The 72,089-nt window shown below is 40.8% G+C and overlaps 1 protein-coding gene and 1 non-coding gene across 2 annotated transcripts; both read right to left on the bottom strand.

The window, feature by feature from the left end:
* Positions 1–14,634: 14,634 nt before the first annotated feature.
* LOC116901704 (cleavage stimulation factor subunit 3-like) lies at positions 14,635–33,018 on the bottom strand. The gene is made up of 3 exons (XM_032903833.1): positions 32,799–33,018; positions 15,096–15,197; positions 14,635–14,974 (listed from the first exon to the last, which is right to left on the bottom strand). The coding sequence occupies exons 1-3, from the start codon at positions 32,823–32,825 to the stop codon at positions 14,786–14,788; spliced, it is 318 nt and encodes a 105-aa protein (XP_032759724.1). The 5' UTR covers positions 32,826–33,018; the 3' UTR covers positions 14,635–14,785.
* A 12,485-nt stretch (positions 33,019–45,503) lies between these two features.
* LOC116902582 lies at positions 45,504–45,633 on the bottom strand. The gene has a single exon (XR_004388174.1). It is a non-coding gene; the product is annotated as a small nucleolar RNA SNORA17 (small nucleolar RNA).
* Positions 45,634–72,089: the final 26,456 nt, after the last annotated feature.

Raw genomic sequence — 72,089 nt, 5'->3', positions numbered from 1 at the left:
AGGATTTCTCTATTCCATTCTTCAGATCAAAGAAACTTCTTTCATCCTTTTCTGTTTGTAAATGACAGACTTACTGGTTCACCACTTTTGCTTGAAGTGTAGCTTTTTGGCACAGAACTCTAAAAGAAGACATGCCGTTGGACCTCCAACATAGGCAGGTCTTGATCAGAAAACTTCCAATCGCAGCTCAGAGTCTCCCAGTTTGGCGAATGCTCTCAAGACAGTGTTTAATCACTCCTTTAAATTCATTTTCCTCCCAATGAGGCTTTGATCTTTGCAATTCTTTGTTGTACTGACAACTCTTCAAAACCTTAAAATGTTTAAAAAAAAAAAAAAAAAAAACCCTCTACCCAGCAGCTTAACTTCAGAAAAAAGATGTATCCTAACTTGTTATCCAATGCTCCTATAGTACACTTCATTAGCATCAATTCCCCTCAAATTATATGCAAACTGTCTTGGAAATTACTGCAACATTGCTGAAGTAGTGACATTCCAAAGGTAAAAAATTAAGGTTTAATTAAATTCCAAGTATATTTCCTACAAAATAGAAGTCCCAAATTTAGTATAACTACGTTCACTAAAAACTTTAGGAAGTCAGCATTTGGAATCTTTAATGTTTGAAGGTTTGGACTAAAACCCTTGAGGATGACTCAATGGATATTGGTTCTCTCCTTTCACCTGCTGGGTTCCAGAAACCCAGCTCAAATCTCAAGTTAAGTGGCAAGCACTGTGGTCTGGTAAGCGGTCATGCAGGGTATTTTTGTTTTTGTTTGAGACAGGGTCTATATAGTCCTGGCCAGCTAGGTAATCAGGTTAGCCTCTGCCTTAGGCCCTTATTTTCCATATGTTTTTGAAAAAGTTCTACTCAAGGTTACATATTGGCATTATGGAAATGGAAATACACAGTACCAGCCATAACTTGTCAATGGGATGTGGAAAAGTTAAAATGGTTATCCTCTAATTCAGTAATTCAACTCATGAAATTTGACATGAAATGAACACAAAATTTTTATAACGTAAGTACACATGCAAGTGTCTCAGGATTTTTACTTCAATGCAGATTTATTCAATGCAGATTTATTATACCCAGTAAGAAATTTAGCCTTAAAATCACAAGCAGACAGTTTTTGGAATATTAGGTTAGTATAATGTTTAAATGGATAATCTTACAAAATACCCACTCCCTTTGTTACAAACAAGGCTAATTCTAAAACCAGAACATATATAAAATCTCAGAACTCCTGAGACTAATGCTCCAAGACAGCCTTGCAATTCAGTAAGGAAAGGAAGAAAAGATGGGAATAAGAGATAAGGGGAGGGATTGGGGATTTAGCTCAGTGGTAGAGTGCTTGCCTAGCATGCGCAAGGCCCTGGGTTCGGTCCCCAGCTCCGAAAAAAAGAAAAAAGAGAAGAAAAAAAAAAAAAAAGAGATAAGGGGAAGTAACTGAATGAATGTGAGAGAAATAATTCTGAATGTCAAAGAATCTCTAAAACTAAATGCTAGGAATACTAGGCCATTAAAAAGAACAGCCCACGGGGCACAGGAGATGTTTCAGCAGATAAAAGCACCTGGCCATGAGCATGACAACCTAAATTTGATCCCACAGTTCCACACAGTGTAAGGAGAGAACAACTTGGATATTGTCATCATCTGCTTATGAGTGTGCACATATATAATTATTTTAAAACACCTTTTCAAAGTCTCTTTATTGCCTAAGTATAAAAGCAGAATTTTTTTCTAAATCTGTTTGTTATCAGTAAAAGTACCAGCCATATAAAATTTATAATTGTACAAGTGAAACTACTGTCATATTCTAATTTTTAGGAATTAAAATTCATGATTTGGGGCCAGAAAGCTGCACGGAAGTTAAGAACACTTGCTCTCGCAGAGGATCAGAAAGTTTGGTTTGCAGAACCTACATGGTATCTTACAACTATCTTTAACTCCAGGGAATCTGATGCCTTCTTTTGACTTCAGTGAGTACCAGGCACATATGTGGTGCAGACATATATGCAGGAAAACACCCACGTACCTAATGTTAAAAATAATAACTCAGGATTGGGAAGCATGTAATCTCCCAGCATAAATTCGCCCTTGTCTTCTTAACACAAGGTTTTACCACATACTATATACAGTCAAGCTTGTATTCAAAACCCTGCTTTTGTAATTTCTACTTGCTTGGAATATAATCCTGGTTATTCTAATATTTTTAGGTATTCTAGAAGGTAACTAAATGTAATCAAGAGCCAATACTCGTGATGGGTATGGTGATGCACTTTAACCCTTTAACCCTAGCACTTGGGAGACAGAGGCAAGGTCTTTGTAAGTTCAAAGCCAGCCTGGTCTGTATTGTTCCAGGATAGCCAGGGCTAAAAAGAGAGACCCTGTCTCAAAAAACAATTGTCACCCATGAATTCAGCAATCAAAACGCCTTACTGGGGCTGGAGAGATGGCTCAGCGGTTAAGAGCACCCGACTGCTCTTCCAGAGGTCATGAGTTCAATTCCCAGCAACCACATGGTGGCTCACAACCATCTGTAATGAGATCCGATGCCCTCTTCTGGTGTGTCTGAAGACAGCTACAATGTACTTATATATAATAAATGAATTTTTAAAAAAATGCCTTACTGATTCTATTACCTTAAATAATATATTCACAAAACACCACTCTTTCTAAAAACAACTATACAACATGGACATGATGGTTGCACAAATCTTTAATCCCAGATTTGAGAGGCAGAGGAAGATGGATGACTCAAGTTTGAGGTTAGTTTGGTTTGAGTTCCAAGCTACTCAGATATACTAAGACACTATCCCCAAATGAATAAATATATACATTAGTATGTCAATATAACTCTTATTAATACCTCCCTCATCATTAGTAAAATCTGGAATCTGAATACCATCAGCTTCATTTCTGATAGAAACTTGGGTACCACTACTCCTGTGCTTTTCCTTTTTTCAATTCTATCCATACCATACGTAAGCTCCCCATAGGTCTTCAGGTACTCCAGAGGTATTCGTATATTTCTGAAAACTTCATGACAGCTGTGGATTCTATTTAAAGCTAGGTTTCAACTTTTGATACTAGGATGAAAAAAATAACAACTGGTATGCTTTTATCTTAATTACCATACCTTTGGGATCTGTCCCTTTCAGTGTACACTATATATTTTTTCATTAATAAAATGCATACTACAGGATTAAAGGGGTGGTTTATTGGTTAAGAGCACTGACTGCTCTTTCAGAAAACCTGGGTTTAGTTCCTGGCATCTAAACAGTGGCTCACAGCCATTTGTAATTCCAGTCCCAGAGGATCTCATACTCTCTTCTGTCTCATACTCTCTGTGGGTCTTGCACTCATGTTTATACATAAATACAAAACATTCATACATATAGAAATAGATCTTAAAATGCATATAGCAGAGGCTAGAGAGATGGCTCAGTGGTTAAGAGCACTGGCTGCTCCTCTAGAGGACCGGGATTCAATTCCCAGTACCCAACGTGGCTGCTCAAAATTGTCCTTAACTACAGTTCCAGGGGATTCATCATACTAGGTATGCATGTAGTGCACATATCTGCACTCAGGCAAAATATCCATACATGTAAAATGAAAATTTAAAAAATGTACACAGCAAATGAAACTAGTTGTTTTCTGTGCAAAATAAACCAACTTAGTAACTGCATCAATGGTCAGCTAGACACTGACAAAGTAGTTTCTTTAGATTTGGCAGCTCATATAAAAACACATTTCTTTTCTCAAAATATAAGACTTTGGGATATTCATTCATGTTATTCTCAATCTACACAAATATAACTCAAGCAGAAAGGAGTTTTTAGTCTTTTAGTTTTTAACACTTGAAAGTAAAAACTGAAACCAAAGGAGTAAATTTTAATATGAGGCATCATCCATTCTGTACCTATAGCTTTGTAAAACCTCTGAAAATATTCAGAAGGTATAAGGCTTGAAAAATACTAAATGCCCTCTTCCTCATCCCCCAACCTCCACCTTCCGACCCTCTTACTTTCTTGGTTTTTGTTGTTGTTGTTGTTGAAGACAAGGTTTCTCTGTATAACAGAGCCCTGGCTGTCCTAGATTCACTTTGTAGACTAGGTTGCCCTTGACCTCACAGAGATTCAACTGTCTGGTAGTGCTAGGATTAAAGGTACCTACCACCATACATGACCCTACCCCGCCAACAGTTCAACTCATCAGTTTAAGGTATCTGTATGAAGGGATTTCCACTCTCTGTAATATAAAATGGAACACTCATTAGAGGCCTAATAAACCATAAATCAAGAGTAACAGGAGGGCTGAAGATGGCTCAGCAGTTAAGAGCACTGACCACTCTTCCAGACGTCCTGAGTTCAAATCCCAGCAACCACATGGTAGCTCACAACCATCTGTAATGGAATCTGATGCCCTCTTCTGGTGTGTCTGAAGACAGCTACAGTGTACTCATATGAATAAAATAGAGAGAGAGAGAGAGAGAGAGAGAGAGAGAGAGAGAGAGAGAGAGAGAGAGAATAACAGAATAACAGGAAGCCAGTCTCAGATATATATCCCAGAACTTAGGAATCTGGATTAGCTATCAAAGTCAAGTAACTAGAAAAGAGTTTCAAAAAATATGAGGTGCTCATTCCCTAAAGATTTATAAAACTTTCTAAAGACAGAAGTCAAACTTTCAATTTCTCTTTTTCCTTAAAAAGCTTCTATCATTAATTTTAAATAACTTAAATTCCCACCATATGTTCCACAGAATTTATCCTATCAAAAACTGACTTTGCAAGACATTTTTACTAACTGGAAAGTAAAATATAATGATAACTGTTTAGCAAACAGGTATTAAAAGGCTAACCTAATGGCGGTTAAGGCTTATGCACAACTCTCTGGAGGCACAGTGTGTGTGTGTGTGTGTGTGTGTGTGTGCTGAAACATACTTTAAATGTTTTAAAAAATGAAAACAGAATTCTCTACATTGGTATCTAAAAGATTTATGAAAAACTCCTAAACTATTTTGAACATAGATTATAAAAGAAACTATTATCCCAAGAAAAAAGCCATTTCTCCATGAATCACTTATTAACCTGCAACATACCTACTCTCATACTTACTCTCAGTTTCTTAGTAGATAATGATTAAGAGCCCAGATTAAGGAATTAGAATTATTAAATTTAAATCCCCAGTGTTGCTTAAACTAAGTATCTCAAAAAATTATACCCATACATCACTAGATGGCTCAGCAGTTAAGAGCACTCTCTGCTCTGCACTTCCAGAGGTCCTGAGTTCAATCCCCAGCAACCACATGGTGCCTTTACAGCCATCTATAATGGGATCTGATGCCCTCTCCTGGCACATAAATCAAAAGGTAAATCATGACTAACCATGATAACACACAGACATAGGAAGATACTTATGTTACATAAAATTATTTTTATTTTTTGAAACAGGGTTTCTACATAGCCCTGGCTATATAGCAGATCCATCTGCCTCCTGAGTGCTAGGACTAGGCCATGGCCCACTATGCTGGCTTAGAACATTTCATTTTGAGTACTTGAATTTAATAAAAGGTCACAGAAGGAAACTCCCACTGAGCTACATTCCCCATTCAATTCATTCTTTTTAAGACAAAGTCTCACTAAATTGCCCAGACTGGCCTTGTCCTCACCCTATAGACGAGGCAAGTCTTATCCTCCTGCCTCAGCCTCCCAAGTATCTGAGATAACATGATCCTCTAAATGTGCAAATTCTATATATGTACCCAAGGACTGAAAATACTCAACAAAAAAACTTCAATGGTACTGAATATTTCTTTTTCAGTATCACCACCTAATAAGAGTATAAGTATTTCCACAGCAATTATACTGTAGTAGGTACTTAAAGCAATTCAGCAATGAAATAAAGCATCCAGAGGAACTGGAATCTATTTAATGAACTAGTTACATAGACAGACAGACTTGAACAATTGTAGATTTGGAATCTAGGACCTCTCTGTGTATCAAGGGATGACTATAACCATAACTTTTAGTAACTGTTGTCACCATTGCTTACTTCTCAGTCTGGAACCTAGGCCTACTCCCGGAAGCTTCCAGCCTTGTAAACTTATCTAGGCCTAGGATGTTTTCGGCCACTGAGACTCTTTAAATAAGCTCACCCTTGTTTGCTCTCTCAATTCTTAACTGGCTATTCTGGTTCAAATTCCTCTCCAAGCTGAGTTAACTTCTCTCAACTTTTCAATCACTCTGCTTGGCCTCAAACTATGTTCTCATCTTCTGTTCCTTCTCATTCTCTGGCTCATTCTAACCTTTCTTGCATCTAGCTTGTTCCCTCTGCAACCTATGTCTGTAAAACTCTACAGTAAAACTGCCTATTACTCCAACATCCCAAAAGTCAAGAAATTCCTTCTCCACGTCTTAAATACCATTCAACTCAACAACCCTCCTCTTTTCGTTCTTGGGTTTTCTTAAGTTCATTCTGTCAACTGGTTGGTTGTTTGGCCTCTTGATCTATTGTTGACTTTATTTAGCTTGTGTTTATAAAAAGCTCTTGGGCTAAAGTGTGTGTTAGGTCTGAGGCACACTACAAGAAATAGATTTTTCCAGTTCACAATCTTGAGGCTCACAATGTAATTAAATATTGTGCAATTGACTACAAGGGAATTGTTAAAAACTGGCCAATTGGGGCTGGAGATATGGCTCAGTGGTTAGGAGCACTGACTGCTCTTCCAGAGGTCCTGAGTTAATCCCAGCAACCACATGGTGGCTCACAACCATCTGTAATGGGATGTTCTCTTCTGGTGTGCCTGAAAACAGTTACTCGTGTGTGTGTGTATGTGTATGTGTGTGTGTGTGTGTGTGTGTGTGTGTGTGTGTATTTTAAAAAAAATATCTGGTCAATCAATACAAAGAATCTGTTGGGAGTGTTTGGGATAGTCATCCAACTTAAGATTAAATAATTTCAAAATAAGTTTAAAATACACTATAAAAATAGCTTCCATTTTCGAGACATGGTGATCTAAATCTATAATCCTAGTACTTGGACAGCTGAGGCAGGTGGCTCATGACTTGAAAGGCAATCTGAAGAAACTAGTGCTCCCCCCCTAATCCTTTTTAAGTGTAAACATTTAATAATCAGTTTATGACACAAAAGCAGATTAAACTTATTTCATATGTATGGGTGCTTTGCTGGCATGCTTTATCTGTGCACCACCTGTATCCTTGGGACCTTCCACGGCAGATTGCCTGAAACTACACTGAAAATCGTTGTTAAAAGTGATATGGATGCTGAAACTTGAACCCCAAACCCCTAGAAAAGCAACCAGTATTCTTCCCCTCCATACACACAAGCAGTATTCTTAATTGCTGACCCATCTCCGGTGCATCCAACTTTTAATTGCAATGCAAAACCAAAACTGATAACCAACGAAGCTGGTGCACAAAGGAATTAAAGGAATGTTTTGAAAGAAACTTAAAATATTTTGATTTAGTATTCATTTAAACTACTAAAAAATATAAGTTAGCTACTGTAAAATGCTGTCCCTAATTTTCTACAGTTTAAGTGCTTCTCTAATACAACACACTTCCTTGAAGCTTGTCAGATTCTTAAAGAGTTTGATTATTATTGTTATGTTGGCTTTTTAAAGCTTCTGAATTTTAATTTACTGTGGAGGGGAAGCATGTACCATGGCACACATAGGGCATTAGTTTTCTTATTCCAGCTTGTAGGCCCAAGGTGGTCAAGTGCCTTAGCCTGGCTATTTGGAGGTATGGGTAAATGAAATGAATCCAATATAACAAACGGCAAAGTTTGGCCTTCAATTCATTTTCCTGCCTCTCCATCGTTATGTGCTGGAATTCTGGTAGACAGCACCCTTGCTGGTTAACTTTTATTAAAAAACTATGGAACAAGGACTAGAGCATGTTCTCACCGCTCTTGCAGAGTTCCTTTTTCTGCCCACAGCTGCCTGTACCTCCAGTTCTGAGGAATCTAATACCCTCACCTGGCTTCTACTAGGAACTGCACTCATGTGCAAAACCACACACAAATATATAGACATAATTTTTAAAAACCGACAATAAACTTACTAAGTAAAAAACCTCCATAGGTATAACAGCTTGTACCTATACAGAGGCAGGCAGGAACAGTTTAATGCTTGCCTAGATCTATAGTGTAATGCTGTCTAAAAAAAGTAGGGTGGTGATGGTGAAAATAACTAAATTTATTCCTACCCGACAGTAGATCTAATGAATAGCTTCAACATTCCCAAACACCTAAGAGACACCTCAGAGCATTTCTTGACTACATAAGGAAGAACAAAGTTACCATTCTTACAAGAACAGAAAATGTTAAGCCAGTAATAAAAATTGACTGTTGCTCTCTATGGCCTCAACTCTCCAAAGTGGCAGCTAGAAACACTTATTCACCACAAGTTCATTGTCAGAAGATCAAATTACAATACTGGGTACACAAATTCAGGCCCTATGTGTATGTAAGCTTTGACTCCAAAGGGTAGCAACTTGATGCACTTATGTGTGAGGGACCTAATTTATCTTCTTGATCTACAGTTTATCTTTACTTTAAATATGCCAATGCTCCAGCTTAAATGCTGGTGTAGAATAACGAGGTGTAATCAAGGCAAACATTCACTATCTCTTTGTAAATGGCTGTGCGTTCTAGTAGATGGAAGAACATCCATAAACTTTAACCTATTATACTAGCCAACTACTTGCTTCCTGCTAGGAATTTTCTAAGAGAAAAAACAGTTCAGTAATAAGCCAATTCATTGTTGGCCACATCCACTAAAGAGTGCAGATTTTTCCTGAGTCATATAGTAGCATCTATAATGTCAGCATTTGGGAGACTGAGGGAGGACTGAAGTGAGTTTGACACCAACCTAGGTTTCAGAGTGACACTGTCTCAAATTAGAACAGGACCATAGAGACGATAGAGTATAAAAATGCTCGCCATACAAGCATGACAACTCGAGTTCAACTCCTAAAACAATCAGTGGGAGAGAGAGAACCAACTCCCCAAGTTTTCTGACCTCTGAATGCTGTGGTATTCCACATATACAATAATTAAAAAACAGACCAATTCACCTCAGTGTGGTAGGCTATGCCTGTAATAGGATAGTCTCAACTATCCTAGGATCGAATTCAAGTAGTCAGGCTTGTGGTTGAGTACCTACATCCTGTCAGCTCAAAAGTTCATTCAAAACATCACCATGTGGCACACACCTGTAATCCCAACCATGGAAGAGTCTGAGGCAGGATAATTAGGAGCTGGAACACAGTCTGAGACATGTCTTTAAGGGGAAGAAAAAGGAAGGGGCGATTCCAAGGCCCTTCTGTTTATTGTTTTGTTTTTTTTTTCCTTTTTCTTTTTTTCGGAGCTGGGGACCGAACCCAGGGCCTTGCGCATGCTAGGCAAGCGCTCTACCACTGAGCTAAATCCCCAACCTTCTGTTTTTTAATAAAGTCAACTGCTACATGTTCAGAGTTAGGGACTCTGAAAAGTTTTTTGTGTGCTGAAATTATTTCTATTTCCAAACATGGATGATGAATATACAATATCGTGAAACATTTGAGCAGTTTTGTTTACTCATAGATAGGTATTGGGGTTATCTCATCTCTTGGGATGGGAGGAAACCATATATCCAAATTACCCTCTACAATTAAAACACACACACACACACACACACACACACACACACACACACACACACACGAGCTAGAGATGGCTCAGAAGTTAAGAGCAACAAGACATGAGTCTTGCTCCCAGAATCCACAAGGTGGCTCACAAAAATTTGCAACTGCATCTCCAAAGAATTATGATAGCTTGTTCTAACCTTTAGACACCAGGCATACACACGATACACAACATACATACACACACACACACACACACATATATATATACACACACACACATGCAAAACATTCATAACACGTAAGACCTAAATACTTTTTTTTTTTTTTTTTTGGTTTTTTTTCTCGGAGCTGGGGACCGAACCCAGGGCCTTGCGCTTCCTAGGCAAGCACTCTACCACTGAGCTAAATCCCCAACCCCCTAAATACTTTTAAAATAAGATTGATTTTATTTTCATTATGTGTATATGTGTCTATTTGAGGATTATGTTCACATGAGTGCAGTTGACGCTGGATTCCAAAAGAGATCACTGGATTCTCTGGGGCTGGAGTTAAAAGTAGTTTGAGTTTCCTGATGCGAGTACTGGAAACTAAACTCCTCTACCAGAGTCACATTTGATATTAACTATTGAGCCATCTCAAAGGTCTATGTCTACACTCTAATTGAGTTTAAAAAAGTTAAGTACTATGCTATTCAACAAAGGTGTAAACTCAGGCTAAAACACTAATGTCTTCAGGAAAACTTCACACTAAATCATCTGAGTTCTAGTTCAGTTAATTTGAGATTGTACATATATCATAAATCTACTTAGTCCTTTCCTTCATTTTCAGATTCTTTTTGAGCTTTTAACACAGGTCTTTAGCACTATAGCCCAGACTAGGATGGAAATTACGAGTAGCACAGTCTAGTCTAGAACTTGTGACAATCTACCTACCTCAGCCTCTTAAGCGCTGCGAATACAGGGATGAACCATCACCAAGCACTTTAATTCTGCTTTTTATGTTGAACTATTATCTAATGACCTTCACAGGCAAGTGATGGCACACAAGTGTGAGCATGCATACACAGATAAATGAATATGAAACTAAAGTTGAAAATTTTAAAGAACTTTAGTTAATTAGCAGAGTACTTTACCTAAAAACAATAAACAGCTAAATGTCAAAGAAAATAATCTTTCCTAGATGATATAGACTATAAGTTTTACTTAAAGAAACTATTATCTAAAAAAACTATTATCTTTTGCAAAGTTTTAGTATAAAATGCCTTGAATCACAAGAGAAAAAAACTACAGACTGCTAACATTAGTGACAACACTTAAATATCAGTGCTATACCAATGGGTGGGGAAAAGGAGAAAGATACCATAAAACATAAAAATAATTTACTCTTTGTAACAGAAGGTATGCAAATACTCCTCTCATTTGTAAAACACTACTATAGTAAAGGAAAGCACTTTCAGTTGTCTGATCACTGTTATGGTTGCAAGGAATTCCTATTATTTTTCTCTATATTTATGCATTTGTGAAACAATAGAATAAGAAGAGTTTAGAGTAAAATGTGAATAATCACACAGACATGGACCAACATTTATTACAAACAGGAAAAGTAGATCTAAAGAGTACAGATTTTTAAATAAAGGGCTATAAAAAGCTGAGTAGATACAAAACATTGTAATACAGCAATTTAAAGTGCTATGTAAAGGCATTAAAACAGAATCAAGAATGGAGAAGTTTATTTCAGTTTAAGTCACTCATGTTCCATCCTGAGTTTACTTCCATTTTCCAAGTAAGGTTATTTTGAGTAAAGTAAAAATTATACTTTAAAACCTATTTATAAGGAAAGAAAAAACAAGTATAGATCAAAGAACTCACATTTAAAATTTTAAATGAAAAGCCATCAACTCTCTACATGCTTTATTAAATCACAGCTTTCACAGACAGCAAGGTACATCATGGCTATGACCAGCAGCATAACTCCGTCCTCCTTCAGCTACCAATGAGAACATCCTTCTGTTTGCAAAGTCTTATAAATGCGGATCAATTCAAATTACTTGGAATAATAAAATATTGTACCTTACATGTTGTCACAGTGATCACCTAATTATGTGAAAAGCTACAGAAACCACAGAGAGAAATTTAAGAGAATATAGCAAAATTATGTAATGCTCCTCAATTCCATGATAACTTAGTGACCCATTAAATCCCCAAGAAACGTAGCTCTGTAAAGAGCAATGGGACTCATTCTGGTTAAAAGACCCTAAAATATTGAACAAGAAAAAGCTGTATTTCTTAAGCTGAAAGACTAGAATTCACTTAATACATTATATGCAACTCAATAAAGCTCTAATACACTAAAATGTTTCTTTACATAAAAGGCAGTTATAGTTAGATACTATTCCTGATAATGCACTATTATGTTATTTCTTCATTTCCTCCTAAAATCTTTGGGATAGAAGTTACAAAATGCAAAAAAAAAGCAATGCATTTTGAGGACAAAAATGACCCTAAATATTATATATCACAGTATGTTAGCCTAATTTTCAAATTTTATAAAAATACTCAATTTGATTCTAAATGTCTACCCACTAGGAGAATTTACCTCCAACATTTTTAAACTGCAGCAAAACAGGAAATCAAACACCTAAGTAACAAATTAAGGATCCATTGATGTAAAAACATGTATTTTACATCAATAAATGTATACAATGCTGTCATTGGTATGAGAAAAGCTTTTTTATAAATGTTTGATATACCCTTATTTTTAATTCATATTTCAAACTTAAAAATAATATTATAAACAGTTTTCTTCTGCTCTTTCCATATTGAAATGGAATTTACAAGAAATTTCCAATGGGAAGCATTTTTCCTAAAGGAGCATATTTACTAAAGATGTTTTTGTTCTAGTAGGAAAAAAATCTAATGTACTTAGCTACAGATTAGTTTAGTTGAATTAAATGTAACATCATAATTGCCCCACCATGAAATACCCAGTTACAACAATGTATTAACAAACTTTATTTTCTTGAGTGTGCATACAGGATGTTATAAAAACATTATAGTATAGTATTGTAAGTACTGTAAATAGGTTATATGTCTTCAACAAAAATAAAGGTCACATTGAGTGACATGACCAAAGAAAATTTTAGCTTCTTGTGTGGGTCAAAAGATAAATGTGAAAATAAGAAGAGTAAACCAGGAAAGAGAAAGACAGCTTAGATATTTCTGAAACCAGCATTTAATTTAACATTGTAATTCCTAAACCAGAAATATAAAAAAAAGCAAACACACATATATTTGGTATCATTTTTCTCAATAGTTTTTATACATACACATATTTCTGTGCTTGTGTTTTATACATACATACATACATACACATTATATATATATATATTTGTGTGTGTGTGTGTCTAAGTGTAAAATAGCTGCAAACATTAAACAAATCAGACAATTCCTAGCAGCTTTCAACTGTTTTATGAAACAAATCTGTTATTTAAATAACTTTCAGCCCCTTGGAATAGTGTCTACTCTTTCTTGCAATTCTTTTTTAGAATACAGTTTGTATCTTATACTTAGGGAAGAAATGGGGAGGAAAAAAAACTTTTGTTTTTTTTTTTACAGACATAAAACCTCACTGCCAATTTCAGCTTAACTTAGCATCTGAATTTTGGAGACTTTCATAACTCAGAAGGTCCTACTTTGTTTCCCAAAAATAATTATCTTTCAATCATAATCATGCTTGATTCTTCTGAGTTTAAATACAAACTAATGTGTTTGTAAAGACAGGTTAGGAGGTAAAATGAGTTCATGTGATCCGGGTTTTTGGTTTTATCAGGTAAGAGGAAGCAGCATTGTCTTCAAGCATACTCAAGACAGGCCTGCTGAGGTTCAAGCCCATCTGCTTTGATGACTTAAATATACACAGGAACAAAATGGTTCCAGAGGGTAAGTGATGAAACCATAAAGATATTGTTATTGATCAAACTAACAGACTCCTCATAAGTTACAGTCTCATTCACACATACAAACACAAACATGCAACACACACACACACACACACGCACACACACACACACACACACACACACACGCGCGCGCGCATGTTCCTGCCTAGTAATTTCTGTTCCCCCAGAATAACACAATCCACACTATGCACAGCGTCAGTTGAGTACACCTGAGCCTCTGTAACATGCTGCTGCTGCTGGACGGTTCTGAGGAGACACCAGAGGGGATATTGTGCTACAGCGTCTATTCAGTATCACTGATGAGAAAGTCCTTTCAGAGGCCCAAGAGATTCACAGAGCAAATTTCAGCTACACTTGAGGCTGCAGAGTACTTATGTTGAGAATTTATAAAATACTAAAAGTACTGCATAAAGTAGTATAAATAAAAGGAATGGTCACCATTTTCACCTTAATGTGGACATTCTGACTATTTCTATCCCTCCCTTCCATCCCATTAATTTATAATCTGTAAGATTACTTAGTGCCAATTGACACTGGGACAGTAACACTTTATTATAGCTTTGACTGTTAATTCCAGTCTTTAAAAAATAAGGTTTTGATTTTTTCTTTAATCATAATCAAGAATGGGATATTACTCATTAACATAAACATGCCTGACTTCAAGTTAGGACAAACAAAAGGAAAGAGAAATCAATATCATTGGGGTGAATTATGGTTAAAAAGTTTGAGTCATATTAGCTTAATCCTGTAGAATGTAAGCTTTATCATATGGCAAAATTAACTTTAAATTACTGAAGTCCTTAAACTGACAAACCATGCATTTTTCATAAAATTAAAATGTGAAGTAATTATTCTCCAAAATGGTTCATTTCACCAGACATTTACAATACTCTATTAAACTAAGCCAACATTTCTGTATTTTCGTATTAGTTTGTTATAGGAAAAGAAAAATGAGTTCTAAATAAATGACACGGGAGGCAATAAATTGACACATGACAAGTAAATAAAAGGCTAAAGCACTCCAACACCATTGAAACTGTTTTAATGTTGTTGCAACTCCAGAAATGCAACAATCATCAGCTTGTGAAAGACCCAAATTTCAAAGTCATTTTAATTACTCCTTCATACCTATTTTACAAAATAAAGGCAGAGACATTTAAATCCTCCATGTCCTGATTATACTATGCTCCTACCTTCTTTCCTATCACTATAGTGTAAGCTGTAATTGCCATCAGATGCTATATAAGAAAAAATAAATAAAATATTAACCTCTGCTTCAATGTACAGTTTCCAGAATCTGCCAGAACTGGGGAACTGGGCAACAAGGCGTTCGTAAGTCTTCCGTGCTTTGTCTATAGGTTGATTCTAAAATTGAAAATCAATAAACAGCATTTACAATGTTAGGAGTATAAAAATATTATTACTGCAGAATCAAGTAGTGTGATTGGACCCATAGAGAAGGAAATGTAATCCTATATCACTAAACCTGTGCCTCTCGAATGAGAATGCTCCAAGCATCAAGGTCATATGGATTTTCTTCTAATTTCTTTTCCGCTTTCTTCACCTTCTCTGGGACATATTCAGCTGCCTGAAGGGGGAAAAAGAAGAATAACAAACTGAAGTTACTGTTTTAAAAATCTTATGTCCAGTTAAGTCAAGAAAAAACACATCTATTCCTAGAACCAATGTCAGTACAAAGTATTAAAATGTCATTTTAAGGGGTTGGGGATTTAGCTCAGAGGTAGAGCAAGCGCAAGGCCCTGGGTTCGGTCCCCAGCTCCGAAAAAAAGAAAAAAAAAAAAACCTGCAAAAATGTCATTTTAAAAGGAAGGCATTATGTGGACTATGCGAACAGTATACTTTATCAGAAGTTACAGGTAGGCATGGTGGTGCATGCCTTTAATCTCAGCACTGGAGAAGCAGATAAGAGGATCTCTGGCGGGAGATCCAGCCTGGTCTACAGAGAAAGTTCAATGACAGCTAGGATTGCATAGAAAGAATGAGTGATCATTTCTGTTCAAGGATACAATTTGTAGTTTGTGTACACAGCATAATGAAAGCTACACACACACACACACACACACACACACACACTCACACACACACACACACACACACACAAAGAAAACTACACAAAAGAGATTAAGACGTAGCTTTATTTTTAGTTTGTCTGCCTAGCATGCATCAAGTCTCGAGCACCACACACAGTGGGTATGGTAGTTCACGCTAGTAATTCTAGCATTCAAGAGGAAAAGACAGGAAAAACAATAGAAAACTATTCTCAATTCCATGAGCTGTAGGCCAGATTGTGCCATATGACACTTTGTCTTGAAAGGAAGAAGTGTGCTACATACAAAGATGAAGGCAATGAACAGAAAACTTAAAATATATTAAATCAGGCATGGCCGCATACATTTGTAATTCTAGCATGTAAGAGGCTCGGGGTAGAAGAGCATGAATTACAGGTATTTAATCTGTCTTAAAAAGAAACCAAGATGCTCATGTTGGTCCCATTTAGATGGTGGGTATTAGAGCCAAGCCAGGCATAGTGGTATATGCCTTTGATCCCAGCACTTAGGAAGCACAAGAAGATGGAGGATAAAGAGTTCTAGGCTTGTTAGGAATACATGATGAGACCTTGTCTTAAAAACAAAACAAGAAACAATCACAAGTTAAGACTGTTTTTTGCTCTTAGGGAGTTCAGTTCCCAGACTCCACAAAGAATGGCTTACAACTACTTATAACTTCAGTTCCCGGAGATAGAAAGCACTCTGGCTTCTCTGAGCAGCTAAATACACATGACACATGTAAATCCATGTAGATATAAACATACGCCTCTACCAAGCAAATCTTTAAAATCTTGTACTCTTCAAACACCCCCACACCCTCCTATCCCAACACCACTGTGCCTTAATAACCAGGTCCTTATAGTTAGACAAGTGCTCTACCACTTAATCACATGCATCCCCAACTCTTCTCAGTCGTTTAATAAACTGGTTTTAGTTTTATAGCAAAAAAATTTTTTTTTTGCTTTGAGTATTATTAGAGAACTTGCCAAACATTTGAGGCCCTAAGTTGAAACCTTAGCATTGCACATGTGTGTGTACACACATCTTAAAAGAAAAGAGGGGTGCTAGAGTGATTCCTTAACAGTAAAGAGCATTTGCTGGTGTTCTAAAGGACCTGGATTCAGACCTCAGCACACACATGACAGTTCACAATTCTTGTAACTCCAGTTCCAATGCCCTATTCTCTACAGGCATAAGGTACATACATGGTGCACACACATACGAACGAGCAGGAAAAACACACATTATTAAGAAAAGATATCTAAAAATGAAAGAAAAAAGCAGCACATAGTACTAAGCAGCATAAATACAAATTATTTCACAAACTGTTTCGAATATTCCTACATAAATCTACAAATACTAACATAAACTCTGGATGTCCTGGAAATCAGTATATAGACCAGGCTGGCTGGCCTTGAACTCACCAAGATCTGCCTGCCTCTGCCAGGATTAAAGTGCTAGGATAAACGCATACACTAACAACATATTTGGTACTGCTACTGCTCCCCTTTTATAAATGAATTATTAAGTAATAATTCAGTCAAGCATCAGTCTAGGAAAAGTTTTAAAAGTCATCCTTTTAGGGGGCTGGAGAGATGGCTCAGCGGTTAAGAGCACTGACTGCTCTTCCAGAGGTCCTGAGTTCAATTCCCAGCAACCACATGGTGGCTCAAAACCATCTGTAATGGGATGCTCTCTTCTGGAGTGTCTGAAGAGAACTACAGTGTACTAACATAAAATAAAATAAATAAATCTTTAAAAAAAAAAAGTCATCCTTTTAGAATAAAATTGCCTGTGAGAAACTCTTTTTTTAAGAAATAGATTAGCCTTGACTACTGAACGGTAGGAATTTACTTAGAGATATTTTTTATTTATAAATAGAGATTTTTTTATTTATAAAATTGCTTTTTGGAGTCAGGATCTCACTCTGTAATCAGGTTGGCATTGAAAGCTGGTAAACCTGTTTCAACCTCCAAAGCACTAGGATTACCAGTATGAGTCACCACACAGGCTTGGACATATTCTAAGACTTCTGCAACTAAATCAAAATTATCCTTTACTAATATATGAACTTTATGACTAGTGTAAGAAACTTAAGGAAGAAAAGTAGCTCCACTCACATATTAAGACATCTAAAATTTGGTAATGGTAACAAATTAATCACTGAACCAATATGGCTAAAAAATGTGGAAATATATGGAAAAACACTGATAACAAAGATAGCATTTTATATCAAAATGGTGATTTCCAGCAAACGTACAAAATAACTGAAATCAATTCTACCAAGGTAAAGCCACTAAAGTGGATACAATTTCCACTTTCTTGTTCACCAAAATAAAGATAAAACAGTTAATCGTTTTTTTAAAAAAAAAATCCAAAAATAAAAACAAGGGTTAAAAATATTGCTCATGATAAAAATGCATTTAGCATTTGCAAAACCTTGGGGTCCATCTTTAGTACACACACACAGAGAACTATACAATATTCTGAGATGCATCTTGAGTTTTTCATAAGCTTTAAGTTAACTTCATGAAGTTTAAATTTAGTTTAAGAAAAGCAACACACAGGCAGGCATGTGGTACATAACCTCAGAACTTAGAAGGCAAAGGCAAGAGGATCTTTGTAGGCTTTTGAGACCAGCCTGATCTTAACAGTGAATTCCAAGCCCGTCAAGGATACACTGTTAGACTGTCTCTAAATTGGAGTTTTTGGGAGGGTGGGTCTTGGGAAAGCCTACTGACTCAAAAAGAAAACAAATAAAGAGAATGCAGCCAGGTAAACAGTTCAGTAGCACAGTGACTGTCTAGAGTAAAGAAAGCCTGTGTTCACCTGGAACCGCTGATGGACGAAGGGCGAAAGGCATTTTAAACACACAAAAGAAATGAAATTTATCCAATGGGATAGAAATGAAATGTTAGATAACTAACACTGATATTCTGAAGTAGACCAAACTGACCAAAATTTAATGATTATCTCATACTGATTTCTAGCAACTTATACTACTACACAATGTACAAGAAAATAGTCAGCTACTGGCCTGCTACACAAGACTGATAATTTATATAGCCCTGTCTGAAAGAATCAGTCAAATTATGAAATTTGGAGTCACTGAAAACAGTTAAGTATAAGTAACAATACATTACAACCTCCATAAAAATGACCAAAATAAGACTTTAGACTGGCAGGGGGCACATATACATAATGTATATACTTATTAGGACCTCATGTCCTTAGAACTCTAAATTTTTCACTATCCAACTGAGAAACACTTGTTCAATGCCAAGTATATTCTAGATGCAACTGAAGAAGTCCCTGTACTTCACAAAGTAGAGAATTCTTCGAGAATTTCAAAAGGTTTACTACTAAAAAAACAAACAAACAAAAAAAAACTTTTTTAGAGGAACATGGTGGCTTATACCTGCAATGTCAGAACCTAGGAGGCAAAAAAACTGTCATGACAATGAGTTCAAGGACAGCCTGTGCTACAAAGTAACAACTTGTCTCAAGAAACAAAACCAAGCAAGCTGAGATGGCTGAGCAGTTAAGAGCAACTGCTGTTGTGTGAGGACCCACATTCCAATCCCAGCATCTATATCACATGCCTTCCGAATGCCTGTAATTCCAGCTCCAGGGGATCTGACAGTCTCTTCTGGTCTCACTGGGTCCATACCACCCCACAAAACACATAAATATACACAAAGCAATTACACAACCAAGAAGTGTTATTTGAAGTTAACTTTAAAACAGTAATTACAGCCAGGTGTGGTGACACACACCTCTAATCCCCAGGACTTGGAAGGCAGAGGTAGGTAGATCTATAAACCCCAGACATCCAGAATTAAGACCCTATCTTAAGACCCTATCTTGAGGGCTGGAGAGATGGCTCAGTGGTTAAGAGCACCGATTGCTCTTCCAGAGGTCCTGAGTTCAATTCCCAGCAACCACATGGTGGCTCACAACCATCTGTAATGGGATCCAATGCCCTCTTCTGGTGTGTCTGAAGACAGCTACAGTGTACTTATACATGAAATAAATAAATCTGAAAAAAAAAAAAAAAAAAAGACCCTATCTTGAGGAATAGAGGTTAGTGGAAAGCAAAAACAAAAACAAAGAATGGAGCGGGTGGTGGTGGGGGAGTTCCTAAATGGCCCCAAATCATGGGTTAAAAACAGCCTAAAAGTTGGTTCAGTTGGTTCAGTGAGTAGTTAGGAGCTCTTGCAACTCTTACAAAAGTTCAATTCCCAGCATCTGTATTGAGCCTCACAACAATTTTTAAGTCTAGTTTCAGGAGATCCAATGCCTGCCACCTTCTGGTTTCCACAGGCACCAGGCATGCCTATGGTGCAGAGAGATACATACACCCAGGCAAAACACCCATAACTATACAACCACACAAAAACAAAACAAACAAACAAAACCTGGAACCCACAAAAGCTGTGCTCTGACCTTTATGTACTCACATATACATTCATGAGCACTACACATACACATGATGATGATGATAATAATAATAATAATAATAATAATATAATAAAGCACGATTAAAAGGAGGGTTAAGGAAATGGTTCAAAGTTAGTTCTGCTTTGCATTCATGAGGACTGGAGTTCAGATCCCAGCACCCACCTCAAAGGAATAGCTAGCTACTCACTACTTACTACTTGCAACATAAGCACAGGCAAACTTACGTGTCACACTACAGAACAAAGGAAAACTCCTCTTTCTTAGATATACAAAAAAAGAGACATGGTAGCATAGACCATGACAGGGAAGGTCACAGGCCTTTGTGAAGAAGCTACAATTGTTTTTGCTAAATGGGTATAATGTACTTGTCAAACTGCCCTCTAAATAATTATGTTTATGTCCATACATTAGTGCTGCTGCCAGGTTTGGTAAGAGAAGCTTCTGTCTGCAATGAGCAGTAGTTAATTACCACAGACTCATGACTGGTCAAAATGAGAACAAGGGACTGCTGAATGCTCAGTTTTAAACTGGACATCTCCATCACTTTCCCCAAGGCTCAGTTCAGAAAAGGGAATGGAAATGATTAGAAAACCAGAGAAGGGGATGTGGTACAGAAAGTTACTTTCCTGGCAGGACACAGTCATTGCACCCTAGAACACAGAGCAGCTGTAATTACCTTCATTAAGCTGGTAAAGTGAGCATGGGCTCCCTAGGCCCCTCCTGGGCATCTACCAGCAGTTAGTAGTTGCTGAGACAGAAAGAGACATTCTCCTTAGTGGTATGACTACTGGTAAGATGCCATGCTCCTAAGCAACCCTAATGAAACTCACCAGGCCCCCTAAAGGGAGAGAGGGGAAGACATAAAGGACAGGAGGGTTACATGCTAAGGAAGAGAATCAGAGGGGAGGAGAGGGACAGAGAAGGATAAAAGGGGTAAATATGATCAAAATACATTATCTAAATTTATGAAAATACAATGAAAATCAATGACTAATTAATGTATGCTAATAAATATTAAAAAAGATAGACTTGAGTCTCCATAAGGAATTGAGTTATTTCCTGGCTCTGTTGCTAAAGGAAAGAAATGGAACACAGAGAGAAAATTCAGGGAAAGTTCCTAGTACCCATCCACAATAGAGACTAAAGTTGCAACTACACAGCTCAACAAAAATGCTTTAATCCTAGCACTTTTGATGCAGAAGCAGGTTATATGTGAAACAAGGGCAAGAGCACTAAACTAAATACAACAAAAGCTAAACTCATTCCCAAGGCTCTATCCATCACTTAATTTTCTTTGTGAATAACAACTTATATCACAATTGACTATAAGAATGGAAGTTATAGTAAGTATATTATGCACTATATTAGATATTATTGGGTTTCATTATAACTATTTTTAGTAATAACTTTGTGACATGAATTACATACCATACAATCTACCCTTTTAAAAGATACATTGCCATTTTTTTCTTAGTTTTGAGACAGGACTTTACTGTATAGCCCAGGCTGGCCTTCAGCTCAAGACCCATCTACTTCTGCATCCCAAGGAGTACCCACTCTGCCTAGCCAAGATATCCAAAGAGATTTCTTACAGATATGGGCTTTTTCAATGCTTATATTAGAAATTAAAAATGAATTTAGAATATTCAAAGTGCTGAACTCAGAAACCTGGTCTACAGATCAATTCAGTTACCAGAAAAAGAAAAAGATGGCTGTGATTGTTCTGTACACAGAGCAATCAAACTCAGGTATTGTGCATGTCAGGCAAGAAGTTATTCCCCAACCAACAGTTGTTTATTTGGGTGATCTTTTAAGCATCTAACTGAGGGGTTGGAGAGATGGCTCAGTTTCCAGCACTCAGATGATGACTCCTAAACATCTCTTAACTCCAGTTCCAGAGGATTCCATACCTGCCTTTGACCTCCAAGGGCACCAGACAGAGACATGGCATCAACATGCAGACAAAACACTCATACACATAAAACAAAATAAACATTTCTTTTGAAATAAGGAAAGGAGATTGGTATTGTGATTTCATAGTTAACAGAACATTTGTCTAGCAGGCTTAAAGTCCATATCTGAGCCTCAGTTCTCAAGTAAGACAAGTAATTTTTAGAAAAACATGTCTTACATTTATCTATTTTTATTTATGTATATAGATGTGTATGTACGTCTGTGTACTATCTGCATACAGCACCCACAGAGGTAAGATGAGGGCATCAGTTCCTCTGGAACTGAAGTTATAGGTAGCTGTTATAGGACATATGGGTGCTGAGCGTACTGAACTCTGCAAAAGCAGTAAGTGTTCTTTTTTTTTTTAAAGATTTATTTTTACTTATTTTTATATATGCGAGTACACTGCCGCTGTCTTCAGACACACCAGAAGAGGGCATCAGATCCTGTTACAGATGGTTGTGAGCTACCATGTGGTTGCTAGGATTTGAACTCAGGACCTCTGGAAGAGCAGTCAGTGCTCTTAAACCACTGAGCCATCTCTCCAGCCCCAGCAGTAAGTGTTCTTAACTGCTGAGCCACCTCTCCAAATCCAATAAATAATATTTTTTAAAAGAATAACAAAGGCTGAGGATTGCTCAGTGCTAAAGCATTTGCCTACCCATGAATGATGATCTGGGTTTAATTCCCAGCACCAGAAAAACAAAAATAAATGAAAATATGCAATTTTTCTGTTTGTACTAGGGAGGTAAAAGAGACAGGAGGATAGAGTTCTTTCCAAGTAATTATTCAGGGTGAACAGGAGGGGCTGTTACACAAGGGGTCAAAGTGAAATTGAGATAGAAATTGGTTTAGGCTCACACCTGTATCCTAACACTTGGGAGACTGAGACAGGTAGATTGCAGCAAACTCAAAAGGCCAGCCTGGGCTAAATGCGTACACACAATTAAAAAAAAAATGTTGGTCTCATCTAAGTGATACATATAAAAAATATGGAGAGAGAGGAAGGAGCTGTAGAGATGGTTTAGTGGTTAAGAGCACTTACTATTCTTCCATGAGTCCCAAGTTCAATTCCCAGAACCCATGTCAGGCAGCTCACAACCACCTGAAACTCCAGCTTTAGAGGGATCTGATGGCTCTAACATCTGAAAGCACTTGTATTCATATACATAAATACAACACACATATACATAATTAAAAATAATTTATAAATAAAGCTTTAAAAAATATGAATGATCCAGGCATGGTGGCACGAGCCGTTATTTAATCCCAGTACTTGGGAAGCAGAAGCAGAACTTGAGTTCCAGGATAGGATAGACAGGGAGGGCCACATAGAGACCCTTCTCAAAATATATATATATATAAAGAGGGAAAGGATATCATTTTTTAAAAGGGATGGGGACTTAAACCTATGTTATAATAAACTCTTTTCCATGGCTAACTGAACAAGCAGAAATGAGCCTCAATTCTCATTCTGAAATAAGTATTCCCCACTATTTAATGTATTAGCTATAGTTTAGGGAGAGTTAAGAAGGAAAATCAGTAAAATACTATTCCTATGCTTTGCAGTTTTACTACTCATCTTTATCAAGTATATACTTAAAAGCAATTAATAGCTGGGCATGGCGGTTCAGCTTGTAATCCCAGCACTTCAGAAGCCTGAATTCAAGGCCAGCTGGTTCTATACTCTGTAGGACATAGAGTGTGAGCTAGTGAATACATTTAAGGTAATAATCCTCCTCCCTAAAATTCTGAGGTTTTTAAGCTTCCATTTACTTCAGGTACATGTTTTCTTTTTTAATAGATGTTTTAAGTGAAAATTTTCAGTCTATCAACAGAATCAGAGACAGCAATCTGAAAACTGTCACACAGACATCTGTATTTTCATAAAGCACCTAAATAATTGACATAAATGACTCCCAAACTCAACTATGAGAATGAGAAACCGTATATGATTAATATTTTAATCAATGCCACATAGCAAATAGGACTTTATAATGATGTTGAAAGTCTTCGCATTTGAGATTAGTGACATCTTGACCATTAGTTTCAATGCTGGTGTTGAAAGTGATGCTGGCTAGTGTAAACAGGTCTAGCACATATAATAACACAGTACAATATAATAACTGCATTGCTGTCTTAAATACTTACATATATTTTTAATCAAAATATATGTAAGCACAGAATAACACATACCCATTTGTTTTTAGTGTAAAAAAAAACTCAGAAAGCATGGTGGTGGTACACATCTTTAATCCTGTACTAAGGAGGCAGAGGCAGGCCAATCTGTGAGTTCCAGACTGGCCTGGCTTACAGGGCAATTTCAAGGACAGCCAGAACTACCAAGAAACACAGTCTTGAAAAACCAAAAATCAGCCAATCAAATAACAACAAAAAAACAAAAAGGGGCTGGAAAGATGGCTCAGAGGTAAAGAGCACTGACTACTCTTCCAGAGGTCCTAAGTTCAAATCCCAGCAACCATATAGTGGCTCACAACCATCTATAATGAGATCCGATGCCCTCTTCTGGGGTGTCTGAAGACAGCTACAATGTACTTATATATAATAAATAAATAATCTTAAAAAAGAAAAAGACAAACAGAAGACCTTAAAAAGTAAGGGGTAGCCAAGCATGGTGCATGCTCAGGAGGCAAAAGCAGGAGGATACAATGTCTTGGTCTAGGTAGTGAATTCCTGGCCACCAGCCAGAGCTACAAAGTGAGACTATCTCAAACAAACAAAATAGCAAGATGTGAACCTGGTATGCTATTGCATACCTTTTGTGTCAGCACTAGAAAGGCAGAAACAGATGCATCTCTGTAAGTTCCAGTCTGCTGGGGTTACAACGTTAGACCCTGTCTCATTCAGAAAGCTGAGACAAGAAAATCAGGAGTTTCTGGGAAACCTCAGCTACATAGCCAGACTCTGTCAAAAAAGTTTACTATACAACAATATTATTCAGGCATGGTGGTTCATGCCTATAACAGTACTTAGGAGACTGAGTGAGGCAAAACTGCTCTGAGATTGTGGCTAGTCTGAGCTACATAGTGAATCCTATAGCAACCCAGGTTACAGAGTAAGACCCAGTCTCACCAAGACAGAATGCATATGACTAGTGCCTGAGACCCTGAGTGCTACCCCTAACACAATAGAAAACACCATCCAGTAAGCCTCATTGGCCAGGAAGCAGCTTCCTTTCTCTCTTTACTTCCCCTCTTCCCCCATCGATTTTTGGATCCCCCACCAGGATTCCAAACTTAATGCTTTATGTATTCCAGGCAAGTACTCTATCATACCCATAACAGCAATGCTCCTCACTGCATCATTTGCTCTTGCACACGTTATTTTAATTTTATACTGTTTTGTTCAATTGTGTCCTTTAGACCAACAGGCTAATAGCATTCTGTCATTAGCTATTAATTTACACCAGTGAGCTAACAGGTTATTATATATGTATATATGTACTCATATATCCCTACCTCAAAACCCCAGGATGTAACATATAGTTTGTGTAAGCATATTCACTATACAATGTTCAACATGATAAAATCACCTCAGGAATACTAGAACATAATTATTACCTACATGACTATTATCTACTCTATTGGTTCTTAATACTTTTCCAAATATCATGAATCTAAAAAATAAAGGTGGTACCAAACCCAAATGATTCTAACTGAATTTTTGCTAAAATATTAAGAAAACTGCAGACAGTACATATCTGAAGTAATTTCTCTCTGCAACCTTCTTCCAAAAACATAGTCTACATAGTGAGTTTCAGGCTAATCAGGAATATACAGTGAGACTCAACCTCAAAAGAAAAATAAATAGCCAGGCAGTGGTGGCACATGCTTTTAATCCCAGCACTTGGAAGGTAAAAACAGATGGGTTTTTTTGAGTTGGAGGGTAGTCTGGTCTACAGAACTAGTTCCAGGACAGCCAAAGCTACACAAAGAAAACTTGCCTTGTAAAACTAAAATAAATAAATGATAAAAAATGGGCCACAGCAGCATTCTATAACTTTCTTATAATAAACACAAACTTAATTGAGCATGTTCAATGAATAAAGTATATTACAGGACAGGTGTCACATTCAGAATTAGATGCTAACTTGGATCTGTGCTCCTTTGCCAATATAAATGAACTGTGTTCAAGAAAAGCAGTCTGTATCTGGTACTGCATAGCAATAATCCAATTTTTCCAAAAACAAAAACCCTATTCAAATTAAAAACTTTAAAAAGTTAGTAAGGTATTGGTTGAAATATTAATCATATTCATTTCATCCCCTAGGAAGCAAATACAAATTAATACAAAGGGCTGGGGATGTGTAGTTCTATGGAGCAATGCAAGAAAATCACCGTTAAGAAAACTCTTGGGCTAGGGATATAGTTCAGTAGTAAAGCATTTTGTCTAGCAAGCATGATGCCCAAGGTTCAATCCTCAATACTAACAAAACACAGAAGAAAAAGTCTAGCTAGGTGCTAGCACAAACCTGTAATCTAGCATCTGGGAGACTAAAACGGAAGGTTACCCATGGGAAAATAAATCTTTTGAGCTGAGAACATGCCTATAATCCCCAGCAATCCATTGAAAGATGGAGTTCAAGGCCAGCCAGAGCTGTCAAAGACCAGTTAACAACAAAAGAAGGAAAAACAAACAAACAAAAAAGCAAAAACTTAACCTTTTGGAATTTGACTCTTTCAAACAAATGTAGCCAAGTTATTAGTTCACTAGACTAAGTGAAACATTAGAAAATAGAGTAAAGGGGTTGGGGATTTAGCTCAAAGTGGGCGCTTGCCTAGCAAGGGGCAAGGCCCTGGGTTTCCCCAGCTCGAAAAAATAGAAAAGAAAAAAAAAAAAAAAAAAAAAAAACAGAGTAAGAACATAATTTTGTCATTCTAATTTTATTCAATATTTACAGAATTATCAATCAAATTAAAACTAGCTTAAATAGCTGAGTAAGGTAGTATATACTTGAAATCCCAGTACTCAATGGGAAAGAGTTCCAGGCCAGCCTCGACTATAAAGACACCCTGTAACTAAATAAATAAAATCTCACTGATCTCCTTTAATGAGTTTTTCCCATACAACTGCCAATTGCCCAAACAAAATGACCCAAATTTACAAATGGGTTCTGTTTTAAGGAGAAATACAGATATGGGATATAGTTGAAAAGCTTAAAACAATGAATTGGTTTCTTAGCAATAATAATGAATTCATAAAAACACCTCAATACTGACTTTTGCCATTCTACCTGGGATATATATATAATATATATTCCTTTATATCCAGAAACAGCAAACACAATCTCTACTAATTTCCTTTTTTTGGTAGTTATAAAGAGGGAAAACAAACAAACGAACAAAAAACAAAAGAACCAAAACAGAACAAAGGACAGATCTAGTACCCTTAGGAACAATTACTGCCCATAAAGTCGAAGGGTGGGGGGGGGGTTTTGACCAGGGGGAGGGCGCTTGCCAAGGAAGCGCAAGGCCCGGGGTTCGGTCCCCAGCACCGAAAAAAAAAAAAAAGAACCAAAAAAAAAAAAAAAAAAAAGTAGTAGTCTGGTTTTCCTAAGAAATATTAAAATCAAACCAATTTACCTACTCAAAATTGTCTTATACCAAATATCATTTTAAACAGGAGGAACACATAAAAGGTTACAGTGGAGAAATTTTATTAAACATATAAAAATAACTGGGTCCAAGAAATACACTGCCTAACATATCTCCTTATCCTGCTGTCTTCCCAATCTTCTTCCCTCACATCCACCTGACTTTTACATTACTTGGTAGTACTGTTGCTTTTAAACAGATTCTTAATACCAATAAAATAAACAAGGTTTCAGATAATACTGTAAAGATTTTTCAACTTTCTCCTCATTAAGAAGTGTACCACATTACATATATTTTTCCTGTTTTCTCTAGCCTCTGCAAGCTGTTTTTCACTAGCAGAAAAACACTGACTCATGACTCCTCTGGTTGAAAAAGACTGGCAGAGGCAGGAGTCCCACCACAAGTTCAAAATCAGCTTGGTCTGTATAGCACAAACAAAACAAAAACAAAAACAAAAATCCCACCAAATCTCAAAAAACCAGGATAGTCACAAAGTGATGCTTTTCTTATTCTTTCTTTCTTTTTTCTAAGACTTGTTGTATAGTTCAAACTAGCCTCCATCCCATCCTTCTTTAGTCTCTTAAATGCTGGGATCACTGATGTGTGCCACCATGCTTGTCTCTTAACAGCCTTCAGTTCTATTTATGTTTTCTCACCCATAATTAAGGGTCATTAAAAAAATGTTTTCATTTATGTGCATGAGGTGTGTGCAGGTGTCCAAGGAGACCAAGAGAACACTGGATCCCTAGGGGCTGGAGTTACAGGTACTCGTGAGTCTCCTTATGTGAGCACTAAGAACTGAACTCCAGTCCTCTAATTTATAAAGCCCTCTTACCCAGCGAGTCATCCTTCCAGTTATGGAAGGTCATATTAAGTAATCATTTTCTCCAGATTTCCACTGGCCATTTTAAACACCAAGAACTGTACAGCCAATTCACATTTTAAAATCCATTACATTTTTAAAGTATCATTTAATAATACCACAGCAACTGAGATTTACTTCAGTGCAATGAGTGCAGAAGGAAGAAAGGGAAAAGAGCAGCTCTATGATAAATACACTACACTTTACACTCTTTCTTTTTCCATGTAAAATCTGCATGGGACTGGGAGGCTGGAATATTTGACTTCATTGGTGAAGAACTCTTGTAAAGGACCAACTCTTGCAGGTTCAGTTCCAACACCCAGATGGTAGCTCACAATTGTAACTCCATTTCTAGGGGATGAAAAGCCCCTTCTAAGGTCCTTGAGTACACATGGTACATATACAAACATGCAAAACACTCAAACACATTAAAAAAAAAAAAAAAAAAAAAAGCCAGGTAGCACATCCCCCTGTAAACCTAGCACCCAGGAGGCAGAGGCAGGAGGATGGTAGCAAGATTCAGACAGCCTGGTTTACATAAAGGTTTCCTGGACAGACAAGGCTATATAGTGACACTCTTATTTCAAAAAATAAATAAACCAACTATTTGTTACCTACAATTAATAACCAACTACTCCAAACTTGTCAACTGATGGTTATGAGGACAGCATCAACACAACACAGATTACTAATAGGGGAAAACAGTCCAGAGTAAAGACATCTGGCAATCATCACACCAAACAAATAAATAAACATTATCTATCACTGGTAGTGGAATAATCAGCAAGAAGTGCTACCTTGTTTTGATTTGTAGATAGAATTCCATTTTTAAAATGGGGGTTGGAGAAAGGGCTCATCATTCATCATTAAAGAGTGAATACTGCCCCTTCCAGAGGGCCAAGTTTGGTTCCCAACATCTACATTGGCTTACAACTATCTGTATCCAGCTCAAAGGGGATCAGACTGCACTGGCCTCCATGGTCCAACCTGAGTCCTGGGAATACAGAAATATGCTACCACACATAGCTGAACTTTTGGGCCAGCAAAATGACCCAAGGTAAAGGTGCTTGTCACCAAGCCTTAGATCAATCTCCAGGACCTACAGAGCAGAAGGAGAAAACCTATTTTCAAAGGTTATCCTCTGACCTCCACAAGACCAAACACACTTGAGCCCTCACATACACAATCACACTCTCACATACACCCATTTACATAGTTTTTAAATGACTTGTATTATATTCTATCCAAGATATTTAACCTCAAAACTATCAAGATTGAGAATAGACCTAACTATAAATTCTCTGAGAAATAGAGCAAAAGATCTATTAAATAGTACTATCAAAAATTCCCCAAACAAAATCTCAAAATGATAAAATAGCTGTCTTTTCAAATAGACAACATAGGTGAGGAGAAGGTATAGACAAATAGAAAGACTTTATTAGATAAGCAAATATAGAAATACAAAATTCAGTGTTTTACCTAGATTTTATTTTGATGTTTGGTTGGTTTTTGTTTTGTCTTCTTTTTGTGACAAAGTCTTTTACAGCTCAGATTGCCTTTAAACTTAGTATACAGCCAACAATGACTCCAAAATTGTGATCCTCTGGCCTCTAACTCCAGAGTGCTGGTATTACAGGTCTTTTGCCACAAAGCCTGACTTAAGTAGTGCTTAGGGTCTACTCCAGGTTGGATTCCAGAGTCTTGTGCATGCTACACAAGCACCTTTACCAACTGATCACATCCACAGCCCTATAAATCACATTCTTGATGCAACTGACAATTCTGAGTATGGATATGTTAGAAACACATCATTATCAAGCCAAGTGCACTGGAAAGAACCTATGATCCCAGTTCTTGGGAAGTAGAAGTTCAAGGTCATTATCAGCCACAAACTGAGCCAGTCTGCCCTCAAACTTGTACAAGACCCTATCATAAAAAAAAACCACAGAAGCCAGTAGGGGTTCCTCAAGCCTTTAATCTCAGCACTCTGGAAGCAGAAGCAGGCAGATCTCTGTGAGTTGGAGGTCAGCCTGATCTATCAATGGAGTTCCAGGACAGCCAGAAATGTTACACAATTAATGTCATTACATAAGAGAATGTTGAAATAGTTTGGACTGAAGTTTGATATGTCAACTTTCAAAGAAATGCGTATGGAGAAAAAAATATATCAATAGTCAATAGTAGAGCTTGCCTAATATAAGCAAGATCCTACCTTTAAAGCCACAGCACTGCCATACACAAGAAATATGTATATGAACACATACATGCAATACCACATATATACGACAAACCCTGTAACCACTGTTGGATTTGGTGAAAATTATAATGGGTGTTCATGAGTTTTTCCTTCAACTTTTTTTGTTGTAAACTGTGTAATAAAATTCAAAGGCGGAATACCTGTTACAGGTGCTGAGGCTGAAAGATTGCATCCAAGGCCTGCCTGAGTCACAGAGTAACTAAATCTTACAAAGGCTATTGTGGTGGTGTACCATCTTTCCTCCTAGATGTGGTGGTGTACCATCTTTACTAGATGTGGTGGTGTACCATCTTTACTAGATGTGGTGGTGTACCATCTTTACTAGATGTGGTGGTGTACCATCCTCTTTCTAGCACTCAGCAAGGCAGAGGTGGGTGACCTCCATTAATTCGAAGACAGCCTGGTCTATGTAGCATAGCAAGTTCCATGCCAGCCAGGACTACATAGTGACAACTGTCAAAATAAAAGGGGTTTGGAGAATGAAGGTTTATAAGGTCTCATCACAGTTGTTTTCATAGAAATATGGCACACTGTGTTGTGATTAAGGCTTTGAACTCAGCGGTTGAGTGCTTCCCAGCATGCACAAGGCCCCGAGGTTCAATTTCTACCTGGGGTGGAATAGGATGACCAAAACAAAAACTAAAACCCAAACAGTTCTAAAACAAAACCACGGCAATATTTTTGTCTTTACAAATTTATGTAAAACAATGAATTCCAGACACATCCAAAGAAACCTCAACACCACTCCTTCCTTTCAGAAAATAAAAATGCCAGCCCTGGAAGAGCAGAGTAAAAGAAACAGTTTTAGTAAGTAAAATAATTCAAAGACATTGCATTCGTGGGCACCCTAACTTAGATAAAATACAAAAGCACTGCCAAGACTTCCCAAAGTAATTAAGTTCTAATTTACCTACACTTCATTAACATACAGTCCTATTTTACCTCATCCGTCAACCTCCAATAATTTTTACTTTATAAGGTGGGGATTTAGGGAAAAAAGAAAAGAAAAAAAAAATACAAGTGTATTCCGTTGCTATAGCAATAGGAAATTTAGAACTTTGTAGGACCACCTTTCTTTTAGAACTAAATATACTAGGATCAAGATCAAAACACACATCTTTCATAGTCATTTTTGTTTTTTACAATAAAAAGCAAACACTAGCCTACAAAATTTAGGATATAAAAGAGCAAAAGAACCCAACATGAAGATGCACGCCAGTATTCCCAGATAACCCTAGCACTAGAGGCCAAGGAAGCAAGCCTGTCAGAAGGTCCTGCCTAGTCAGGGCTACTCAGTAAAACCCTATCCAAAATAAACAAACAAGCAGTAAAGGGGTGAGATCTCATATCTAAAAATCTAATTTGTAAAATACTTAGATATCATTCATATCTACCATCCAAACAGATGGTACCTACAGTGACTAAAGCACATTTCCAGTTTTCAATTTACCAAATTCTGCAATGTTTGCGTGCTCGTAAAAGCAAAAACAAAGTTTTCCTTGACGAGAGAGAAAGAAAGCAAAATTCCACCAAAGATCGGAAGAGCCATGCTCTACTTCTGGACTGCTACTTTTAACCTTCGCTCTCTCGGGGGCCGAATTTTCCAGATTGGTTTAGTTTTTATTTCTGGGGACAGCAGACAGGGGAGCAGAGGAGAGAAATATTGCCAACGCAGATACACGTTAAAATAATCCGGTACTACCGGAACACTAAAATGGTATGAAATAAACCGTCCCGACCGAAGAAAGTGCAACGAACAGGGCGAAGCAACGTCTCAGCTATTGTCTAAGTCAAATACTTCGTGTGAACGCCACAGAAAAGTCAAAATCTGGGAGGTCTCAGGAGCCGTGCTTCCGACCCCGGGATTCACTAGATCCCCAGGGCCCTTCCTCACGCGAACAGGGCTGGAGTGTTCGCACCCACAGGCCAGAGAGAGAAGTCGCCACGAGGCCCCACCGCTCCCGTTCCTCACCTGCTCCGCGGCTGCGTCTCCTGACATGGCCTCAGAGGATTACAACGTACACACGGGCCGGCAATGGGAAGCTAGAAAGGAAAATTTTAAACTAAAACCAACCCCACCAAAACCAGTAACGCTACCCCTTGTCCCTCGGAGCCAGAGCCGCCGCAAAAATCGCCACCGCCCACTCAGATATGAATTAAAATGGCTGCGCCCCAGCCGGCTGAGGGGGTGTGAATCGCTTCCGTATTCACTTCCGGGACAATGGGCGGGGCTGAGGCTCAACTCCCGGATTATTGGAGGTGCACAAGCGCAGAGCGATCCCAGGGGGCGGGCTCAGCGCGTGAGCTAACGTCACGGCCCGGAACTGATGACGCCGCTGTCCAGATTTCTGAGGACGGCCGGGAAGATCCAGCCGATTGGCCTGGGAGCTCCCGCGCTTCTTGGAATTTAATTACTGAGTTGCAGAGCCAGGCTCCTCCCCGTTGAAGCCTGACTGCCAATCCGCTCAGTACAGGCAAACTGACCATTTTAGGGAACGGCGTTGAGAGCTAGTGAATACCTCTCGTGTTTAGGGGATAAGGAGTCTACTAAGGCGTTCTGTACACTTTCTTTTCTTGGGGGTGAGAGGAACAAATCTAGTTCGTATTAACTTTTGCTGTCACCGTTCACTACCAGACGCGGGATTTTAGTTTAGCGTCTCACTATGGTTTCTTGTCTGCAAAATTGCGGTGATAGTACGGATAGTACGAAATGCTGCTTTGTACCCAGACTTCTCACCTCACTAGAGTAACCTGGGCAATTTGCATTCTCTCTGTCTCTGTTTCCTTACCTAAAGATAAGAATAACAACAGCAGCTGAGATTTAATTTAAAAAACAAACAAACAAACAAAAAAAAAAAAAAACTCTCTTTTGGCTTAGGCCTTAAATCACAGCACCCTGGGGACAGAGACAGGGTGGATCTCTGTGAGTTTGAGTCCTGTAAGGCTCCAGGACGACAAGGGCCTATGAACTTTCTATTTCACCTTTTAAGCAAACAGACACGTGAATCAAATGTACATATATTAGGAGTCACTGCAACATTTGATAATGGAGGTTTGAATATTTCAGAAGTCTTTTACAATGGAGTGTCAATTTTTTAAACTGTTGCTGATGTAACTGACTTATATAAAAATATCCACAATGAGTCAGGGTGGTTCGAAGAATGGAGGTGCTTGCTGTGATGTCCTAAAAGCCTGAGTTTGATCCTAGCATCCGATGAGTTGACAGGATAGAACTGACTCCAGAAAATTGTTCTTTAACCTCCACACATGCACTATGGCATGTAAACTTCTGCACTCACAAACGCATAGACATAGACAAGATAAATATATAACTCTAAAGATATCCACGAAATTAAGCCAGAAAAGTGCAGAATATAAAATAGCTTATGTATGTATATATGTGTGGATCTGTGTGTGTATTCATCAAAACATCTAAAGAGGATGCTGTTAATGCCACAGATACAAGCAGAAAGACCACCAACCCCCACCATTTAATTAAAACAAGCAAAATCCCTCCATAAGGCAATCCTCTAGCCCTGGGGACTACTTTAAAGTCCAGGGTAGAGGATTGCCAAATATTTCCCCACATCCAAGGAACATGATAACAAGTTGTTCATTACAACCTGAAACAAAGCCCTGCAAGAGACAAGGTGGTCGTAGCAACAGGTGATCACAATATACTTTTGAAATAAAGGTGTGTGCGTGGATTTTTGGAAAAGCTTGTTTTTAATTAATTTGGTCATAATTTGGGTTGGTCTGTCTTTTATAAGCTTGTAAAATGGTGGCAGGCTGGTTCATGTTATTTCTATCCTCTGTTTTTTTGGGGATGTTTTTGTTTTGTTTGTTGTTGTTTTGGTTTTGGTTTTGAGACAGATCCACACTCCAGGCTGGCCTCAAATCAGAGAGATCTATTTTATACCTTCTGCACTTTGGGAATGGCTTAACCCAAGAGCTTGGATATTTTAATTTTTTTTACATTTATTATTTGTTTTTTGTGTTCTATGTCTATGTACACGTTTGTGGCTCAACTCAGAAGTTTAGCCAATGCCATGGGTGCTCTCCTTTCAATATAAATGTCCAATGAAACTTTTCAGGCTTGATGGCAGTCAGTTCTGTTGAGTCCTCCTGGCCTTCATTTCTTTTTGAGACAAGATGCTAGGATCATTCTTCAGTCCCCTTTTAGGACATCAGCATACCACTATACCTGTTAGATCCAGATTCTTGCCAGAGGACAAGAACACATTATTCCTCATTTCCTGTCTAGTACCTTCATTGATCTGCTAAACTCAGAGATTTTTTTACATAAAAGTATTTCCTACAGGTTGCTTGGATCAGCAAGGCTCCTCAAGTTTAAAAAATTGACTACCTGAAATCCATTGTATAAAGAACCTAAAAAGATATTATTGAACAGTTTACGGTCAGACCTCCATTAGTTCAAATGCCTTTCATCCAAGAACTCCAGAAAGCAAAGGCAGGTGGATCTCTGAGCTCAAGGCCAGCCTGGTCTACCAAAGCAAGCTCCAAGACAGACCTGCAGTGGAACCAACTCCTTCAAGGTCTCACCTCCACATTTAACATTTTTCTAGATGGATAGAAAGATAGACAGACATAGAGAGTGCCACTTCAGGAGATTAACATTTTTTTGACATGTTTGCTTTATATGCGTGTATCTACAGATATCTGGTGTTTTCTTTCTTTGCTTTGTTTTGCTTGTTGGCTTTTTTGAGACAAGGTCTCACTATGTGGCTTAGGGTGGTATAGTGCAAGACTATCCTTCAAGCCAACCTGCTACCGCCTGGGCCTGAACCTTTATCTGAGTATCCACCCTCCTCCCAAAATGTTGAATGAAACAGTTGAGATGTAATTCTGCCCTAATTGTATGTAGCCTCTGGATCTTGAGAGAGAGGGATTAGAGGATACAGGAAGGAAATGGCTCCATCTGTGTAGCCATCATCCCTGACAGGTACAGCCTTTCAGTGTTAAGTGCTTTAAATTTACCCACGTGACTCTCCTTAACCCTGTCCCATTGCGCCTCAGGCAAACCTAATAAACTCATTGGTCCCTACCTGGTGAACATTGGTGGAGTTGTCCTCAGTTTATCATTGGGGCCCTAAGAGGAGGGGTACACAGTGTTTCTGTCTCGCCCTTGGAAGGAATTTAAGCAGTGTTAATCTCAAATTTGTGAGGATCCTCCTGCCTCTGCAGGCTGCTTCCTGAGGCAGTTTGTGGGTTGTTTTGGTTGGTTGGTTGGTTAAAAGTAAACTATAATCATCTCCTAAATGAATCAGTTTGTGTTTTCTGAGAATAAGGACATTTCCCTTCATATTCAAAAGACAACAGTCTTATCCAAAAAATGGTCATATCCAAGAAAGCTTACAATTATTTCCTGATATTAATTACGATCTAGCTCACATCCACATTTTCCACATCTCTTTCAACTGTGTGATTTTGGAGGATATGTGCTGGATCAAGCCCACCATCTTCCGAGCAAAAGCCACCGAGCTACATCCTCAACCCCCAACATGTGTTTAAGGGAGGTTTCTTTCTATAAATCAGTATTCAACCAAGTTTCAGGAATTGTGCTCAATTTTATTTCCTTCATTTTAGAAAATATTCACCTATTGGGTTTTTGAGACAGGATCTCTCTTTGTAGCCCTGACTGTTCTGTTCTGGAACTCACTCTGTAGACCAGGCTGGCCTGGAATTCACAGAGACCCACCTACCTCTGCCTTCCCAGTGCTAGGTTTAAAAGTATGAAATTCACCCATGTGGTTTAAAAGGAATGAAATTTCTTGACTTTACAGATCCCTAGAAAAGATTGCCTACGACGGGGTTTCTATTGCTGTGATGAAACCGTATGACTAAAAAGCAAGGTGAGGAGGAAAGGGTTTATTTGGTTTATTCTGGATCACTGTTTGTCATCAAAGGAAGTCAGGACAGGAACTCAGACAGGGTCTAGACTTTAGAGGCAAGAGCTGATGCAGAGGCCATGGAGGGATGCTGCTTACTGGCTTCCTCCCCTACTTTCTTATAGAACCTAAGACCATCAGCCCAGGGGCGGCCCACCCATGGTGGGCTGGGCCCTCCCAGCAATTACTAAGAATATACAAAACCATCGCATATCCTGTCTTTCTTTCTTTCTCTCTCTCTCTCTCTTTCTTTCTTTCTTTCTCTTCTTCTTCTTTCTCCTCCTTCTCCTCTTCTTTTTTAAGTCTTTCAAGGCAGGGTTTCTCCATGTAGCCCTGGCCATCCTAGAACTCATCTCTGTAGACCAGAACTAGGCCTCAAACTCAGAGATCCGCCTGCCTCTACCTCCCAAGTGCTGGAATTAAAGGTGAGTGCCGCCATCACCGGCAGAAAGGACCTTAAACATCCCTATGGTGAGACAATGCCTTCTGGACCCATATTTACTTCTTGAAGTGTTTAGAATTGGTTGTAGGCATCTCTTATGTAAAATATTTCCTGTGTCAGTGAAGCTACACTACAGCCCCACAATTATTTTAATAACTATGCCACTAATATTGACTCAGCACCCACAAGTCCTGATTTAATTAAAGTGTAGCTGTTAAAAAAAAGATTGTAGAACTCATGGAGCTGACCCAAAGGAGATCTGAGATTTTGGGAGTCAGCCTGGAATACATAGTGAAAACTTTTGGGGAAGGAAGGCAGAGAACAGAAAGAAAAAAGCACTTGTAATGGTTCTGTGAATCCCCAAGATGGCAGCAAATGCAATTTACAGTTAATGATTAAACTGGTGGCAAATCCATTGACGTATCTATTTATTTCTATGTCTATATCTATATGTCTACATCTGTATATCTGTCTGTCTGTCTGTCTGCTTATCTATCCCAAATTCACTTGGAGCCTAGCATTGTGGTACCAACTACAATCTCAGCACAAGGGGTGCAGGAGGGTCAGAAATCCAAGGTCAGCCTTGGCTACATTAGCCAGCATGAGATATATGAGAGTTTGTCAAGAAGAAGAAGAAGAAGAAGAAGAAGAAGAAGAAGAAGAAGAAGAAGAAAGAGGAGGAGGAGGAGGAGGAGGAGGAGGAGGAGGAGGAGGAGGAGGAGGAGGAGGAGGAGGAGGAGGGAGGAGAAGGGGAAGAGGAGGAGAAAGAGGAGGAAGAGGAGGAGGAGGAGAAGGCAAGCGAAGAAAATTTATTAGAAATTTTAATCAGAATTCTAAAGTCATTGCTGGCTTGGTGATAAGCTTGGTGTCTGGTGTAGCAGTACAGAGTTACCCAACTGGTGTTACTTCTAAGTTAAAATACCTGGTTAACTGGAGGCAGTGGCATACACTAGTCCCAGCACTAGGGAGGCAGAAGCAGGGGGATCTTCATAAGTTTGAGGCCAGCCTGCTCTACATAGAGAGACCCTGTCTCAAAACAACAACAGCAACTACAAAAACAGAAAGAAAAGAAAAGAAACAAAAACAAGCAAGCAAGTAAACAAACAAAAAACCCTAGTTACACTTGATCGTCACAGGCGAGTATAAATCACATTTGCTACAAATACTTGCTCTAAATATACCGGGTAGGGCCAACCTCTGTACCCATGCAGCTGTATTCTTTCCATCTCTGTCTTCTTTTTATACTTTGATTTATTTTAGAGAAAAGCTTGACAGGCACATAACTTCAGCTATGTAGAGGGATGGGTGAATATTTCAAAAGCTTGTGTAAGAGGGACACAGATATATCAGGGATTTTATTTTTAAAGTATGTGTAGCACTTTCAAGAAACAAATTCTCAATATACTGATAGAACTGTCTAGAGTGACTGTTGCCTAATCTTGACTCAGAATGCTGACTGAACACATTTTTCAAATCTGAAATTTAATCTGACTTTCTTACTTGAATTTAAAATATCTTAAATTTAAGATAGTTTAAAAACACCAAGGTATTCTATTCTATTTATTTATAAAAGATTTATTTATTTAGACTATGAGTCTCACTATGTAGCCTCACTGGCTGGCCTAGAACTCCCTCTATAGACCAGGATATCCTAGAATTCACAACAATCTACCTACCTCTGCCTCCTGAGTACTGTGATTAAAGGTGTGGGCAGCAGGAGATTTTTTTGTTTTTCATTTTGTTTAGCATGTCTGACTGTTTTGCTTGCATGTACTATGTGCACTGTGTGTATTTGGTACTTGAGGAGGCCAGAAGAGGGCACTGGATCCTCAGAAACTACTGTCATCAAGAATTATGAACTGCCGCGTGGATGCTGGGAATTAAACTGGATTCTTGCAATCAGGGCCAGCTGTGGTGGCACAAGCCTGTAATCAAAGGATTTAGGAGATTGGTGTAGGAGAATAGAGAGGTTGAGGATAAAATAAAATAAAACAGAGCTTGAGGCTGCCTGAACAACAGAGAAAGATGCAGTCTCAACTACCCCCCACCCCACGCACACACGTGTGCACACACACAAAAGAAAAAAATCAGACTGGGGGTACAATTCAGAGCTGGAGTGCTTGTCTAGCATATGAAAGATTCTGGGCTCAAAACCCTAGAAGAACAACATTACAATAAACTGAGCAAGAAAACAAAAATCATCATTTCACTATTTCAAAAAACTATTTTCATTCACCCTGGACCTTGAGGAAGCAGGCGCAGTCTCAACATGAGGAAGGACCCCAGCAAGTTCCTGAACCTCTACAAACCTCAACCAACCGCACCACTGGTGCCAAGCGCCATGCATCTATCCAGAGGAAGGTGGACAAGACTGATAATGTCCCAGGAAGGTTTAACGGTCACACTAAAACCTGTGCTATCTGTGGAGTCATTTTGCCAGAAGGGTGAGTCAGATGATTCTAGTCTCTGGCTGGCTGAGGCTGATGGCATCTTAAGGAACCTAGGAGTCAGCACAGAACAGATCCAGTCACCAAATTCTGAGCACAAAGGAGATTTATTACCCTGGAGGGACAAGCAGGATAGAGTGGGGAGGGGATTTGCCTCTGAATCAGACAAAGACAGCAGAAGGTGCTTTTGTAGGAGTGGGTTTTAGGGGGAAAAGGGAAGTATATACTAGGGTCAGTGGGGAAGTCTTGATTGGACAGGTTAGCTAATGTAGCCGAATAATGAATTTTGATTTCTGGACCCTGGTGTTTTGATAATTGGACCCTAGACTTTTGGTCAGGCATAAGGAAGTGGCCAGATAAGGGACTGGATCTTGGGGGCTGGCTAAATCTAATGGCTTAGCAAGGAAGAGGGAAAAGAGAAGGGCAGGCCCTACCAGCGCAATGTTTGCAATATTTGGGCTCATTAGAGAACCCTTCAGCATCTCTCAGAGAACTTCCGGCCAGAGGGAAATGGAGAATATTTGTTATAAGTAAACATGAGAAACCAACCAAATAAACAAACAAAAACACCTATTTTTAGGCCTGCCTGGTTCACAGCAAGGACCAGGGAAGGAAGGAAGGAAGGAAGGAAGGAAGGAAGGAAGGAAGGAAGGAAGGAAGGAAGGAAAGGAAGGAAGGAAGGAAGGAAGGAGGAAGGAAGGAAGGAAGGAAGGAAGGAAGGAAGGAAGGAAGGAAGGAAGGAGGAAAGGAGGGAAGAGGAAGGGAAGAAAGGAAGGAAGGAAGGGAAGGAGAAAGGAAGGAAGGGAGGGAAAAGGAGGAAGGAAGGAGGGAGGGAGGGAGGGAGGGAGGGAGGGAGGGAGGGAGGGAGGGAAGGAGGAAGGAAGGAAGGAAGGAAGGGAAGGAAGGGAGGGGAGGGAGGGAGGGAAGGAGGGAAGGAGGGAGGGAAGGAAGGAAGGAAGGAAGGGAGGAAGGAAGGAAGGGAGGAAGGAAGGAAGGGAGGAAGGAAGGAAGGAAGGGAGGAAGGAAGGAAGGAAGGAAGGAGGGCAGGAAGGAAGGAAGGAAGGAAGGAAGGAAGGAAGGAAGGAAGGAAGGAAGGAAGGAAGGAAGGGAGGTAGGAAGGCAGGAAGGAAGGAAGGAAGGGAAGGGAAGGAAGGAGGAAGGAGGAAGGAGGAAGAAAGGAAGGAAGGAAGGAGGAAGGAAGGAAGGAAGGAGGAAGAAGGAAGGAAGGAAGAAGGAGGAAGGGAGGAAGGAAGGAAGGAAGGAAGGAAGGAGGAAGGAAGGAAGGAAGGAAGGAAGGAAGGGAAGGAAGGGAGGAAGGAAGGAAGGAAGGAAAGGAAGGAAGGAAGGAAGGAAGGAAGGAAGGAAGGAAGGAAGGAAGAAAGAAAGAAAGAAAGAAAGAAAGGGAGGAAGGAAGGAAAGGAGGAAGGAAGGAAGGAAGGAAGGAGGAAGGAAGGGAAGGAAGGAAGGAAGGAAGGGAAGGAAGGAAGGGAGGAAGGAAGGAAGGAAGGAAGGAAGGAAAGGGAGGAAGGAAGGAAGGAAGGAAGGAAGGAAGGAAGGAAGGAAGGAAGGAAAGGAGGAAGGAAGGAAGGAAGGAAGGAGGGAAGGGAAGGAAGGGGAAAGGAGGAAGGAAGGAAGGAAGGAAGGAAGGAAGGAAGGGAGGAAGGAAAAGGAAGGAAGGAAAGGAGGAAGGAAGGAAGGAAGGAGAGGGAGGGAGGAAATTTTTTATTTTCCACGATCTTTTTTCATATTTAATCCTACGCATACTTCTCCTACTGTAATACACCTTAGACAATGATTACGTAGAGAGTTATTTGTAGTTTTAAAAGATATGAGGTCTCTGGTGCTGAAGACATCACACACCTTTGTTGCAAGATGTAAGAAAGGAGGCTGGGATGACGCTGGATGCTTCCTCCCTGCTGGCGAGCTTTTGTGGTTTCAGGATGTGCTATGCGGGTTGCTGGGAGAAAAGCAAATGGCAGCAACAGTCTGAGGCAGCCGCGAACCCTGCAAAGTGCAACTGTATGCAGCTGTGTTTTGTTCTCTCATCTCTATTTCCTCACTTCTGATGTGAGCCTGGCCTAATGATTCATTTAAAATAGAAGTAAGTTTGTTGTTCGATTTGTTTATATGTTTAAGTGTGTGTGTGTGTGTGTGTGTGTATGTGTGTGTGTGTGTGTGTGTGTTAGTGTGTACAGGAACCATGTAGAAGTCACCAGGCTTGGTGCAAGGTGCAAGAGTCCTTACGGATACTAACCTTGCTGGCTTTTTTTAATATTCTGAGACAGGGATCTCATTTAGTCCAGAATAGCCTTAAACAAGATATGTAGTTGACACTGACCTTGAATTCCCAATCCTCTTGCCCCTCCCTTCCAAAAGCTGAGGCCCCACCACACGCTGCTTAGAGGTGATTTTCAAAACAGACTTTACTAACTCTGAAAAGTACTTGGTGGGTTTTAAACGTAAGGAATCTCTTAGGACTTTTCTTTGACAAGCTTCATTGTTGTCCTGTGTCAAGCGAACTGTACAAAGGAATTATTCATTTTCTGGGAGGAAAGATATTATCTACAATCTCCATAAATTTACAATTTTAAAAAATGCATGCCTGTTTTCAGCACATGCAATCTGACCAACAAAAAGCTCTCACATAAGGATGTGTGCCTCAGAATCCTGGGGTGATGCTCCTTGCCAGCCTCTCCCCACTATCATACTGCTGATGTGACTTTCATCCAAAGACACTTCTACCTTCCTGGTGCGAAGCCCCAGATACTTAAACTTCCGGATGGTCATTTCATTATTTACTAGTTTTAGCACACAGAGGCTGGAATGTCCTCTCCTGGCACAAAGAGTTCTACTGGAAGTCTAGAGAGAATAAAGTGTCTTCATAATTTGGTGACTAAGAGAAAATACTTGTGGAAAGGGGAGAAAAGCAAGTTCCGAGAAGTATAAGCCTATTACCCCTGGGTTGGTTCCTTGGAACTCATTTTTAGTGAGGTCATACGTTTTGTTCCAGTTGGGGCTCATTTATCTCTGCTGGCTTCCTTAATTATAGCATGGACCACACCGGCCAACTGTTTAACAAATGTCTTTTCTTGAGCAAAAGGGAACCTAAAAGAAGAATTCTGAGGGCTGAGGAAAAGGCTCTGTTGGTAGAGGGCCTGCATGAAGCCCTGGACTCCATCCCCAGTACCACTAAAACTGATCAGGTATAGTGACACATATCTCCAATCCTAGCACTGGGGAGGTAAAGGCAAGACCATCAAAAGTTCAAGGTCATTCTGAGCTTCCTAGAGAATTCAAGACCAGTTTGAGCTATATGAGAACCCAAACCAGGGCTGGAGAGACGGCTCAGCAGTTGAGAGCAGCTGCTCTCCCAGAGGTCCTGAGTTCAATTCCCAGCAATCACATGGTGGCTCACAAACCATCTGTAAAGAGATCCGATGCCCTCTTCTGGTGTATCTGAAGACAGCTACAGTGTACTTATATATAATAAATGAATAACATCTAAAAAAAAAGAGAGAGAGAGAGAGAGAACCCAAACCAAAACCAAACAAACACAAACTATATAAATCCACTGCTATAATTAGAAACACACACACACACACACACACACACACACACACACACACACTCACAAACGAGAGCAACAACAACAAAACCAATTATTTAATTGACATTGAACTGGAAGAGATTTTTTTCTTCTTCATTTAAAGACAGTTTTTTTTTCTTTTTAAGATTTATTCATTTATTATATATAAGTGCACTGTAGCTGACTTCAGACACACCAGAAGAGGGCACCGGATCTCTTTACAGATGGTTGTGAGCCACCATGTGGTTGCTGGGAATTGAACTCAGGACCTCTGGAAGAGTAGTCGGGTGCTCTTAACCACTGAGCCATCTCTCCAGCCCTAAAGACAGTTTTTATTACTACGTTCCTCTGGCCGGACTGGCCTGTAACTAGTTATATAAACCAGACTGGCCTCACATCCACAGAAATCTGCCTACTTCTGCCTCCTGAACCCGAGATTAAAGATGGGCACCACCACACCTAGCTAGTAACACTTTCATCTAGATACTAGTTAGGAGTTTATATGAAGACACTGCCCATATTACACAGTGGTTCTAGATGAACATTTAACCAATCTGCCTTAATGGTGGGAAGTCCCCAAATTTATTTAATAGTGTCTGGATCAATATTCAAGTACAGCACCCTTTTTATTTATTTATTTATTTATTTATTTATTTATTTATTTATTTTACTTTTTATTAGTTCTTTGCGAATTTCACTTCATGCACCCCAATTTCATACATCTCCCTCTCCCCTTATAATCACCCTCCACTCTTGTAACCTCTCCTTCAATGGAGAAAAAAAACCGCATCGTTGAAGCTATAGTGTGTCCCACAGTATACACTTTTGTCTACACTTCTTTGCTTGCAAATGTTCACTACAAAGACTCACTGGTCTGGTTCAAGGCCTCTGGCTTCTGCTATTCTAGCAATACTTACTGGAGCAATTCCTTACTGGAACACCTATTAGATATCCTGTTGTTGCCCTGTATCATGGCGATCCTGTAGTTTTGGAACTGTAGGACTGGCCCCTTCATGTATTCCAACATTTCATCGATAGGGTAGATGTTGGGGTGGGCCAATTCAAATCCCTGATGTGGGCCTGAGAGGAGCTGAGTTGGTCAGCTTACCAGCCCTCCTGCTCGCATGCCCTCAGGGCTGGCTCACTGGTGCCCCTACCACCAGGCTTAGGTCTACTCTGCTGCCTAGGTAAGGTTTAGGGCCCATTCTCCTGAGTGCTACAGCTGGTGAGGGGCAGGGACAGCTCTCCTGCTCTGTGCCTGATGGGCCAGCTCTCTCATGACACCCAGGTGAGGAGTGGGGCAAATATTGCACGGCTCTCAGACATCAACATGTCCTCAGGCTGCAGCCCAGACCAGGGACATCTGCCTGGGCTTTGGTGGTAACAGACCCTAGCTGCTACAGGGCCACAGACCCAGACGTGGCCCCTGGTGACAGCACAGGTCAGGACCCCTCTGTGGTCCCAGGTGCCATCACCTGCTACTAACACCAGGTTGTTCTTCACTACCCTCAAGTCTCCAGTTCTGCCTCTCTCTTTACTGCAGGGGGAGGTGTTGTTTCTCTACTCAGTCCTTGATTTGGTCAACAAAGAAGGCAGAAGCTAATTGCTGGGTAAAAGGGAAAAGGCGGGGCTTCTGCCTACCAGGAGGAGGAAGAGCAGACACACAGAAAGAGGAGGGAGCTTTTCGGCCAGGCTTTGGACTGAGAGGCACAAACGATCATGTAAGATCTTGGGATAGCTAGAACGGGTTGCGGAGGCCAGCTGATAAAAACCAGCTGCTATAGGTTAGCTGATAAATTAGGCAGGGGATTCTGTGCCCAGCAACTGTGCTATCTGGATAGTTCTAAAATAATAAAGTTGTTTTTCTTCTGAGGAACTAAGGTGGGCAGGAGAAAGAGAGAAGAGAGGTGGCCGATGGCTCTTGGCAAAGCTAGCCTGGAGGAAAAGGTAGGCAGCTGGCTGGTGGAGTGTGGGCTGGTGGGAGGATGACCTTAGAGTTAAGCTAGGAGCACGCCCAGGGCAAAGGAGGAAGTGTGCTTCTTAAAATTATTTGCAACATACATCCTTCTGTTTCTCTTTCTCTTCATTTCTTCACCACTGACTTGATCCTCTTAGTGGCGCCCGGGTTCTCTGAGTGTGTGGGGTCATCTCAGGAGTGGTTTCAAGAGAGCAATGGCCTGTGTGTGCATTATGGCACCAGGAAGGGGTCATTAGGCTATGGTCTGCCCCACCCACACCTACATGCCTGTGTGGTACTGAACTGCTGGTCATCTCAGGCTAACCTTTTTTAGGGGGCGTTAGGCCATTAATTATTCAGATGTTCACAGGTCAGAACGCTGAGCATAGACATAACTTCTGTCTTTTCGGCCACCGACTGACACACGTGACACAGCAGCCACACCTGCAATGCCTCTAGGGGCAGGTAAGTACAGCTTTCTTAAATGAAAGGCCTGTGTCTGGGGCTATAGCTCAGTGAATAAGGCCCTGTACTCAAAACCTGGCATATCACATACACACACACACACACACACACACACACACACACACACACACACACACACACACACACACACACCACACACACACACACACACACACACACACACACACACCACACACACACCACACACACACACACCACACACACACCACACACACCACACCACACACACACACACACACCACACACACACACACACACACACACACACACACACACACACACACACACACACCACACACACATTCACACACACACACACACACCACACCACACCACACACACACACACACACACACACCACACACCACACACACTCACACACACACACACACACACACACACACACCACACACACACCACACACCACACCACACACACACACACACCACACACACACACACACCACACACACACCACACACCACACACACACACACACACACACACACACACACACACACCACACACACCACACACACACTCACACACACACACACACACACACACACACCACACCACACACACACACCACACACACACACACACCACACACACACACACACACCACACACACACACCACACACACACACACACACACACACACACACACACACACACACACACACTAGATTTTATGTAAAAATCTGGACACATGAGTTTCAAATAAAAACCATTTCCAACAACAAACAAACAACAACTACAATCACAACAACAACAACAACAACAACAACAAACCAATCAAGACTGACCTAATTTGGCTCAGGTGAAAAGACCCAGGGCGCCACCTCCTATTTCCTTCAATCACCAAACTTTACTCCTTTGGCTCCCTTGGTCACATGACTCCCTTGTTCACATGATTTCTCATAAAATAGTCTAGTGCTATCTGTGTGCCAGAAAGGATGCGATACACTCCTTAGCATCTGACTAGGGATTACAATCACATTAACATGAGGATTGATGAGTATTGCCCAAAGATAATCTAAAATACGGACTTTTAGTAAAAATAACTCTGCAGTGACCAGATTACAGAATACCTAGAAACTTAGAAAAGCATTTTTTGGAGGGTGTTTCCAGAGAAGGTTGGCACATGGGCCTGAGAGGACTAGAAGGTACATCTTCAATGTGGCTGGGCACTGTCCAGTAGGCTAGGAGTGGGAGAGAACAAATATAGGTTGTGGTGGTTTGAATAAAATGGTCCCATAGGCTCATGGGGAGTGTTACTATAGAAGGTGTAGCCTTATTGGAGTGGGTGTGGCTTCGTTGAAGTGAGTGTGGCTTCGTTGGAGTGGGTGTGGCTTCGTTGGAGGAAGTGCGTCATTGGGAGTAAGCTTTGAGCTCTCAGACTCCCAAGCCTGGCAGTGTATCAGTCTTTCTGCTGCCTGCTGATCCAGATGCAGAACTCTCAGCTCTCTCTCCAGCACCACGTCTGCCCACACTGTTATGTTTCCTGCCATGATGATAATGGACTGAATCTCTGAAACTGTAGACCAGCCCCAACGAAGTGTTTTCCATTACAAGTGTTGTGGTGGTCATGGTGTCTCTTCACAGGAGCAGAAACCCTAGCTAAGACCCAAGTGAATTTGTCCTTTGTTCCCTCTGAGGGCTGGAGCATGTTTATCTCCTGCCCAGGACACCAGAAATCCAGTCCCTTGTGCCTTTAGATTCCAAGATCTAAACCAGTGATAATAATGTCCAGAGATCTCAGGCTCTGACATGCAGCTGTGCACTGTAGCATCGATTTCCTCTGTTTGAAGTTCTCAGAGTTGAGTTTAGTAACATCGTCAGCATTGCAGGGCCTCTCCTCTATAGCAGAACTCCTCAGTCACCAGAGTTTAGGGAGCCAAATCTGCAATAAATCCTCTAATATATTCATATTAATACCTGTTGGTGGCCAGTGAGATGGATCAGCAGGTTGAGGTGCCTGCCACCAAGCCTGATGACCTATCTTTGACCCCGTTGTTTTGATAAAATACCTCAAAAACAAAACAAAACAAACAAACAAACAGGGTTTAAGGCTATTGGTTCAGGGATGCAGAGCATCCCGGTGCAGAGGCAGGAACTTGAGTCAGCCAGTAACATCGCATGCACGTTCAGGAAACAGAGTGAGAAGTGCTTGGGCTCAGCTATTAGCTTTCTGTGTTTTATCAAGTCTATGTTCTGAGCCCAGGGAATGATGACTCTCACTTTCAGGGTGAGTGTCACCACCACCTCAATTAACCTAATCAAGACAATTCTTCACTGACATAGCCAGACACCAACATAGTCTAGATAGTCCCTCACGGGTTGGGGATTTAGCTCAGTGGTAGAGCACTTGCCTAGGAAGCGCAAGGCCCTGGGTTCGGTCCCCAGCTCTGAAAAAAGAAAAAAAAAAAAAAAAAAGAGAGATAGTCCCTCACTGACATTCCCAGAGGCCTGCCTCCTGAGCGGTTGTAGATCCTGTCCAGTTGATAGTATTGACTATCTCCATCAGGAGCATGAGAAGAGGGAAGCTTTGATGGCACCGGATGTGGTACAAATGCCTACAATCCATGTGCTTGCGAGGCTGAGGCAGAGGAAACATAACATGGAACTTTGATGGGGATATAGGATCTATCTTGACGAGGCTCCCATTGGTCAAACGTTGCCCAATTCGAGCATCAAAAATAAGCAGTGATCAGAACATATCATAGAAAAAAAAATCTACAAGGGCTGGAGAGATGGTTCAGAGCTTGAGAGCACTGACTGCTCTTCCAGAGGTATGAGTTCAATTCCTAGTAACCACACGGTGGCTCACAACCATCTGTAATGGGATCTGATGCCCTCTTCTGGTGTGTCTGAAGACAGCTACAGTGTAGTCATATAAATAAAATATCTTCAAAAAAAAAAAAAAAAAAAAGAATCTACAAATCCATGCTACAGCATACGAAAAAAAAAAAAAAAAGGAAAAGAAATAATTTTTACTAGAGTAGTAATTGAAGCCAGTTAGTGGTGGTACATGCTTTTGATCCCAGCACTGGGGAGGCAGAGACCAGCTGAACAGTGAATTTGAGGACAGCCTAGTTTACAAAGGGAGTTCCAGGCCAGCCAGGGTTACACAGGGAAACACTGTTTTCAAAAAACCAAAACAAACAAAATGAAACGAAGAAGAAACAACAACAGAGAGGAAAACTTTACTGAGTACAGCATTCATCAACCTCTGCTTGACTGTGGACGTAAAATACTCAGCTGCCTCCAGCTCCTGCTGCTATGACTTCCAGGATATACTTTAACCTCGAATTGTAAATCAACAGAGCCCCTCTACTCACTGCCTGACCCTACCTGCCCTTGGGGGTTGGTGAAGTGGGTCAAAGTTAATGACAGAGGTTCCAGGAGCAGGTGAGCAACACCTCAGCAAGCACATCTGAACACTGCTGCAAGCTCCTTTCATACCCTCCAGCCCCATTGGTCCCAAGAAAGGGTCGCTCCTAAACAGCAGTTCCTGATTGGCTGGCATTGTCTACGTCACCAATCCTGTACTCTCAGTCAGACCTGAATTAGGTCCTCCTGCAGGAGATGCTTTTGCAGCTGCAGGGCCCCCGGCATTTTCATAGAGGTTGCCCCACCACTTCTGCTACAATCTAGCTCTTAAGTTGCTATCCGCTAATCCTCCTGCCTCTGCTTCGCCAGTGCGGATCTAAAGGCTCATACCATCTTGCCTACTTCATGACTGATTTATTAAAGGTTCTCAAGGTTCATCCATGTTCAACATGTGCCAAAATTCTTAGTAGTCTCCTTAACTGAGGACCGTGCCTCAGATTTTTGTATGTTTCATATAACCTCAAGTGGACCTTCACAGGAGGGGATTCTGCAGTGTGTGTGTGTGTGTGTGTGTGTGTGTGTGTGTGTGTGTGTGTGCGTGCGCATGGGTCAGTTTTTTCTTTTTTCTTTTAATGTCCAGTCTCACTATGTAGCCCAGACTGTCCTCGCAGACTGGAAATCCCCCTGTATCAACCTCCTGCGTGCTGGAGTACCAGCTTGTGCCACCGCTCTGACTGACCTCTGTCCCATTTCTTCGTCCATTCTTCTGTTTATTAACATTTGGTTCTCTCTTGTAGCTACTGGAAATCATTTAAGGTGAACATACGTGTACACATGGTTCTCTAGTCCCCGTCGCAGTGGTTTGGAATCTATACCAGGAGAGGACATGGGGAGTCACGTGATAAACTCTCCTTTTATTTTCGTGAAGAATTTCCATGCTGTTTCTCATAAAGGCTGCACAATCTTCAGCTTCCAACAACGGTAAAAAAAAAAAAAAAACAAAAACAAAACAAAAAAAAAAAAAAAAAAAAAAAAGGCCTTAAAAGTGTTCATATCCTTAACAGTACTTGTTTTTGCTCCCGAGAGTCTGGTTAGTTGATTCTGTTGGTCTTCTTATGGGGTTGACGTCCTCTTTAGTTCCTTCAATACTCCCCCAACTTCTCCATAACGGTCTCTGATTTCAGGCCAGTGATTGGCTGTAAGTATTTGCATCTGTCTCATACAGCTGCTGATAGAGCCTCTCAGATGACAACCCTGTGAGGTTCCTGTATGCAAGTACAACATGGCATCAACAATAGTGTCGGGGTTTGGAGCCCATCCATGGAATGGACCCCAAATTAGCCTGGTCACAGGATGCCCTTTCCTTCAATCTCTTCTCAAATATACAAGTCTGAAGTTTGTAAAGAAAAAATCATATGTAATTTTTTCATAACAAAATCTTAAGTTATGGAGATAAACTAAGCAAACAATAAAATTATAAGCTCTAATTTTAAAATAGGCATAATTTTAACATAAACCAAAATTGCTTAAAGACATCAGCAGAAAAATACAAGGTTGCAATTATGTGTAACATGTTGGTTATAAAATTTTGAGGTAATTTTTAGTTGCTTCATTTTAAAAGAAAACCCCTGAAGTTTATATTTATAGCAAAAACACTGATAATTTCATAACTTGGACTTTAGTATATATGCTTACTTTTTTTATTTAAAAAATTTAAAGTATATCATAGTCTTTCATATAAAAAACTATGAAAATAACTTTCTTTTTTATGCCTCTCTACATTTATTAAAATAAGTGTGATGACATAACTATAACCCTGTGCTGCATAATAAGTATCAATATGTAAATTCTGTCTTCCTGTAATCATCTACCAATAACGCTTTTTTCCCCATCTTTATTAAATTGGGTATTTCTTATTTACATTTCAAATATTATTCCCTTTCCAGGTTTCCAGGCCACCATCCCCCTAACCCCTCCCTCTTCCCTTCTATGTGGGTGTTCCCCTCCCCATCCTCCCCCCAACAATCACGTTCACTGGGGGTCCAACCTTGGCAGGACCAAGGGCTTCCCCTTCCACTGGTGCTCTTACTAGGCTATTCATTGTTACCTATGCAGTTAGAGCCCAAAGTCAGTCCATGTATATAGTCTTTGGGTAGTGGCTTAGTCCCTGGTTGTTTTATTTTATTTTTTATTTTTTTTGAAACAGGGTTTCTTTGTGTTTCTTTCTAGCCCTAGTCTCTCCCAGAACTCAATTTGTAGACAAGGCTGGCCTTGAACTCACAGAGATTGACCTGGCTCTACCTTCCAAGTATTGGGATTAAACATGTGCGCCACCATGCCCAAAAAGAAACTGTGTTTTATTAAACTGTGTGTGGTAAAACAGGCCTATAATTCCAGCACTTGGGAGGCAGAGTTAGGTAGATCTTTGTGAGTTCAAGTTCAGCCTGTCTACATTGTGAGTTCTGGGACAGTCAGGGCTATGTAGAAAGACCCTGTCTGAAAAAAAAAAACCATAATAAAAAGTGTAACAAAATAAGTAATAAAAAGTGGGTTTTTTTTGGGGGGGGGTTGCTGTTTTTTTGTTTTGTTTTGTTTTTTTCTTTTTTTCGGAGCTGGGGACCAAACCCAGGGCCTTGTGCTTGCTAGGCAAGCGCTCTACCACTGAGCTAAATCCCCAACCATTGTTTTGTTTTTTGATAGAGAGTTTTACTCAGCCCTGGCTTGTCCTGAGTTTGCTGTTAGGAATGGCCTTGAACTCCTGATCCTTCTGCCTCAATACAGAGGTACATGTGTGCAGCCTGTGTGTGGTTATGTGTGAGTGTATTTATGCATGTAAAAGCATGAGGTTGACTTCAGTTGCTTCCCACCATATATATAAAGGCAGGGTCTCTTCATGAATCTGGACACCCCCACTCCTGATTAGTGTGGCTAGCCAGTTTTCCCCAAGGGTTCCCTGTTACTGTCTCTCAAATGCTGAAATTGTAGGCTGTCTTCCACACCCACCCATCTTTAACCTGGCTGCTCAGAGTCTAAACTCCGTTCCTCATACCTCCCAGTCCCTTAGTATTTTATTTTTCAGACGGGGTCTTTATTTGCTCAGGCTGGCTTTGAACTTTTTGTCGTCCAGTAAGGCCTCAATTTTCAATCGACATTTCAGCCTTCCAAGTAGTGGGGATTATAGACCTGTGTCACGAAGCTGAGTTCTTTTTCATTTTCAAACAGGGACTCACCAAAAGCTCAGGGTGGCCTGGAATTTACTATGTAGCCCAGGGTTCCTCAGAATCCCGAGTGCTAGGATTCCATGTGTGAGCCATTATTTTTATTTTAAATTTATGTGTACTTCCTAGGTTTGGACATATAAATGCAGTACACAGAGTGGCCAGGAGAGGGCAGTATATCTCCTGGAACTGAAATGACAGGTATTTGTGAAGTCACCTGGTGTGAGTGCTGGGAACCAAAACATGAGCTTTCTTCAAGAGCAGTGTGTGTGTGTGTGTGTGTGTGTGTGTGTGTGTGTGTGTGTGTGTGTAAATATATATGTGTATACACACATATAATTTGATACAATCTCATTTGTCTATGTTTACTTTTGTTACTCATGATTTTGGTATCATATCCCAAAATTACCAAATCCAAAATCCTGAAGAGTCCCCTCCCTCCCTCCCTCCCTCTCTCCCTCTCTCCCTTCCCTTTTGAGACAGGGTCTCTCTGTGTAGCTGTCATGCAACTCACTATGTAGGCTGGCCTCAAACATACAAAGATCTGCCTGCCTCTGCCTTCTGAGAGCAGGGATTAAATGTTCGCACCGTTGGGCCTGGCCGTAGTCTTTTCTTGTTTGGGTTTCTGATTTAACTTTATAGAGAATGTTATCTTGCTTGATAATATAAAGGCTAAGTATTTGTCTATTTTCTCTGTAAATATAACTGAAGAAATATGTGACAAGTATATTCTTACACATCTGATAAATGTGGAAAAAGCAAAAAAAGGATTAGCTTTCAAGGTTGTCAGTAAGCACTGATATGTAAAAATCAGCTGGATAAAAAAAACTAGCACTATTAACAGGAAGAAAGTAATTCCTTAGGGCCAGCAAGGGGGCTGAATGGATAAAGGTGCCTTATGAGCCTGATTCTTCAAGTTCAATCCCTAGTAGGTCGTCCTCTAACCTCCACATAAGCATGTGGCACACTCAACACCCCCTGATAAGGATTACAATAATAATTAGTAAATAAACAGAACATTATTTAATAAGCTATTAAATAAAAAACATAAATTCCAAAACTGAAGTTGTGATAGAAGGACTCTTTGATGACGTCTCAGATGCTCTCAGTTTGCCAAGTCCCTCCAGAAGAGAACAAAACCACACAAAAGAAAGTCTCACGTAACAGGAGCGTTCGAAAGCAGACGGTAGAATGAGGCGCGGGGTCCTCGGATGGATTGAACTAACGCCCCGTGGAGCTGGAGCGGACTGAGCGCTCAGCACAGATCAGTGCTGTCTGAGGGATCGTGTTTACCGGCTGCACCTGTCAGCGCCCAGCATGCGCGTAGTCCTTGTTTAAGGCTTCCAGTTGGAGCTGGCAGTTGTTGTAGGGATTAAATTATTTAAAGCTTTCAGCTGGCTAGTGTAGGCAAGCTGTAGCATAGAAAACACTTAATCTATTTTCTAAAATCTGTTCTTAAGTTTTCTTTGCTTCGGCTGGAAGGCCTCATGCGCCGCCCACCTGCCACATTCTGGAATCTTTTAAATTTATCCAAGAGAAAAAAAAAGACCTTTAAGGAATGTCTATATTTTTAAATTCGAGGCACTTATTTTTCTTTTGAGCAAAATCTATTTCTAATACATAAATCACAATTTGCTAAGCATCTATAAAAAGGGGGGTGCTGCTTAAATTCATTTCGTAAGAAAATTACATTTTTTTTTGTCTTATTTCCACAGGGGACCCTCTCTTAAGTTTTGGCTTTTGATTAGAGTTAGAAGGCCTTTTGGAAGCAGTGTGGATCCTTTCAAAGAAAAGCATCTTCGAAAAGGCACTTCTACTTTATCAAGTAATCTGGAAGCACATTAATATATTCCACTTCATCTTAGAAAGCAAGAACTGCTTGATAAACCCTGCTGTGCCTTCCAGTGACCTCACAGCGAATTGGATGAGGCTCCTGGAGAAGCCTGATCCAGAGGACTTATTAGGCAAATCTTCTTACATGTAATTAACCATTACCCAGAGGCCCAGTGCGCTGTTTTCACTGATGAAAACTACACGCAGGATGGCTCTCTTGCTGCTAGAAGCAATTCCTCTCGCATCCCGCCCCTCATCTCTTTGCAAGTGTTAGATATAAGGCGGGTTAAGCTATCTACAGAGTAGCTGCTTCTGACCTCACTCACCGACTGACCCCTCCGTGTATGTGTCTCTCCAAAGACAAGACGAAAGCAGTTTACCAAGTTTTTGGATATGAAGTAGAATATTGTGTCCCTATATTCTCATTTTCCTAGAACTCGTGTATAGAGTTTTAGAGAGAAACATAATGCCATAACATACATCAGAAATATTGAGAGGTAAGATCCTAGCCCTTTTCTATTGAAAGGAACAAGAGCTGATATTTGAGAAGCTAACAAAATTAGCCATCTTCTTCCTTTTTCTCAAGACGTTTTATTTATTGTTAATTAACTAGTGAGCTTTTTGAGACAAGCTCCTCACTATACGGTCCTGGTAGTTCTGGAACTTGATATTCAAACCAAGCTGGTCTTGAACTCAGACAGACATTCTTGCCTTTGCCACCCAAGTGCTGGGATTAAAGGCTCCTGCCGCCATGCCCAGCAGTGATTGTCAGCTTTTTGTTGTTTTGTTTTGAAGACAGGGTTTCTCTGTATTGCCTTGGTTGGCCTGGAACTTACTCTGCAAACAGGCTGGCCTGAAACTCACAGAGATGCCCCTGCCTTTGCCTCCCGAGTGTTGCGGTTAAAGGCTTATGTACCACCTGATTGTGATTTTTATTTAACTCTATCCCAACCTGGCACAAGGCCATCATTTCTCCAGTTTGATTGCTAGGGAGATGGTTCAGAATTTGCGGGCACTCACTGGATGCTCTTCCAGAGGTCCTGGGTTTGTCTAATAGCACAAGGTGGGTCACACTGCCTTTAACTCCTTTAACTCCCGATGTCCTCTTCTGGTCTCTGTGGGCACTGCGTACAGACATATGTGGAGGCAAAATACCCATACACACAAAATAAGTCATTAAAAAATTGTTAAACTCTGTGTAGGCTTAGATTTTTTTCTAAACCTACTTTATTTAGGGTTCTTAAATGCTTCAACCTCCCTTCTAGCCCACTGACCAAAGTTTATAGGAAACAGGAGTTGTGGACCTGTTTAGAAGTAGTTCTTTGGGGGCAATTCACCGTTGTTAGGATACCAGCAGTCCAATTCAGTAACAAACAAAAAACATAAATCAGTAGCGGTGGCTTGATCCAGTAGAAACCACCAGGCTCTGCCCAATCGACAGGAGTCCATGGAAGCAGCCAGAATCTGCTAGAATACCAAAAGAAGTTCTTTAGTGCATTTCTCTCTACAAAGTGAAGAGCGGTGAAGACCATCAAAGCATCGTCACAGTGCAAGAGCATCCTTCACTGTTCGTAGAGTTCTGTTTATATTCTTTCCAAATATCATGAACCCTCTCAAGCTTCTGCTCCAGCAAAACATCGCATGCCCCCACAGGCTTCAGTAAAACATCCTCTCACCAGACAGTTTCCAGAAAAACATCATGTGACACCATTGAGTTCCCAAAGATACCAGAAACTTCCAGTTCACTCTTAGGGTGATAGAGAAGCATCAGCAGATTGGGAGCATCACTGCTGTTCAAGAGGACCTGGATTCAATCCCCAGCACCCACAGGGCATCTCACGACCATCCATAATTTCAATTTCAGGGGATCTGACACCCTCTTCTGACCTCTGACGGCACCAGATAGGCATGTGGTGCCCAGACATAATAAATGAAATCAAAACACCCATGCACAAAACATGAAATTAAGTTAAACTTTAAAATGTTTAGCTCTACATGTTGATCGGTTGTGGTTTTCTGTCATGGCCTCTGCTTGTTGCAAAGAAGAATTTACTTGATGAACGTTAAGGAGTTTCATCTCCTTATGTGTGAGTAGTTAGGGGTTGTTCTGGTTGAGTAAGATGGTGATTGTGTGTTTCCCTTCCAAGACGTCACTATACCTGGGTAGTTGGCTAGTTTTCTGGTATGAGTTCCCTCTTGTTCAGCAGGTCTTAAGTCCAATTAGAGTCTTGTTTGATTACAGCCAAAACATGAATGCCACCCACTTCTGCATCTTTAGGATTATCATGCTGTGCTGGTCATTATTGTGCTCATAGGTGTCATAGTGGGTTAGGACTATTCATGGCTTCTCTCCCTTGCAAGCCTACAAGGCCCTTCCTGGTGCCATGAAAGCTGGCCCTCAGGGACAAGACATTCAGGTCAGTTCCAGCTCAGGGCCTCTGGGCCCTGTGTCTGAGGCACACCGTGTTCTCAGCAGTGGGACTTACCTTCTACCTTTGGAGGGCAACCAAAAAAAAAAAAAAAAAAAATCCCAGGAGGCCTCAACCTTACACAAAGAAGGGTAGGTGATTCAGGAGAGCAGGGGAAATGGTCTTCCCCAGGGGAGAGCTCACCAACTGGTTACTCAATATCAAATGGAAACACACACACACAAGGAACGCTATACAGACCGAGCAGCTTGTACTTCCATATTTAGGAATACATACATCAGATATGCATTTAACAGTAATTAATGAAAAAGAGTGTGGTGGTTTTGAAAAGAGCAATATATGGATATATGATACGGTTTGGAGGGAGAAAGGAAAAGGGGAAATGTTCTAATTATGCTATAATCTCCAAGAATAAAATAGATGACCTACAGACATTGGTTATCAATGATCCCAGAACTATCCCAGCAAAGCTGGGACACCCAGCTCCATTCTCACTTCGGGGCCCCTCCCTCAGAGTCACTTTCTAGCACTGAGCTGGCTCCTGAGGGATCAACACACACTTTTCTGTCCCTCACAGCTGTCACCCGCCTGCTCTATTTCCTGGGGCTCCTCCTCCACCTCATCCTACCCAAGTCTGGTTATGGTCTGGTTCAGTCTGCCTAAATGACCCCCCACCCTTCCTTTCTGTCACTGAAAATAAACAAGAAGGCTATTCCATACCAAGGAAGCAGAGCGCCAGCAGGAATCTACAGTCCAGACATCTCCACTCTCACAAAGACATCCTTTGTCTGGGGTCAGTTTACCGTCATGTGCCTAACTTCTCCTTAGAATCTATGAGGAATCAAACCAGTATGGGCAGATGTGGTGGCACAAGCCTGTAATATCAGTACTAGGGAATCGAGAGTTCAAGGCCATCCTTTGGCTACATAGTGAGTCTCAAAAATGACATCAGCACAGCAAAACTCAAATGGAAACTTCTGGTTTCTTTAGAAGATCAGTTTTGTGGAATGGTGTTTTGCTGGAGCAAACTTGTGAAAGAGAATTTTCCTGAAGCAGAGACAAGTGGAAAGACGTTTCCATAAGGCAGACATGGGAAGGAACGTTTCGACAAAGCACACACAACTGAGAGGATGTTTTGCTAAAGCAAGCATGTGGTAGGATGTGTGATGAAGGTTTACTCGCTCACGACACACATGTATTGGTTTACCTTACCCTGTGTAGTTGAGCTCCATTTGTTGGAACTCCATAAAGAGAAATGCACCAAAAAAAAACTTTTGGTGATGTGCTGGTGGCTTCTTGCCTCTTCTGCCGACTTGGCAGATCGGCAGAGTGATGTCAGCTGAGACAGATTCACGTGCTGATGTAAGACCCATGGTGGGGCAAGACCCGTGGAGGACACGTGATGTTTGGAGAGAGTATGACTAGGACTCAACAGACTGTGAGAGAGGCTTGCTCATAGAGCTAGCTGTGCAACAAACACTTCTTGCACTCCTGTCTTCACTAATCATCGATTCGTCCAGAGGCACAGCTGAGAACTTCTCCTGGCGTTCCTGGTCTTCCACATTCCTCCGGCTGATTAGTGCTGATTCGGCTGAGGTCTGGCTGATTCGGGCTGAGGTCTGGCCGTTCCTGCTGGGTCGTGCCGCCGCCGCCGCTATCCCGACTCTACCAAACTGGACTGCTGATGTATTCGTGAAGTGTTTGCAAGTGAACCTAGCTGCCACTGCTGACCTGTGAACTGAACTTTTGGCTTCCTGACAATGCAGATGGGATTTGCTCCAAAGAACCATTTCTAAACAGGCCCATTTCCCCAATATCATAATAACCCCTTTTTTCACTACCTCTGGTGGGTAGTGGGCTAGAAGGGAGGTTAAAGTGTTTAAGAGCCATCATTAAAAGTAGGCTTTGAAAATGAGAGCTTACACAAGACATAACGGTTATCTACTTTTTCTTCAAGTGTGTGTCCTCTTTAGCAAGTGCTTCTGTCCCTTAGATGGGTGTCACCTGTACATACACAGTTGAAGTGTGAAACTGTGAAAGGACGGAACAACCACCAGGGTGTTGAACGGTGTCCAAAGGAGTTACGGAAGATGGCGAGATGGCTCAGTAAAGGCTCTTGCAAGACTGATAATCATCAGTTCTGAGTTTGAGCCCCAGAACTCCCATAAAGGTAGAATAGACTCCACATAATTGTCCTCTGATGGCTGAAAGCATGCTGTAGCACCGGTGCCCACAAACACATTAATAATAAAATAACGTGAAAAAATAAAGTATGCAGCCAATAATCCTGGTACTTGGGAGGCTGAGACAGGAGGACTGAGGCCATCTTGAACTGCTTGTTGGGAGGCTCTGTCTCAAAAACAAAAAGTAAAGTGCTGGCCTACTATGCAGGGGGTCCGGTGTTGGATCATTGACTGATGCACACGGGCCTGTAATCACGGTGTGCCAGAGCTGGGGATCAGGACTTCAGGGTTATTCCTGGCTTCAACTTAGTTCCTGGCCAACCTGGGCCACTAAGATCCTGACTCAAAACCACAAAACATGGGTTGGGGATTTAGCTCAGTGGTAGAGCGCTTGCCTGGAAGGCAAAGGCCCTGGTTGGGGTCCCCAGCCCAAAAAAAAAAGAACCAAAAAAAAAAAAAAAAAAAAAAAAAAAACCACAAAACATTAGATATTTGGCGAAGATGTGGTGTGATCCAATACTTGGGAGGTGAAGGTAGGAAGCCCAGTGTTCAAGGTTACCTTCAGCTATGTTGAGAATTCTGGACTAGCCTGGGCTACCCAAGACCCTATTTCAAAACAAAACAAAATAACAGCAAACAAAGATATACAGCCTTCACTTAGCTACTACCTGCCACACTCATTTAGAGTGACCAGGCCATCTGAGTTTTTTCTTTTCTGACTTGGAGCTTCTCTTGGGTTGAAGTTTATCAAGATCAGTCAGACAAGCATACTGGTACACATCTGCTAATCCCAGCAGTTGGGAGGCAAAAGCAAGAGAATTCTAAGTTCAAAGTCAGCCTGGTCAACATAGTGAGTGAGGTACAGGGCACAGTCTCAAAAAAAAATTAACCAGTCGTCTATAAATTTCATGTCTGCTTTTAAAAGCATTAGCTACAGTCAGCTAATAGTAGCTGACTATTAAATGTGTGATGGCACACACATTTAATCCCAGCACTCAGGAGGCAAAGGCAGGTGATTCTCTAAGTTTGAGTCCAGCCTGGTCTATAGAGTAAATTCCAGGAGAGATCCTGTCTCAAAGTATGTTGGGGGTTGGGGATTTAGCTCAGTGGTAGAGCACTTGCCTAGCAAGCGCAAGGCCCTGAGTTCAGTCCTCAGCTCCAAAAAAAAAAAAAAAAAAAAAAAAAAAGTATGTTGGGAAAAAGGTAGAATTCATGTGCAAGGTCCCACAACTGACCTACTAAACCATAGAAATCAAAAGCTCAAATGGAGTCCTTTTGACGATAGGTTGTGGTTGTGTGTGTGGTGTGTGTGTGTGTGTGTGTGTGGAGAGAGAGAGAGAGAGAGAGAGAGAGAGAGAGAGAGAGATATCAAGCTTTTCTGTGTAGCCCTTGCTGTCCTGGAACTCTCTCTGTAGACCAGGTTGGTCCTGAACTCACAGAGATCCTGCTTGCCTCTGCCACCCAAATGTTGGGATTAAAGATGTGGGCCACCACCACCTGACCCAAACTTCTATACTATGGCCAACATCTAAACTCTGACCCAGGCAAGGGTGGGGGATCTCTTTCCTGTAGACTGTTTTGAACCATCTGACATACTAACTCCAAGCTGTTGGATTTTGTGTCTTAGATTTCTTTTATTTTTCCACATCTGTATTTCATTAACAAGGCTCTTATTTTATTTAATTTTTTTTTCTTACAACAAACACAGTGAATCCTTAGAATGCTGTCTCTGGTAATTTCTTTGGATCCAACAGAGAAATTAGACCAAGCCTCTTACTTCCTAGGGCTGTAACAGAGATTAAATCAGTTAGGATTAGTAATGGCATTTAGCACGGTGTCTGACACATAAAAACACAAAAATATTAAACAGACGAAAAGTTATTTTGTTGTTTTTTTCAAGACAGAGTCTCACTGTGTAGTCCTGGCTTTCTTGGAAATCATTCTATAGACCAGGCTGGCCTGGAATTCAGAGATCTGACTGCCTCTGCCTCTGCCTCTGCCTCTGCCTCTGCCTCTGCCTCTGCCTCTGCCTCTGCCTCTGCCTCTGCCTCTGCCAGAATTAAAGGCATCCACCACCACCTTCAGGAGAAAAGTTAATTTTAAAACAGGTAACTGATCCACATATATCTTCCTAGTTAGTACTGAAAGATTATTATTAGGGGCTGGTGAGATGGGTTAGTGGGTAAGGACTCTTGCTTGCCAAGCTTGAGCACTTGAGTTCAATCCCAGGAACCCACATGATAAAAAAAGAAAACTTACTCCTTTAAACTGTCCTCTGACCTCAGTGTGGGTCCAATGACATACACACACACAGACACACAGACACAGACACACATACACACAGACCCCCTCCCACATAGACACACATACACATACACAAACATACACACACACATACACAGACAGACACACATACACAGACATACATAGACAGATACATATACACATAGACGCCCCCCAGACACACACACAGAGACACATATGCATAAACCCACATACATATACACACATAGACACATAGACACACAGACACACATAGACACACACGCACAGACACATACATACATTCACAAAGACATACACATACACACATTCAAACATACAGAGACACACACTAAATAAATAAATTGAAACAAACAAAAAATTTTAATTGAGACTTGACCTAGTGGCATATGCCTATAACCTAATCCCAGTATTTTGAAGGTAGGGGCAGGAGAATTGGGAACTCCAGAGCAGTTTTAATTAAATATCAAATTCAGAAGGCCAACCTGGACTGAATGAGTCTCTGTCTCAAAAACAACAAATGAAATAATCATAAAATAAAAATAATAAACTAGGGCTGGAGAGATGACTCAGTGGTTAAGAGCACTGACTGCTCTTCCAAAGGTCCTGAGTTCAAATCCCAGCAACCACATGGCGGTTTACAACCATCTGTAATGAGATCTGATGCCCTTTTCTGGTGTGTCTGAAGACAGAGACAGTGTATTCACATATATAAAATAAATAAATCTTAAAATAATAATAATAATAATAATAATAAACAACTAAACCAACAACCACCTCCCAAACATGATAATTTGGAGCAGTGAAAACTATTTTCATGAGGGCTAGCAAGAATTTCAGGATGAAATGTATTGATTTATAGCTATTTTGCTTAATATTTAAGGTTTCAGTTTCAAATTTCAATCAATAAAGACATTATTTCTCCTTTGGATATATAATTACAATACTGAATATTTTGAAATTTAGAGAGGAAGGTCCTATTTATACAAGATGGAAATATCTTTCACATAGAATAAAAATGTAATCATTTTAGTTGAGCTGAACTTATGTGTGGTGCAGGCCTGTAACAAACTGCATAGAAGACTGAACCATGAACGTCCCAACTCAAGGTCTGCCTGAGCTACAGAGTGAGTTCAAGGGCAGTCTGGGCAAGGTGGCGAGACCCTGTCTCAGGCTAAACAGTAAGAAGAGGGTTGGAGACCTACTTCTGTGTAGGCCAGGTTTTGAGAAGGAGAAAACAGGGTGGGTTTTTTTTTTTTTTTTTTTTCCGGAGTTGGGGACCGAACCCAGGGCCTTGCGGTTGCTAGGCAAGCGCTCTACCACTGAGCCAAATCCCCAACCCAACAGGGTGGGTTTAAGAGAGTGTGAAACATTAAAGTAATTTAAAAAGAAACAAACCCAGAAATCCATGCTGATTAGCTTCTGTCGAATTGACCCAGGCTAAAGTCTTCTGGGAAGAGGGAACCTCAGCTGAGAAAATCTCTCCATTGACTTGGTCTGTAGGCAAGCCTGCAAGGACTGATGTGGGAGGGCCTGGAGCTTTGTTGCCTCCCCCTTGGCAGGCAGTCCTGGGTGGTATTAAAATGCAAACTGAGTGAGCTATTAGGGGCAAGCTGGTAGGCAGCATTGTCCTAGCCTCTGCTCGCTCCTGCCTTCAGATTCCAGCCTTGAGGTCTTGACCTGACTTCCCTCTTCCCTTCCTGAGGGACTATAAACTATAATAATGATAATAACAACAACAACAACAACAACAACAACAATAATAGCCCTTTCTTCCCCAAGTTGCTTTGGTCATGGTGTCTACCATAGCATTAGAAAGTAAACTAGATCCTGAGAGACAGCCAGAATACGGCAAATACATAGGCGAATGCCAGCAGCAAACCACTGAACTGAGAACGGGACCCCTGTTGAAGGAATCAGAGAAAGGACTGGAAGAGCTTGAAGGGGCTCGAGACCCCATATGAACAAGAGCTTCCAGGGACTAAGCCACTACCTAAAGACTATACATGGACTGACCCTGGGCTCCAACCTCATAGGTAGCAATGACTATCCTAGTAAGAGCACCAGTGGAAGGGGAAGCCCTTAGTCCTTCCAAGACTGAACCCCCAGTGAACGTGATCGTTGGGGGAAGGGCGGCAATGGGGGGAGGATGGAGAGGGAACACCCATAAAGAGGGGGAGGGGGAGGGGTTAGGGGGATGTTGGCCCGGAAACCGGGAAAGGGAATAACTATTGAAATGTAAATAAGAAATACCCAAGTTAATAAAGATGGAGGAAAAAAAAAAAGAAAGTAAACTAGAACAATACGTTTAGTTGTTTTTCAAGACAGAATCTTGTTATGTAACCCAGACTGGCTCAAACTCATGGTTTTCTTGAAATGGTGCCTTGAGAGCTGGAATTATAGGTATGTACCAACATATACCTGGTTATTTTATACTTCTTAATACACTTGTTTTAAACTAATAAGACTTAATATTCTAAAAGGTATTTAGTTTCAGACATACCAAAGCGGACCTGGCCTCTAAGTTCTTCCAGCCTCCCTCAGCCCTACCTGGCATGCCCTGCCCCCAACCCTGTGGGCCGGCCGCCTTCCCTAGAGGCTCTTCTCTACACAATCCAGACGTTTTGGTTTCCCTGGCTTTCCTCTCTCTTTCTCTCTTCTCTCCCTCTCCCTGTGCTTATGCGCCCCTCCCCCATCCCTTTCCTTTCTCCCTTCCCAGGTTGATCATGTTGATCTCCCTGATCTCCTTCCTTGGGGCCAGGGAACTCGCCCACCCCAGAGCAGCTGAGCAGCTTCCCAATAAACCAATAAACTTGTATATATATATATCTGACTTGAATTGGCTTATTCACCATAGAGAGCTAACTCACCAAAAGGAAATGGTTTTAAATATTGTAGAGATGGGGTTGGGGATTTAGCTCAGTGGTAGAGTGCTTATCTAGCAAGTGCAAGGCCCTGAGTTCGGTCCCCAGCTCCGAAAAAAAGAAAAGAAAAAAAATTGTAGGGATGGAGAGATGGCTCAGTGGTTAAGAGCACTGACCATTCTTCCAGAGGTCCTGAGTTCAATTCAGGACCACATGGTGGCTCATAGCCATCTGCAATGGGAGCTGATGCCCTCTTCTAGTGTGTCTGACAGCCACAGTGTACTCATATAAATAAAATAGATTTAATAAAATTGTAGATTTACTTTATATGCACGAGTGTGTTTTGCCTATATGTATGTATGTGTGCCTGGTGCCTACAGAGGCCAGAAGAGAGCATTAGATCCCCTGGAACTAGAGTTACAGACAGTTGTGAGGCACCCTGTGGGAACTGGGAATTTAACCTAGATCCTCCATGCCAGCAGCCAGTGCTTGCTGACTGATGGCTAACTCTCCAGCCCCATAAATAATATAATATAATATAATATAATATAATATAATATAATATAATATATTTATATATGTGTATGCATGTGTGTGTGTATGTGTGTGTGTGTAAGAGCTGAGCAGCTATAGCTATAATATGGTGAAAGAAAGAAAGAAAATGTATGCATATATATGCCTTTTGGACAATTCTATTAAATGAGTCACACTTAAAATATAGTACAAGAAATGCTGGTTCAGGAGTGAGAGTTGAGACAGGCAAATCCTTGGAGCCCTGGGCAATACCCTGACTCAAAAACAAACAAACAGCAACAAGAAAAATTACAGTATATATATATATATATATATATATATATATATATATATATAGTCTAAGCAGCTGCATTTCCCTCTCCATGACTCATCAAGCCCCAGAGGAAATTTTCTGTAGGTGCCTTGTAACTCTTTTGGCCATCATTTGGGTAGCAGAAAGTCCCCAGAACACGTGTTTCCAATTATAGTCTCATTTCTGTAGTCACATTGTTCAGTTCAGCGAATAAGCCCACGTATGAATTGGCACTTGCCTCTAGCTCAGCTCTGCCTAGACCCTGCCGAAGCTCAGGCCTTTCTCTTCTGCTGCCTACCGTCTGATGCCGAAGCAACTCTGGCTCCTCAGAAGAAGCAGAGGGAGGGAAAAGGTCTTATTTGATTGACAATTAGGCAGCCGGAAGAGCCTCAGGCTCTTACTCTCTCTCCCTTCTTTTTTATTTTTAAAAATATATGTATATCATGTTTACAGATCTTTTGCCTGCGTGTGTGCACCCCAGAACCCAGAAGACAGCTTTAGATCTCCTGGAACTGAGTTAACATGCATGTACTGGAAGTCAAACTTGGAAGCAGCTAGTGCTCTTAACAAAGGAGCCATCTCCCCGGGACCTCCTCCTCCTCCCGTGGCTTCTCAGAGATAGCCCAGCTAGGAGCTTCCGGGTGCTATGGCTGATGTGCTCATCCCCAGCAGGCTACTCGTATTCCTAGCCTTCATCAGGTGTCCTGTGACGAATTAGTTACTCTTCTTACTGTGGCCGAATTCCTGCCAAGAAGCATCGTTAGGGGGGAAAGGTTTGCTTCGGCTCACAGCCCTGGGGATAGAGTTCATCGCCCTGGGAAGGCAAGGCAGCAGGAGCCTGATGGAACTGTCTGCATGTGCAGTCAGGCCACGGAAATGAGTGCTGATGCTTTCTGCCACTGATTCAGCCTATTGGACGGTGCTGCCCATGTTCAGGATGTATCTCCTATCCTTGGTTAAACCGCTTTGGAAACGTTGTCATAGTCACAGTAAGTATATGTGGTACATGTATACTGGAGCGTATTCTCCACATTTCTCCTTGCTTCTCCTCCTTCCTCTCCTTTGTTGCCGGAGACAGTTTTACGTCTGCTTTAATGTCATGTATACATGTGTTATTCTAGGTATCCACATAAAATCTAGAAACCAGACCGTTGAAATGGCTTAGTGATAAAGATATTTGTTCCAAACCTAATGACCTGAGTCCAGTCATCAGGACCACGTGGTAGAGGGACTGACTCTTGCTCTCTTGCTAGTGGTCCTCTGACCTGCACATGCTCACTGTGGTGCTTGAACTATGGTAGGCACATCCAAAACACACACACACACACACACACACACACACACAGAGAGAGAGAGAGAGAGAGAGAGAGAGAGAGAGAGAGAGAGAGAGAGAGAAAGTTTAAACAAAGCATGATATGATATTTGTCTTTCTGGAACTGGTTTAATTCACTTAATAGAATTGTCTCCAGTTGCATCCATTCCCATACAATGACAAAAGGTCGTCAATAAGGCTGAAAACAATCCTGTTGTGTAAGTAGACCATTGTGTATGTATCTAGTCCTCTGCTGCTAAAGCAACTGAGGAGTGTTATACAGGCAGAGGCTCTGTCTTCACAGCCTCTTAAGTATCAGTTGGTGCAGATGTGGGTTGTTGATTCTGCTCTAACGAATGGTGGACAGATGGTGCTGGAGGATGATCTTCCTGCTGATCTCAGATTCAGATCCTCAAACTCCAGGCCGTTCTCAGTTGGTGGACTCAGTATGTTCTTGGGCATGGAGTACCCAGCGTTCTTTTCCTAAGCAATTCACTGAGCCCAGTGTTCCACCGCTTGCACTTTCTGACTGGTCAACATCTGGCCCTCTTGCTCTCCACAACTGCCTTCCAGGGTTCTCTCTCTTTGGAGAACAGATTAAATCAGGTTCCTGGTTTGTGGTTATTCTTCAAGCCCCCATGCAATGTATCTCGATTTTACACAATAATTTTTGTCTCAGGGTAGCATATAACCATTGCTCTCCAAGTCAACATAGACTGACAACAAAATAGGATTCCTATCCCATGCCGACTCACCTGCAGGAGAAACAAACAGACAAAACAAACCCACACCTGGACTGGAGGCTTGTCCTGTAGGGAGGCTCACCCATCTTTCCAACTAAGGCTGGCTTACCTTTCAGATGATGTTCTCCCTACACCAGGGGTGTGTGTGTGTGTGTGTGTGTGTGTGTGTGTGTGTGTGTGTGTGTGAATCATCTCTGGAGATGTGATCAGCAGACTTACTTTTTTTTTCAGTCTCTTCAAGTCTGTCTTTTTCTCCAGATTTTTGGGTGTCCTGACAGCACCTTTGTGAAATTCTAAATCTCCTCCTGCTGCTCATCTTTGGAAGAGAGTATGTTTCCCTGTATTCTGACTCTTCTCCGGCCCTTAGTCACACGGAAGTGGTTTGTAGGGAGAGGAACTGGGAGGAGTAGAGGAAGGGGAAACTAATGAGGATATATTATGTGAGAAAAGAAATCTATTTCAATACAAGGAAAAATAATAAATAAGTAAACCCTTTCTTTTGTAAGTTGCCGAGGTCGTGAATTTGTTTGTTTGTTTTGTTTTTGTTTTTTAAAGACTTTTTTGGTTTAAGCTGAGGGAAAAACACCACAGCAGTGCAAAGAAAACCCTTAAGTATGACTGAGTCTTCTCTGCAGACAAATCCCCTCTTCAGCCCACTTCAGTGTCCAGTCTTTTATAACCACAAAATCCATTAAGACGTCTGCATTAGTGATTATTTAATTGCTGTTATAAAACACCACAACCAAGGCTACTTACAGAAGAGAGGGCTTGTTTTTATTTATTTTCTTTTACTGAAGTAGATTTTGTTTTCCTCACATAGTATATCATCATTACTGAAGGCTGGAGCGATGACTCGGCAGCAAAACGTGCTGGCTGTTCTTCCAAAGGTCCCGAGTTCAGTTCCTAGCACCCACATGGCGGGTCACAACCATCTATAACCGAGGTCCCGTGAGATCCAATGCCCTCTTCCAGTGTGCGGATACACATAGAGACAAAACATAACTAAACACATAACTAAATAAACCTTGGAAAAGTATAGTTTCCCTCCCCTCTATTCCTCCTAATTCATCTCTACTTCCCCTTGCAGCTGGATCCTACCCCTTTCTGTCTCTCATTAGAGAACAAACAGGCTTCTAAGGAATAATATAATAATATAATATATAAAAAAACCCTAACACATAAGAATTGGACCAGAAAGAAAAGAGCACAAGAGAGGCGAAAGAGACAGAGCCTTACTGGTCCTCAACTCAGGAAGCCCTAAATACTAATCTGAAAGCTGTAATTAAAATAAAGTAAAAGTAAATAATAAGAAGAAAAAATTAAAAAAGAAAAAGAAAAGCCCTGACAGGATATTATGAGACAAGGAACCTCCACAGATGCCATTTATTCCGATTTTTTGTTTGTTTGTTTGTTTGTTTGTTTGGCCATCTACTGCTAGGCATGCAGCTTACCTCTAAGAGTAGTTTGCTTCCCCAGTGAGATGCCCTTGGAGAAAACGAAGACTTCATTTGCAGGAGGTTGTCAGTTGGAGATTACTTCTCAGTTGGGAACGGGCGTGTGTCCACTTCTGCTTTCGGTACAGGACTCCGTCCGGTGCAGACCAGTGCAGGCCCTGTGCATGCCACCTCAGTCTCTCTGAGTGGACGTGCGTAGGAACGGGAGGGATAAATTATTTCGCCGCCCATGAATGAGCCAGTTCAACCCAGAATAGATTAAATGCTGGTTTATTGGGAAGCTGATCTCTGGTGAGTTCACTGTCCCCAAGGACTGAGGCAGAGAGAAGAGGAGGAGGAGAAGGAGGAAGAAGAGAAAGAGGAAGAAGGAGGAGGAAGGGGAAGAGAGGAAGAGAAGAAGAGAGGAAAAGAGAGGGAAGGAGGAGAGGGAGGGAGGTTGGGAGGGAGGGGAGAGAGAGAGAGAGAGAGAGAGAGAGAGAGAGAGATCTGGATTAGAGAGAGAGAGAGAGAGAGAGAGAAGGCAGCCAGTCCCTAGGCTGGAAAATTCAGGGTTGGGGGCAGGGACTGAGGGATGCTGGGAGAACCTGGATGCTAGGTCTGCTTTGGTATGTACGATGTGCACCTCAATCCTTTGTCCCTGGATCATGAAGTACATGGTCACACGGACCTAGAGGGCTCTGACTCTTATACTCTTTCTGCCGCTGCTTCTGCAGGATTCCCTGAGCCTTGAGGTGCGACATCAGTTCAGGGCTGAGTGTTCTAAGGTCTCTCATTCTCTGAATAATGTCTGGCTGTGGGTCTCTGCATTTGTTCCCATCTGCTATAGGAGGGAGCTTCTCTGATGTCCACTGAGCAGGGCACTCACCTATGAGTGTAGGAGAATGTCATTAGGAATCATTTATTGTCCTTTTTCGTAGAACAGTAGTATTTGCTTTTACCCTAGCTCCCTGGGTTATCTACTCTCAGGTTCTTGGTCACCCAAACTGCCAGGTACGGGTTCCATCTCAAGGACTGGGCCGTAAGTCAAACCAGATGTTAGTTGGTTGGTTGCTCCCTCGAGCTTTGTGCCACTAGTGCACTAGCAGACCTTGCAGTCAGAATTCCACTGAAGAGGTCAAGGATTTGTGGCTGGCTGAGCATTTACACTTCTCCTTTGGTAGCATTCCTGTGCCAAACATGCAAGCATGTAGGGCGAAGGCTCTATCTGGATTCCAGTTCGACTTCTCCATGTTCTGTGAGTTGTGTAAATGTTTGGCAATGGGCCTTGCCACCGGTTTGCAGAGAATAACCTATGGTCTTAGCAACAGCTTGAATTTTTGGGGGGTTTCCATAGGACCCCTTTGGCCAACAACTCAATTAGCTGTAACCCATTCTCCATGATGAGCATGGTGACAGATGTGTAGTTGGGGCTCTGTCTCCTCCTTGTTCAGCAATTTCATTTAGATTGCTTTATTAGGTTTCCATGCTACCCCTTAAATAACCCTTAATTTAGCTGTCTCTTCCCACATTGTTCCCCTTATCACCCTCTTTCCTCCCCCTCTCCGCTTGGTTCTTCCAGTCCAGCCCCCTCCCATCAATCTATAACTAGCGATCCTATCCTCCCTTTTTTCTTTCTGATTAGAAGAATTTTTAAATTTACATTTCAAATGTTATCCCCTTTCCCGGTTTCCCATCCATAAACCCCCATCCCACTCCCCTTCCCCTTCTATTCCCCTTTCTAAGGGAGATCTATTCCTCCCACCGCACACTCCCTCCACCCATCCCTTTGCTTTAGGTCTAACTTCTGTGGTTCTGTGGATTGTAGCTTGGTTGTCATTGACTTAACAGCTAAAGTTTATATATAAGTAAGTACTATATTTGTCTTTCGGAGTCTGGGTTTCCTCTCTCAGAATGATTTTTTTTTCTAGTTCCATACATCTGCCTGTGAATTTCATGATGTCATTTTTTAAACAGCTGAGCCATACTCCATTGTGTAAATATACCATACTTTCTGTATCCGTTCTTCTGTTGAGAGACATCTAGTGTGTTTCCAATTTCTGGCTATTATGAATAGAGCAGCACAAAATGGTTGTGGAAGTGTCCCTGTGGTAGAATGAAGCATCCTTTGGGTAGATGCCCAAGAGTGGTCTAGCTGCATCTTGAGGTAGATCGATTCCCATCTTCCTGAGAAGCTGCCATACTGATTTCCATAGTGACTACACGTTTGCTCTCCCAACAGCAATGGATGAGTGTTCCCCCTTACTGCACATCCTGGCCAGCAAGAGCTGTCACTTGTTTATTGATCTTGGCCATTCAGATGGGAGTAAGATGAGATCTCTAAGTATTTCCCTGATGGCTAAAGAAACTGAACACTTCTTTGAGTGTTTCTTAGCCACTTGAGGCTCTTTTTTTGAGGATTCTCTGTTTAGATCTGTACCTTTTTTTTCTTTTTGAGACAGGGTTTTTTTGTGTAACAGTGGTCTAGCAGTCCTGAATTTCATTTTGTAGGCCAGGCTGGCCTTGCCTGCCTCTGTCTCCTGAATTCTGGGATTAAAGGTATGTGCCAACATAACCTGGCCATTTTACTTCATTTTTTAATTGGATTATTTGCTTTTGTTTGTTTGTGTGTTTGTTTGTTTGTTTGTTTATTTATTTTTACACTCCAGAGTTTATTCCCCTCTTGGTCCAACCCCCAACTGTTTCACATCCCATACCTCCTCCCTACCCCTGTTTGTTTTCTTGATACCTAGAGTTTTTGAATTCTTTATATATTTTGGATATTTGCTCTCTGATGTGTACTTGGTAGAAATCTTTTCCCATTCTGTAGGCTACCACTTTGTATGAAAGGCAGTGTTGGGGTTGGGGATTTAGCTCAGTGGTAGAGCGCTTGCCTAGCAAGCGCAAGACCCTGGGTTCGGACCCCAGCTCCGAAAAAAAAAGAACCAAAAAAAAAAAAAAAAAAGAAAGGCAGTGTCCTTTGTCATGTAGAAGCTTTTCAGTTTCATGAGGTCTCATTTATTTTTTTATTATGTTTATTTTTTATTTTTTATTGGTTATTTATTTACCTTTCTTTTTAAAAATTTTTATTAGATATATTTCTTTATATATTAGATATATATATTTATTTATATTTATATTTATTTATTAGATATATTTCTACTTACATTTCAAACGTTATTCCCCTTCCCGGTTTCCTGTCCATAAGCCCCCATTCCCTCCCCTCCTCCTCCCCCATATGGGTATTCCCCCTATAAATCCGCCTTATTGCCTCTCCCCCATATTCTCCTGCACTGGGGGTCCAACCTTGGCAGGATCTAAGGGTTTCCCCTTCCACTGGTGCCCTTATTAGGCTATTCTCTGCTACATATAAGGCTGGAGCCCAAGGTCAGTCCATGTATAGACTTTCTGTAGTGGTTTAGTCCCTGGAAGCTCTGGTTGGTTGGCATTGTTGTTTTTATAGGGTTGCAAGCTCCTTCACCTCTTTCAATACTTCCTCTAATTCCTCTCAATAGGGTCCTATTCTCAGTTTGATGGTTTGCTGCTAGCATTGGAAGTCTCATTTATTAATTGTTGATCTTGGTACCTAGGGTAATGTGGCAGAAAGTCACTACTCAGAAAGTCTTTTCCTGTGCCAATGAATACAAGGCTATTTCCAAATTTTTCTTTTATAGGAATCAGTGTATCTGGTTTTATTTTGAGGTCTTTGATCCATTTGGAATTCAGTTTTGTGCAGGGTGATACATATGGATCTATTTGGATTCTTCTACATGCAACTCTCCAGTTTGACCAGCACAAATTGTTAAAGATGCTATCTTTTTCCCCAGTGTGCATTTCTGGCTTCTTTATAAAAAATCAGGTGTCCCCAAGTATGTGGATTTAAGTCTGGGCCTTCAATTTGATTCCATTGACCAACCTGTCTGTTTTGTGCCAATACCACACTGTTTTATTAGCTCTGTAGTAACAGCTTGATTCATCC

This window comes from Rattus rattus, chromosome 5 (assembly GCF_011064425.1).
Source record: "Rattus rattus isolate New Zealand chromosome 5, Rrattus_CSIRO_v1, whole genome shotgun sequence".
NCBI classification, from domain to species: domain Eukaryota; kingdom Metazoa; phylum Chordata; class Mammalia; order Rodentia; family Muridae; genus Rattus; species Rattus rattus.
This window is presented reverse-complemented; position numbering and strand designations above follow the sequence as displayed.

Coding starts and splice junctions, on each gene's coding strand:
- LOC116901704 (XM_032903833.1), bottom strand. CDS start 32,825: ATGTCAGGAGACGCAGCCGCGGAGCAG. Junction 15,198..32,798: donor GAGACGCAGCCGCGGAGCAG/GTGAGGAACGGG, acceptor TTCCCCCTTCAG/GCAGCTGAATATGTCCCAGA. Junction 14,975..15,095: donor TTCTCATTCGAGAGGCACAG/GTTTAGTGATAT, acceptor TTTCAATTTTAG/AATCAACCTATAGACAAAGC.